The sequence below is a fragment of the Chenopodium quinoa genome, unplaced genomic scaffold, assembly GCF_001683475.1.
Source record: "Chenopodium quinoa cultivar QQ74 unplaced genomic scaffold, ASM168347v1, whole genome shotgun sequence".
NCBI classification, from domain to species: domain Eukaryota; kingdom Viridiplantae; phylum Streptophyta; class Magnoliopsida; order Caryophyllales; family Amaranthaceae; genus Chenopodium; species Chenopodium quinoa.
In genome coordinates, this window is record NW_018743518.1 from 304410 (window position 1) to 365357 (window position 60948).

The 60948-nt window shown below is 35.2% G+C and overlaps 8 protein-coding genes and 1 pseudogene across 11 annotated transcripts; 3 read left to right on the plus strand and 6 right to left on the minus strand.

Moving 5' to 3' along the window:
* Positions 1 to 5010: 5010 nt before the first annotated feature.
* On the plus strand, positions 5011 to 8982 carry LOC110739974 (probable N-acetyltransferase HLS1). Its single transcript, XM_021920455.1, has 3 exons — positions 5011 to 5253; positions 5693 to 5841; positions 7919 to 8982. The coding sequence occupies exons 1-3, from the start codon at positions 5035 to 5037 to the stop codon at positions 8772 to 8774; spliced, it is 1224 nt and encodes a 407-aa protein (XP_021776147.1). The 5' UTR covers positions 5011 to 5034; the 3' UTR covers positions 8775 to 8982.
* LOC110739971 (protein LOW PSII ACCUMULATION 3, chloroplastic-like) lies at positions 8978 to 14528 on the minus strand. Of its 4 annotated transcripts, none has more exons than XR_002514963.1 (13): positions 14024 to 14522; positions 13267 to 13297; positions 12817 to 12909; positions 12672 to 12734; positions 12304 to 12415; positions 11884 to 11969; positions 11088 to 11146; positions 10891 to 10993; positions 10662 to 10722; positions 10019 to 10101; positions 9847 to 9927; positions 9567 to 9704; positions 8978 to 9233 (listed from the first exon to the last, which is right to left on the minus strand). XR_002514963.1 is itself a non-coding variant. In XM_021920454.1 (12 exons), the coding sequence occupies exons 1-12, from the start codon at positions 14455 to 14457 to the stop codon at positions 9645 to 9647; spliced, it is 1266 nt and encodes a 421-aa protein (XP_021776146.1). In that variant the 5' UTR covers positions 14458 to 14522; the 3' UTR covers positions 9240 to 9644. The 4 variants fall into 4 exon arrangements, 1 of the variants encoding a protein (XP_021776146.1); XR_002514962.1 differs by having other exon boundaries at positions 9563 to 9704; positions 14024 to 14521; XM_021920454.1 differs by lacking the exon at positions 8978 to 9233 and having other exon boundaries at positions 9240 to 9704.
* A 655-nt stretch (positions 14529 to 15183) lies between these two features.
* LOC110739975 (ABC transporter C family member 13-like) lies at positions 15184 to 38225 on the plus strand. The gene is made up of 35 exons (XM_021920456.1): positions 15184 to 16058; positions 16485 to 16719; positions 16832 to 16984; positions 17071 to 17202; positions 18239 to 18336; positions 18854 to 18920; positions 19243 to 19494; positions 20075 to 20144; positions 25521 to 25581; positions 25764 to 25851; positions 26134 to 26252; positions 26927 to 27024; positions 27958 to 28024; positions 28524 to 28641; positions 28723 to 28839; positions 29224 to 29304; positions 29393 to 29644; positions 30054 to 30155; positions 30237 to 30304; positions 30503 to 30634; positions 30752 to 30899; positions 32352 to 32629; positions 32769 to 32928; positions 33365 to 33540; positions 33618 to 33729; positions 33837 to 33890; positions 34616 to 34738; positions 35439 to 35537; positions 35791 to 35883; positions 35976 to 36086; positions 36230 to 36391; positions 36500 to 36687; positions 36912 to 37101; positions 37298 to 37465; positions 37728 to 38225. The coding sequence occupies exons 2-35, from the start codon at positions 16612 to 16614 to the stop codon at positions 37806 to 37808; spliced, it is 4326 nt and encodes a 1441-aa protein (XP_021776148.1). The 5' UTR covers positions 15184 to 16058; positions 16485 to 16611; the 3' UTR covers positions 37809 to 38225.
* Positions 38226 to 38827: 602 nt separating this feature from the next.
* LOC110739976 (mitochondrial outer membrane protein porin 2-like) lies at positions 38828 to 42495 on the plus strand. The gene is made up of 6 exons (XM_021920458.1): positions 38828 to 39057; positions 39145 to 39212; positions 40041 to 40151; positions 40249 to 40335; positions 41446 to 41654; positions 42040 to 42495. Exons 1-6 carry the CDS (start codon positions 39006 to 39008, stop codon positions 42341 to 42343), a joined length of 831 nt encoding a protein of 276 aa, XP_021776150.1. The 5' UTR covers positions 38828 to 39005; the 3' UTR covers positions 42344 to 42495.
* On the minus strand, positions 42465 to 43840 carry LOC110739977. Its single transcript, XM_021920459.1, has 2 exons — positions 42955 to 43840; positions 42465 to 42689 (listed from the first exon to the last, which is right to left on the minus strand). Exons 1-2 carry the CDS (start codon positions 43447 to 43449, stop codon positions 42495 to 42497), a joined length of 690 nt encoding a protein of 229 aa, XP_021776151.1. The 5' UTR covers positions 43450 to 43840; the 3' UTR covers positions 42465 to 42494.
* A 1715-nt stretch (positions 43841 to 45555) lies between these two features.
* On the minus strand, positions 45556 to 47508 carry LOC110740121 (disease resistance protein RGA2-like). The gene has a single exon (XM_021920619.1). It carries the CDS (start codon positions 47506 to 47508, stop codon positions 45556 to 45558), a length of 1953 nt encoding a protein of 650 aa, XP_021776311.1.
* A 1592-nt stretch (positions 47509 to 49100) lies between these two features.
* Positions 49101 to 50486, minus strand: LOC110740122 (putative disease resistance protein RGA3). The gene has a single exon (XM_021920620.1). The coding sequence runs from the start codon at positions 50484 to 50486 to the stop codon at positions 49101 to 49103; it is 1386 nt and encodes a 461-aa protein (XP_021776312.1).
* Positions 50487 to 50544: 58 nt separating this feature from the next.
* Positions 50545 to 52743, minus strand: LOC110740123 (disease resistance protein RGA2-like). The gene has a single exon (XM_021920621.1). The coding sequence runs from the start codon at positions 52741 to 52743 to the stop codon at positions 50545 to 50547; it is 2199 nt and encodes a 732-aa protein (XP_021776313.1).
* Positions 52744 to 53537: 794 nt separating this feature from the next.
* On the minus strand, positions 53538 to 60648 carry LOC110740124 (annotated as a pseudogene).
* Between the last annotated feature and the right edge of the window lie 300 nt (positions 60649 to 60948).

The following is a 60948-nucleotide window of genomic DNA, read 5'->3' on the forward strand; positions in this document are numbered from 1 at the left end:
TCTATTCTTATATGGCCAATTAAATGAAGAGACAAGAGAGTGTGGATTTGCAACTTAATTGGTATAGCCCACATGATTATGAAATTATTGCTATAATCCCAACATAATCATCAATACTAAATATACCCTGATTAAAACAAACCTCTACCTAATTAGCTAGGCGGCCTAATAAAAAAGGTCGATATGTAATTATTCCTCTGTATTGTCACAATACATGTACTATTGTTTTGACTTTTATCCTATTTATTTATTAGCTTTCATTACAATTTATATACAAGTATATAAAGTAATGCTATTGTGTAATAAGATGATGAATTTGTTTCGATATATATTACTACAGAGCTATAATTTTTTGTAAAGAATTTTAATGGTCAAATTTAGAAGTTTGGAAACATAAAATTCAAAATATTACATGTAACAAGAAACAAAAAGTACTACTCACAAATTAGCCGTATATAATCGCGTAGAATAATGAAAGATATTAGAAGTAATTGTGATGGTTCATTCTTCTCATAATTGGTGCTAATTAATTTAAAGGCTTAAAGTATGGATTACGTTGGCGGGGGTGATTATGGTGGGATAATTACATCACATGACACTCTTAGGTGTTAATCGAATAAATTAAACACTTGGTGGCATCATTCGATCCACCTGCACCAATTATTTGACAAAAGAGTGCATTTTTACTTTGTATTCATTTCAATTAATAACCACTCCTTTATTTTTAATATTACTCGTAATATTTATATTGCAGACAACAAGCCGCCATTCATGTTTTGTTTTAACATTGTGTGATTTTTATTAAGATCATATACTCCATAATTTAGATAAAAACCCATTTTTAAAAAAGAAAGTATGTACTTGTATGTTGTATATACATATATTTATGATGTGATATAGCCACAAAGTACGTGGACATCCATTTGCATGCGCGTAGCCGCGCACTCTTTACGATTTAGCTGGATGTTTCGACCATATTTCTATACTATTTGATGGGTTTTTTTTATTCCTACAAAGTCTTTTTATATAATGAAGTTAATTTAATTTACCAAGTCAGATCCAACTATTATTTTGGATATCTTCTCTTTTTTAGATAATTTTGCAAGTTTAGTTCACTTACAACTTTAGAGATATTTCATCTATAATTCAATTAGTGATTGGATGAGAGACTCCTCATTCCTCAAGTTAAGATGGTTATTTCTTATATTTTCTTAAGTATCAACATGGTGTCATATTTTTTGTATGTAAAGCTAGCGCCAAATGAATATTATAATCTTGGCATGGTATTAAAATAAATAATTAAATAATTTATTTTTATTTTTATTAGAAAAAAAAAAAAGAATTGTCAGTTTGACAGCTTGTGAACATGAAATTAAATAGTTTTACGGGTGAAATAAGATTTTAATTAGTCATCAGAGGGAATAAAATATATTAGAAGTGATGACATGAAATGCAGTGGCGGAACCAAGGGGGGGCTGGCGTGGGCCATGGCCTCTCCCTTGGTTTTGATTATATATTAAATATTGCAAATATTTATGTTGAATGCATCATAGCTGAGTTGGTGGTAGAGCAAAGTGATCTATTTGGAGGTCACAAGTTCGAGACTAGATATGGCAATTTTATATGGATATCCAGTAATCCGATCCACCCGATATAAATAAATGGGCAAAAACCCGATTTAAATGGATGAAGCGGGTGACGAATCGGATCGAAGTCGAGTAGAGCTCCAAGCCAGCCATCCATCACCGGATCCATGCACAAGTTTAGAAAGTCGTAGTTGGTGAAGGAGGGTGAAGGACCAAAGACAATGATGAACAGTTAATTAATTTAATGTTATATGTCATTTTTAACAGAAGTTAATTTTATTATCGTATTACCCGTTAAGCACTCGATCTACCCGATTCACCCACGGATGACGACTGGATCGGATACAGATGACAGGTTAGGCGGATGACGGGTGGATCGGATGGAGTAAGCGGAAGGATGCGGGTGAAGCTCCATCCGACCCGAATCTGATCCATTGCCATCCCTATTCGAGACTTGCTCCTCACATTTTTTTTAAGATTTTTTTTTTACGAGTATTTCGTAGAGATTTTTTTTACGAGTATTTCATATACTCCCTCCGTTTCGTAAAATTGCAACACTTTCTTATTCGTTTCATAATAATTACAACACTTCCTTATTTGGTAAGGACCCATTACTATTTTATTATTTCTCTCTCCTACCAACCCCACTTATACTATTTTTTTTTTATTATTTTTCTCTCCTACTAACAATTAAACATATCTCCAAACTCCAATAACTATATTTTATACTTCCTCCGTTCTTTTTTTATCGCATCACTTACTACTTTAAGAAGTTTACTTATTATTGCATCATTTCCTTTTTAGGATAAAAAATATCTAAGTTCACACTGCAAATACCCAACATACCCTTACTTTTTCACACTTACTTTTTATTTTATCTTATATTACATGGACAATTTTGTATTTTTACGCTTCTCTCTCTTACTTTTTTCCACTACCAAATTTTGCCTCCAAAACCCTATGATGCAATAAAAAAAACGGAGGAAGTATTATAATATTCATCTTTTGGTCCCTACTTTATAATTTTTCTAAAACTTTTGCAACACCTAATGTTGCGATTATTACGAAACGAAGGGAGTAATAAGTTATAGCAAACCTAGGCATTAAATTCCCTTTTCCATACATTTTCATTAATTTTTTTAATAAAACTTGGCCTCACTATTTTTCACATTTGAATACTATATCTGTCCATGAGATATTAAGACATTTATTAAGTTTGGTCCCCTTAATAAAAAAATCTTGGCTCCGCCCCTAATGAAATGTGTAAAAAAATTACAAGATTAATCGATTCCACAGACCTAACTATTCGCCTATGTGATCTTAGACGTTATATATTTGGTACCACATTGAAGATATGTCATTTGGTTAATTGGCTATGCCGCTAGGATGGTCCGACATTCGCTAATTTGTACTTCGTATAATACTTTATCCCTTCAATTTATTATGGTTAGTATCAAATCTACAATTGTTTATTAATTTCTCAAGAAATACTACAGAAGATGCTTAATTATGCCTTTAAAAGCTTTAATAATTGGCGGTGACTTTTTTTTTTCCCTAATATTAATATTATTTTTTCCCAGGGAATCGATGTAAGGCAAGAAAAAAATGATTTCTCGGTCAAATTACCTAGGTAGTGTAAGGTGCAACACTTCAGATTCTCAAACTTTTCATAAATTTTGCGGTTTCTACTATAGTCTTTTAAATTGGGTTTGATTTGGTTCAATTGCTTTGACATATTATATAAGCGATGACTGATGAGTCACTTATTTGGAATTTAGAATGATTCATATTCAAATTTATTATCAATATGCATATCAATATTTTGGCTATTATAAGTCACATTAATTTACAGGTGAATATATATCTTGGTCAACTTTTTTTTTTTGGATAAAATCGAATTCAAATCATGTTACTATAGGTACAACTAGCATTAGGGCCAAGTAATTGCTGTAAACCAAGTAATCAAATGCAAGAGCACTTCAATGCAATTAGGAGTATGTGGCCATGCTTAACTCGATCTTGTATGCGAAGCAAACACTAGTGAACTTAAATTATTCAATGGTTACTAATTTTATACTACGTAATTCGTATTATATATGAGCTGTACAAGATTTTTCTGTTCATGAGTATTATTTAAGATATAAACAAAGTTGATGTTTTATTGTTTATTTTGAAACCCAAACCAAATAAGCATCTTTTTCCTCCAATTATTGCTCATTCATCTGAATTTCAAGATAACTGAGCTTGTACTAGATTTACCTTGTACCAAAAAAAAAAAAAAAAAAAAAAAAAAAAAAAGTAGCCAAGGTGTGTAATAATTTATTTTTTAGGCAGTTGGTGTGAGAACATGCGTGGAGCTAGTGACTAGAGAAATAGCCACCACAAGAGCTTAAGTCTTAATAACTAAGCTAATTAAAACAAAAAGTACTTTCTAATTCAGTAATCGTAATTCACAGATCGCTCAAAATCAAGGCCCAAATCTTACCAACTGCAACAAATATTTTTTAAAAAAATTAAAAAACTTTTATCCAATTAATAACAACTCGTATAAATTAAAGATGATTAATAATAGTCCCAAATTATAAAATTAGAGGAGTAATAGCTAATAAGCCGTCGCGGGGGAGTTACTTGGCTGCGCAAAAGCCACATGAGAAAAGCAAAAGTTATGTGCACATATCATAATTCATAAGTATATGGAAAGATCTTATTATTTATTTAAAGTTATGAACAACACCACAATTATTGATATCATATCAATCATTTTCAAATTTAAGGAGAAATAAATATTCATCTCCCATCATGTTTTTTTAGTCTTCTTAAGTTTATTTTTTATTTTTAACGTACGCACGTATGTAAAAATTAAGTTTACGACTATTATTTTTGACATTGCAAACTAAACATCTCAAAATTCACTTAATTCTAGAATAGTGAAGGTGTAAATTTCTGTTTTAGCATAACACTCTCCTTCACTTCCTTTATCCTTTATTACCGAACATATGAGAATTTCACAATAACATATATGTAAATTTATTTAGACCTAATGAGTCCTGATTATAACTCTAAAATTTAAAGTGAATCGAACATACCCTAACCAAAAACATATACTCCTACCGTCCTACTCTACAAGTTAAACTAGTTAGCAAGTTGATCAATAGGTAAAATTCTGTGAATCAAATAATTAGAACCACAACATAGCGGCCTCCAACCAAAACCCAAAAAAAAAAAAAAAAAAAAAAAAAAAGAAAAAAGGACCCATTAAAATAACATTAGCACACTTGCCATTATAATAATGCCTTCGCCATGTCATACATAGGAACCCCCCTTGTCTGAGTCCCTCCAAATAAATTTATATATAAAAGGAGTTGAGTTTGCACAAATGTCACAACCACAGAAGTTGATGAACCTCCGATCCATTCCCCCCCCCCCCCAAAAAAAAAAAAAGGGATCAATGCCACTAAAAATAGTAGCTGAGGAGTCACCAACAAAGAATATGAATATGGAAGTGAAAATAAGAGAGTTCGATGAAGAAAGAGAGAATGAAAAAGTGGAGGATTTGGAGAGACAATGTGAGTTTGGAGGCCAACACCAAGGCCAGCCTTCCCTCATCACTCACCTCTTGGGTGATCCTTTCGGAAGAATACGCCATTTTCCTACTCGCATCATGATGGTACGTACCTACATATATATATATATATTCTTACTATACTTCTTCAATAATATATATAATGCTTTATCACTTCTTATTGCTTCGTATGTATGTATGTATGTATGTATGTATGTATGTATGTGTTAGTAGTAGTTATAAAGATAGCAATGGGTCTGGTCGCAATGGGATATGGCATGACACATACACTAGTACACAACCATGTAACGTGTGCAGTGCCAGGCCATGGTCACAATATATACAACCTAGTCTGACAAAATAAATTTGGCTTAGAACACGCAAGTATATATATATAGTTAGACCCACATACCATTGTAAACGAGGCATGACCTACAACTAACCATCTTTATTTACGTTAAGGTTGATCCTCACATATATATGTTATTAGGTGATTATTATATTTCATGTTTTTCGTTTGTTTATCTGATGATATGAATATTAGGTTGCAGATTATGGAGGAGATATTGTTGGAGTTATAAGAGGAGGTATAAAACCCGTTACTGGAGGAAAGAAGGTTGTTGATGATGATAATCTGCCTATTTATGTCAAGTTAGCTTATATTTTGGGCTTACGAGTCTCTCCCATGCACAGGTATATCTTATATCTTTTTACTATTACATCTTATACGTACATTACGAGTCACCTCCATTCCTGTTACAGTAACGTACTTTTTTACTAATAACTTTTGGTAGGAAAAGTAATCCAGTAACGTATGTAGTAGATGTCCTTCATAACCATCTATGATGTGGGGTGATATATATGGGGTGATCTATAAAAGACAATCCGACAGAAAAAGTAATTGACCATCTTAAATTCCTTCTAAGTCACAAAACATCTAGTGTAATCTTCGATCATGCAACTATGTTGTTTTTATATCCAAAAAGTCATTAAGTGCTTACCTTTAATTAAGGGTTTACCGCAAATACTCTGTATATATAAAAGGTTTATACCATTTGCAGTTCGGCATAACACACGTAGTAAATGGTTTTGGGGAGTTTACATGAAAAAATTATTGATGAATATATTTCCTTAATTTTGACTCGCTTGAAAAAACTATAGTTTAAAAGGTTTTTTAATAAAATAAAATATGTTACATTAATTAAAGTATAAAATGGACTGTCGTCAAAAAAAAAAAAAAAAAAAAAATATAAAATGGAATGAAGATAATAATGCTCTTGGCTGATGGTTCACTATCATGCAAGGATCTCTCGTTGTTTATTTTACCATTTCAATTTCAACAATGAATGATTAGGTTAAAGTTAATATACAAAAGTAAATTCTTATTCTCAACACTTGGACATATATAATTGGATAAATTCTAGAAGCCAAAGTATCAGAGTTCGTTATCTATATATTTAATACTGTACATCTTTTTAAAAAACAGGTTTTTTTTTTTTTTTAGGGAATTTGTATGTTTATCATGTCTTAAAGTAGGTCCTAAGTTTTAGTCTGTATATAATTTAGAGTAAGTTAAAATGATTAGATTCCATGATCATAAAAAGTCAAGAATTGATCCTATAGTATTGGAGACAAATCTTGTTTTTTTGGCTTCGTTTTGGTAGGAATAGGAATCAGAACTCCCATGAGTCCCATCCCATCAATCGACACAAATGATCGAAGATATATTCATCTATCTTTTCTTTTATTGAAGAGTAACATATAATAATAATAATAATCAACATATATAAATTACTATTAGGCATCCACTCAAGGTCAACCAATTTTAGAGATATCGTGCTTCTTATTAGCCCTAACTTTATCATCTCGGGTACAATCCATTATTCCATTTTTCAATCTATCTAATTGAGGTTTCTTTGTGACTTGGTACTCTCTCATGTTCTCTCACCTTATAAAATTGTGCCTTTTAATTTCGAAATAATATTCAACCTAAAATCAATAACAAAAAAAAAAATAATACTGTAATAAAAATAATAAAAAGGGTGATAATAATCTAAATTTTTTTTTTTCATTGAAGAAAAGGGTGGAACCACTGCACAGATAATCTTAGGAACTGTTTGGGTATCTGATTATGTGCAGTGGCTTTGTAATCAAGTTTATAAATATTCTTATAAAAGTGGGGTTGAATATAAAAATATACTTGTAAATGGAAGCACTTTCCAAAGTAGTACAGTATCTTGATATAATTTAATCATGTGTGATTACTACTTGACCAAATTATGCTTTATATTAGCATAATAACTTCAATCGTCATAGATTCTGCAACTGCCGATCCGTAACCATTCCACGAATTGAAGAATGTCTTACAATTTTTATTCCTCATATCTTAATTTGATTTGCTGGCTGTACAATTTGACCAAGAATTTGTACCGTAACAATCAATCTTATGTTTGATTGGATCACTAATTTTAAATCATGCAAGCATAAGAATTCTACTTAAGACTGGCATATTCACTAGACCTTTATATTGCTTCATATATCAGCTAAGCCTATGCCTAACTGCTCCAACCTCTCCTTCTTAAAGGTGCCTAATAGATTCTTTCGGTTCAAGTCTAATTTGAATGATGAGCTTTTCGCTTCGGTTTATACTTTGATATCTTATACTAAGTGCACACTTATTATAAGTCATTATAGTTCAGTTAAGACCACGACTAATTATCTAGTTACTTTTGATGTAACATTGATCTTGACTTTCTTTAATTTTGAACAGACAAAAGGGTATTGCTACAAAGTTGATTCAGAAGTTGGAGGAATGGTGCAAAGGAAAAGGAGCTGAATATGTTTATATGATGACTGATTGTGCTAATGAAGCCTCAATCAACTTGTTCACCTACAAGTTTAACTACTCTAAATTTTGCAACCCAACCGTATTGGTGCAACCAGTACATGCACATAGGAAACCAGTAACCTCCAGCACTGCTATTGTCCAAGTACCGCCACTAGTAGCTGCATCTATGTATCGAAGAATCTTCTCCAACTCAGAGTTCTTCCCTCAGGACATAGAGTCAATATTATCAAGCAAACTTCACTTAGGAACCTTCATTGGGATGCCAAAGAGGTACCTACAAAAATGGGATCCTCAAAAGAAGCTTCCACCTTGCTTTGCTATTATGAGTGTGTGGAACACTAAGGAAGTTTACCAATTACAACTAAAAGGTGTGTCTAAGGTAACAAAGGCTTGTTGTCTAGGGAGTAGGGTTTTGGATGCTCATATGCCTTGGCTTAGGGTGCCTTCTATACCAAACATGTTTAGGCCTTTTGGCTTCTATTTCTTGTATGGCCTACACATGGAAGGGAAGGGGTCTTTAAAATTGATGAAAAGTCTATGCAACTTTGCACACAACATGGCTAGGGATGACGTGGCGTGTGCTGCCGTTGTTGCTGAGGTGGCACAGTGGGACCCAGTTAGCGAGGCTATCCCACATTGGAAGAGGTTTTCATGGAGTGAGGACTTGTGGTGTATGAAGAAGCTCCCAAATAAAGAAGGGGGCAACAATCCTCAGCCTTTAGATTGGGTTACTTCTCGATCCGCATCAACACTCTTCGTTGATCCGCGAGATTTTTGATTGCTTCCGAACCCTACCTCATCCCACCCCACCCACCTCAAAAAAAAGTTCTTGTACGAGTAGTTAGCTAGATATGATATGCCCACTGGCCTGCATGAGAGCAAGGCGTGAATGTAAATAGTGCATATGCTATGTATTTGGTGTTCCAAAGTGTGGAAGTAAATAATGCAATTTTCGCACAAGCTGAAATTGGAAAGATCTGCTCACCTTGTCACGTTCTCATTATTTTATTTTCATACCTCGTAGAACAAAGTTATAAATCCCATCAAAGTTAAAGGCAAAACATTGTATAAAACAATCTCACCCAAAAAATAGCAAAAGGATTTTGGGACATGCTCACATGCCAAATAAATGTATGTTTTTCAAGGCATTGGTCAGTGTAATCTTACAAGAAAAAGTCTCATGTAAATGTCCTTTGAGGTGAAGATGTGACATTGCCAAATTGCTGTGGATCTTCCCCTACAAAACAAAATACATACGCAGTATAAATAAACCACCAAAAATCAAAAGCGATACATTTTATAGCGAGCTATGGGGTGACAAAGTTGGTATTGTACTAAATGTTTCCTAAAGACTTGAAATTACACATAAAATGGATAATATGAATCAAGCTACAATAGACGTCAGAATATAACAGTTTCAAGCAATTTTAAAATTTAATTACACTTTGCAGAAATTAGAAACCTCACGTAAAGTACAGGGAAGGATAGAATAACTCTAAATTAATACACCAGTATAATTCTCCAATTGAGAATTGGGAAATCAAAGCAAAACTGAAAATTCCTCACCAACTATGAATATGATGTATTGAAACCCTGTGCAGTTCATTTGATGCCGTCCATATCAGCTGAAACATACTATTGATAGTTGTCAACTTCTCCACTCAGTAGAAGCCTCCAAGTCTGTATCTTCTTCCCACCAGGTGGAAGTCTGAAAGATTTATCATAAAGTAAAATCATGATAATTTCTTCTTTTACAGCAACATTAATTAAAAAAGACAAATTTATCAAAGAAATTTAAAGTCAGGTTTTTGTGAAAAAGTTTGAAGGACATATGCAAAAGGAAAACAAACCTTATATCCTCTACGAAGAAATTCCAAAGAGCTTCCTTGTTCCTCTTGCAGCCCCAGAACCCTCAAAAGTTCTTCCTTGGTCTGAATCAATTATAATGTGAATTCCATTTATGTGGCAACAGAGTATCAACAATAATTGAAAATAAAAGTCTAATCAACAAGAATTGCTTACTTCACCAAGTGTGAATCGGGTAGCACTTTCTGCGACACAAGCAAAAGAACCATCAGCTTGCTTCAGCATCACCTGCCAAGGCCCTGTAAAGAATATATAAATCCTTCCCACTAAGCTGTATAGTCCAAATAATTAACAAAAAACAGCAGGGGGGTAAATAATGAAAAAAAAAAAAAAAACATCCACCACATTCACAAAAGTATAAAGCAGGTTAGCTAGGTAATTGAGGGTTACATGCAAAGATGCAATTACTATCCTGCTGATCGTAGTGCATTAATATAGACTAAGCACTAGAATATGGATTAAAATGATGTATCTAGGAAAAAGGGATGATTAGTGTAAAACCAGCCAGAGATGACTGAATTAATGCCAATTACAGCCCTGTCAATCTTTCAAGAGGAACGGCACTCTCCCAAGCCTACAAGCTAATCAGCTATCACACTATTTAACATGAATTCCCTCTCTCTAATCTTCTTTATTTATAGAATTTCTTCCCTAGCTTATTCCCCAAGTAACCCATAACTAACATAGAAAGATATTGCCTAAAGTGCCCCTCCTGCATGCATCAGTTCATCGCACTGATCAAAAACTGATTCTCTCAAACAAGTAAACGACAATGTAACCACCAATTTAGTTTACTTACCAGGATATTGGCGAAACAGAGCTCCATTATAATTCACGATAAATGGCGCCACAGGCACTGTCTTTCATGCATCAAGGAAATTATAAAAAAGAAATGGTTAGCCTAAAAAGAAAAGGAAAGGATTTATATGGTTAGCCAAATATAAAAGAAAAGGAAAAATATGGTTAGCCAAAGAAATAGAAAAGGAGGTAAATGGAGTCAACTTTTAGAAAATCAGCAAGAGAATTACCTTAGAATATTCTCTTGTTCGGATATAGAAGACTGGAATGAACTGAGAAAGAAATCGGTAATGGAGATCCTTGGGTGGGAAGCCTAGAAGACCCAGATCAGCACTGTAAAAGCATATACTCTTTGAATTAATGAGGATATATAATCTTTGGACAGTCCATCCATAAGTAACTAATTTAGGCAAGACCAAACTTATACCGTAATGTATCAAGCTCGAGATTAAATAGGAGAGTGGGAGTTGACGAAGCAAATTTGTCCTGCATATTACGGACAGAGATAGATTAGTAGCCCAGAAGTTAAAGAAAACAAAAGAAACGTCAAATAAAAGGAGGAAAGAAAAATATCATTTTTATTTTGTGACTAATCCTTATTCAGCAGTGAAAGAAATTCAAAAAACTATCAATCCTTGTCTCTACTAACATTTCACTATGATGACGGAAAAGATGCCACAAAAGTAGTAGCTCAGCTTACATCTATACACTCATATATGTTTGTAGCCATCCACTCTATAAATTCTCACCAATCTTCATCAAAGATAAAAGTTTTGTATGGACAGACATATAAATTTTCTCAATGGTATAATATTACACAAAAGGATCAGAAACCTTTTTGACAGACAAACTTGTAACCTTGGCAAGAGATTAAATTGTAAAGACAGCCTACCCCTTGCTCAATCTTACTCAACTTCCTATAATACCACCCAATTAATGTCATAGTAAATCCTAGCAAAGCTTAGAAGAACAAAATTGATGGTCCATCAATTTTACAATGCAAGTGACATACCACATTGGCAGTGCCAAATATATTGATACAAATATGATACAAAATTCTCAATTTTTACTAAATATTCAGAAGCAGAACCACATGAACCCATTATATATGCAGCATAAATAAACAAACATGTTATAGCGACCATTATAGATATAAAGACGCATACACGCACCACAATATTAGGATGCACGGAAGACAAAATTACAAAGCAAAGACATCGTACCACATACTTCTCTATCAGAGAGAGATCTCGTGTGCTACAATTGAGAAATATGTAAAGTGAAGGTGGATCATCAGATTCCCAACGGCCTGCATGTAGACAAAGAGCAAAATTCTCAACTGTTCAATTATAAGGGAACCAGAGAGCAGATGACAAGGAATATAAGAGGGATGCAATCAACTTGCTGCCAGCTTCAAGTTCTGCACTTGAGCATAAGAATAAGATGAAGAAAACAACAAAATACAAAGAAAGGAAGAGCTTCTTTTCAATGTGACAAATAGCTATGGAGTATTAATTGGTCACCAGCAAGAAGAATAGGTATTAAAATGGCAGTTAACTTGCTAATTATAAACTTATCATCTCCACAATACAGATGAGCTAATAGAATTCAAATCATATCACACTTGAGCACTCACATCTAACCTTCATTGTCATCTTCAAAATCAAAATCCAATGTATCCCTTATTGAGTTAAAGAAATTCGAAACAGCACCACCAGGCACATCATCAAGGGAGCCTATAGTAATGCCATCAATCTGAAATAATGGAAAACAATAATTCAGCTCATAAAATTCAGCACCCAGTCTTTCATCATTTAGCTTATATCCCAGTAATACATTAAAGAGCCAGTAATGAACTAAATTGTCAAACAAGAGAACCTCTAAGAACTATAGGAAGTTAATTGTCTGAGGGTAGAAATTAGTTAACCCATGACTGTCACTGCACTTATTATTACAAGAAACAAACAATGAGTGGATTACAAGATATCAAGTTGAGGATAGATATTGTTACCGAGTCAATAGCAGTCCTGAAAAACTGAGTGGCCCTGCGCTTTTCAGGCTTGTCAGGAAACACCTGATATCCCCAGCAACGAAGAAATCAGTTCTCTGTCTCCAAACATTTAGGCCAAAAGATATATAGAAATATGTCCTCTTACTATGCATGATCTGAGTTGCATTTTCTCTTGAAGTTTCCTCGCAACAGTCAATGCTAGCTGAATATTTGCATCGATGAAATCGTCTGATGATCCCTTCACAATTTGAGAAAATCATGCGTCTGTTTTTAATATGAGTCAATAAGTTCATCTAGTAGTAAGCATATGAGTTGTAGGTGCCACCAATGTTACTCAAAAGCTTACACGAGTGTTGGAATTCATAAGATTTAGAAATATCGAACATAGATACAGATAGCTTTTCTATATAATTTTACAATCAATTTTTAAGTATCATACTTGTATGCAGTTAAAATATCAATTTATGACAGGCATAGGTTTGACAAGAAAATTGCAGTATGAATAACAGAGGTTGCCACTCATTTACCGAAACTAGACTGAAAATTGAAGCTATATATGATTAGGCCAAGAGAACTAAATTGACACAATAAATACCTTGTAAGAAGATATATCACTCGGTAGAGGCCTGTTGTAAACAAAAGGAAAAACTCATGTCAGAAAGATGGATAATCATCAAAAGGGGAAAAAAAAAAAGACAACTATTCCGTCCACAAACGAAATCACCCAGACTTCATAGAAGGAACACTAATGAATAATTGAACCCACCTAATGGGCTTTATGCAATCTGCCTCTCACATTGGAGAAATTGCAAGATTAGATACATGAACTTCCGGCAACATGTCTCGGTGTGTCAATAGCCATTGTTACATAACGTACATATGACTATAATATATGAGGCAAAAGTGAAGTAAAATGTACTAAATTAGGCTCTCATTTCAATACTCCATACCTTATAGTGTTGTGTAGTTTTCAATCATTTGAATTTCAGCATACGAATACTCCATAGCTCATAAGCTCAATCAAAGCAGTAGCTAGAACCAGCAATCCCCGGTTTCAAATAGTTTCATACTACTGGTATTTATTAGTAACACAAATTCAATTCTAAAACATGAAAAGTTCAAACACGAACCCAGCAACATTTCTCCAAACGCCTATTATTATCGGTAATCACCAATTAAATTTGAAAAATTAAGGCATGTTCATAATACTTGCAGCAATTGATCACATATAACATCAACATTTACCAATTATATCACTAAACATAGCAACATTACAGTGTGTATAAACAATTTAAGGGCAAAATTAAATGACGAGTAGCAAGATAAAGAAACTAGAAAGAAGAGAAAGTTACGGAAAGTCGATTTCGAGTCGAAGCTTGCCATCCTGAAGAGCAAGAGAGAGAGCATTAGCAGCATCAGTGACAAGGACTTCATAAGATTTGGGTTTGTAAACAGAAACCCCAGATTTAGGATTGGGGGTGGAGGTTGATGCTGTATTATTGGTGGCGCACTGAATTCTGAGGGGTGAAGTGTAAATAGGGGATGATTGGGAGAAAGGGAAATTGATGGTTGTTTTAGCAAGGAAAGGGGAGAGAGAGTGAGAAGTGGGGTGGATTGAAGAGAGAGAATGAAGAGGGTGGATTGAAGAGAGAGAATGAAGAGGGTGGAATGAGAGCGCCATTATTATTAATGGAGTTTTGAATGAGGAAGAGGAAGAGGAAGGAGGAGAAAGATTGGAAGTGGAACAAGATAAGGTGGGAAATGTCAACAAAGAGGGATAATTCATTCATCCCGTGGCGCAAATTTTATTTATTTATTTTGAATTAGGACCATGAAAATATGGGTAATATGGGAAAATAATGAGGATACGTAAGAAATTAAACTTGAAGTGAGAAAATCATTTTAAAACACATAAAGTGAGAAAATTATTTTAAAACAGAGAGAATAGTTCATTAATTAAGAGAATAACTCTTTTTGGTTCTTAACAAACGGTTTTTTTTTTTATAATCTAAAACTCTGCTCATAAATAACTCACTTTAAATTTTAGATTGTGATGTAAATATTTTTTTTTTTGTTTGGTTAACACATAACAGGTTGTGACATAATCTATTAGTTTTATAAGATTTTTATTACTTAGTTAACAAGGGAAATTCTCAATGTTTAATAACTTGTGAGGGAAAGTAATACCTTTTTTTTTTTTTAACCAAACAATTTTATACTTTCATTAATTATGTTATCCTATATCAAACAACTTGCATTACATTGGCTAATTAGTGAGATTTGACCTTTCGAAAAAGTAGCACTAGCAAAAAAAAATAATTCACAAAGAAATTAAATTGTTGTTTTTGTTAATCGTAGAAGGTTTATATAACCCACTCGTAATTTATTGATATATTGGAAAATAGGTGTGTCAATTCTGCAATATTAGGGAAGTATAAACCAAACAAGTTCATGGTTATGCACTTTTTCAAAACTTTGAACTCCTATCAATTCACATGTTGTTAATCAAACAAGCACTTAGACATAATGAATGAATAAATGCACATAAGAAAATTATATCTCGAGGAATCAAGTAAATATCAAGTTTATAATTGTGATGAACAAAATTTGCTCATTGAGCTAAAGTAAAATTTAAAGATTATCATAATATGCGTTAATACTAAGTAGGACTTGTTTGTCCTAAAATACTTGAAAAACCTTGTAAAAATACAAAAAAAAAAAAGAAGTTATTTGCAAGTATCATTTGGTTATAGGTCAAGGGCACCAAAATAGACTATAGACCAATTTGGGTGAGGGGTTAAAGAAAAGAAACAAATTTCCTTTTTATTTTGTCCCTTTAATTTTGCTCCATTCTATTTTTGGATATATGGGTCCACATTTTTACTCTCACAACCATCCCATTAACTCAACCACTTTTCTCTCTCATCACTTTTTTCCAATCAAAAAACTTAATAAAGTAACATTACATTATGAGGCAAAATAGAAGGGACGGAAGGAGTATATCTTAACAAATGTCTTATCTTAGAAATGCTACGAGCCTACGAATCCACCTAATAAGGATACCCTTTAAAAAAAGTATTGGGCGATGATAATGGTGAGCCCAATGGGCCAAAGCAATGTGAGGCCTAATTCGTAGTTGAAGTTGAAGAAGAATGTGTCCGTTAGAGCGCGCGAATGCGTGTTAGTGGGGATCACATGAACAGTTAGTGGGAAGCCTTTAATTAAAGCTTTTCAAAACGATGGTGTATGTACAGTATGTATGTTGTCAAACTCAAGTCCCAATGCTCTCGCTCTCTACTTTCTTCTTCCTCGCACTAATTCCCACTTTCACTCGCTCTTCTTTTCAATTTAATGCGCTCTCTTTCTTCCACGAATTTCATTTGCGCTGTATGTTCAATTCTTCGTTTCTTTTTTCTTTTTATAATTTTCGTTTTGCATGATCATATTATACAGCTTATTTATTAACTGCCCTAATTTCATTATACTTCAATTGCGTTGTGTTCTCTGTATTTCAATTAGTTTTTCTACTTCATTACGCCATCAATGTCAAGCTTCATTTGTTGCCGCCATTGTTGATTATTCATTTATTTGCTGTTACTTTTTTTATTAGATGGGGAAATACTCCTCCACTTTCTAATGCATTTCTTCATTTTTTTTTATAAAGAATAGCCAACTATGATTAAACTTATCAACTCTGAATTACTCACACAAGTTTGTGAATATTTCTTGCTCCAACAACAATTCCAGATGTTAACTAATTGTTTATCTATTCGTATTTTGTGATTCTGAAGGAAGTCTTCTCTTTGATTCCAGGTTTGGGAAGATAACATGTTCTCACAATGCTTTACTCATCTATATCCTTTGTCTAACACTACACGTGTTTTTTTTTTGGTTCCATTGCTTGTGCAAGTCCATTTTTGCTAGGTGGTTGTACTTTCGAATGTCCTTAACATTAATTACAGTGTTTGGCTGTGGAAGCAATGTGGTAACTATCATTTTGATTACTGGAATTTGGATCCTGCAACGGGATGGCAGAGGAGGAATCAAGGTTTGCCTTTTGCCCCATTCTAACTTTTTATGGTTTATTTTATATTTTGTGAAGAAGACTTTTAATATTCATTTTATTTTTTATGTTGTTTGAATGAATTGAATTTAAATAGATGCACCTGCCAAGGAGATTTATTGTAGTTTTGCCTGCCCTTGAAGCATGTGTGTCGTTCTTTGACATGGTATTCATTCTGTGGGACGGATATAATGGTCACAGATTTTTGTACCATGACTTGATCTACAGATGCTCTCAATTGTGTGTTTGGGTATGTTCTTTAATATAGCATGCTGTTAATTAATTAACATTGTATGTTCTCGAATGATATTTTGTTGTCAAACCATGACATTGCAGATTATCATTCTTCTGCTATCTAGGTGTGATTTCTGGTACACCCTATGTTGCAGTCGTCTCCTGTGTTTTTGGTGGATTATAAAGCCACTTTTTCTAGTGCCTCATTTGCAGATAGTCATATCATCATATGAGGTAAGGTATCTGTTTCCCTTAGTTCAATGGGAGGTTTATTCCATCTTTGGCACCTGTTCAACACTTCAACAATTGTTTCACTATTTGGCAATGTATTTAACATATACTCCCTCCGTCCCTATTTGTTTGCTCCATTGGACTATTCACAGTCTTCAACACGAACGCGTCTTAAGACGTAAATATCTCCATTTTCATATGCGTAAAAATTATAAAAACTTGATATTAATAAAGTATACAATGAGACGAATCCAACAAGATTCCCCTTGACTATATTATCATTATAAATTAATGAGAATTTATGGTCAAAGGTTTTAAAGTTTAACCCCAATATTTGATATGGGGCAAACAAATAGGGACAAAGGGAGTAGTTTAGCTTAGCTGCTTAGCATACAGACTTTGTATTAAATGAGGTAGGTGTGAATTGTCGTGGTCTGTGGTGTTGATGATGCATGACATTATTGAGTATGCTGACAAATATTTGTGTCATATTATTGTTAGTGATTGTGTTGGGAGATTGGCTTTTCTCCATAATAGCGAGTGTTATCTGATTGACTGATGCTACTGTGAGCATGAAAGATGTTAAATTGATACTGTGAGCTGTCTCTTTTAAGGGTTTCATCATGATTCATCAGCTACATTATCAAATTTTTTGTGCATGAAGACAACTTAGACTTTCTTGCATATTCTTAAAGAGCGGGTGTTTGAAAACCCTTTATGCCATTTTGAGAATGTGAAATTTCAAATGCATTGTTTCTGATACATGACTAGGCTGGTCTGTCTTGTAAGCTTCAAATGATAGATTTTTTTTGTGTTAACTTAAGTTAAGACTCTGGATACTCTAAGCTTTCATGGCTGATCCCATAATTGCATAGTGGACCTAGTTTGTTTCAGTAGTGGACCTAGTTTCAGGAGGGTTTTCTGATTGAATAATAGGTTGGACAACCCTGCATATCTAGTATTGCATATTGCTTAGTTTCCCTAATATTATTAAACCGGATTAAAATTTCAGTCTATGATAATTTGACTTGTTATGCAGGTGTGGTGGACTTTTAAAGAGTGCTTGACTTTTCTACTGGACATGGCATTTGGAATATGTCTAAACATTGTTAGAATAAGGCAAAATTCCTGTTCCAGGTACCTCTAACATTAGTTTGATGTCTTTAAACTCCAAAGGCCTCTCCTGCTCTTCTTAATTTATTTCCTTTTTTTAATTTTTTTTTTATTTGTTATCCAGAAAATTTACTTTTATGAAAATTGTTATTGAAAAATTTACCTTTTTTGTATGTTATAAATTGTTTGATTGTTGTGTGAATATGGTATGTGTTGTTTGTTGAACAAAAAATAAACTCTAGAATATGAATAACAATCTCTTTACTATGATGATTATTATTACTTTTGCAGTCTCTCCCATTTAGTCCTTGGGGTGTGCATGAGTGCATCAATGTGCTCCTCTTATGCTTATCCCCTTATTTTCTCTTTCTAGCCCATTGCTCAAATTGCAAAACGAAGCACTCCAATATTCTAGTTATTCATTTAATATCTGTTGGGGTTTGGCCAATATGGTTTAGGGCACTAGCTACCAGTTCATAAGCAAAAATGTTTTTCTCCTGTTTAGAAATTCTCTCTTTTTTTTGGTGTTCCCCTTTAGCAGGAGTGAATATCAGCTGGAGGATCCTCTACTGTCACGTGACCTTGAGGAAGGTTACCCTAGGAATTCTGTAAGTACCCTCTATTCTTATGTATGATGGTTGTATACTGATATATGATGTGTTAAATTAATTGAGCTTTTCTCTAGAGTTTTTCATAAGTGTAACGAGCTATATTCCCCTAGAAGGTTTATTATTTGAGGAAATTATAGTTGAAAGTAGAATAACCGATTTTGGATGGGAGTAATGATTTCTTGCTTGCTGTATTCAGACTTCAGAGTAACAGGGTTTTTCTATGCTGATTTTCACATTGGACCTCAACTTTACTAATCTTCCAAAGAATGAGATTTTTAATTACTTGTAAATAATTACCTGTTTCTTTTCTCTGTGAAAGGGATCAGTGAAAACCATTTGGATGCTCATGACATTCAGCAGAATCAAGCCAATAATGGATAAAGGTGTCATGAAGCAGCTTGACTTTGAAGAATTGCTTGATTTGCCGTCGGATATGGATCCTTCTTCCTGCCATAATATCTTGCTGACAAGTTGGCGAGCTCAGCAGATTATTAATTGCTCTAATCCATCATTCTTCAAGGCAATTTGTTCTGCATATGGATGGCCATATCTTCGCCTTGGCGTGCTAAAGGTATTGTCAGCATCAGTAAAGATTTTTTTGTGAAGCTGCTATTATTAGTTTCTAATATGTGTTGAATTTTGTCTGATCACTCTTAATCCAATTATTGATTTTAGAGAAATAATCTATTCTCTTCAAATTTTTGCTGACGAGGTATTTTAAAGAGATTTATTTCAAAAGTTTAATCACATCATTTTATTTTTTTTAAATTTTAGAATAGAATTTGAGCTAAAGTAGACTTTATGATAAAGTAGATTTTAACGAGATTTGGACGTGCAAAAGTCGAGTAATCACAAAAGTAGGTCTCTTTCCAAATGTAATGCTAGGGAAGATATTTGTTAACCCATCAGCATTTTAGTTAATTAAAATGCAGTAGTTATTTAAATGTTGGCTTTATTTTTTATTTTTTTTTTCTTTTTCCAGGTAATTTTGTTATTAATAAATCTGTTTACAACCTTATTCTGCTTATGTACTTTGGATGGGTAAAAAGAAAAAAATCTTGCATTGGTTTGTTACAAAAGATTGCTACATTCTTATTTAGTTGAAGACTGTGTTAACCGTTTCCTATTTTACCGTAATGTGTGTGAATCAGGTGTTCAATGACTGCATTGGGTTTGCTGGACCTTTGCTTCTGAATAAGTTGATTCAGTTTCTTCAACAAGGTATTGTAATCCCTCAAAAGCTGTTTACATAGCTAGCTGATATTTTCTGTAGTGGAATCTAATTGATATTTTCTGTAGAATAGTGTAATTCTCCTTGATGGAGGCTTCTTATTCACTCAATATATAGGTATTTACAAACCTAATTATGAGAGTCCTAAATTACTCAAAATATATCTTTACAGAATATTAACAAGATAATATTAACCTATTATCTATCACACCCCCGCAGTCGAAGTGGGAGGAGGTCGAACGCTTAGACTGTCTCTGAAGTCTAAAAATAGTTGCCTAGGTAAACCTTTTGTGAAAATATATGCGTACTGATATGAAGAAGAGACATGTAAGTCCTTGATCTCACCAAGGGCGAACTTATCGCGTACAAAATGAATGTCCATCTAAATGTGTTTGGTACGTTGGTGTTGTACCGGATTGCAAGATAAGTAAACGGCAGAAATATTATCACAATAAACCAAGGATGCCCGTTGAATAGGGCAATGTAGCTGGAGAAGAAGATTTCGGAGCCAACAGATTTCGGCAACGACATTAGCGACACCTCTATATTTTGCTTCGGCACTGGATCGGGACAAAGTAGCCTGTCATTTCGCTGACCACGAGACAAGATTATCACCCAAATAAACACAATACCCTGAAGTAGAGCACCGTGTGTCTGGACAGCCGCCCCAATCGACATTTGTGTAAGAAATAAGTCTCGTAGGAGCAGAATGGTATAGATGTAGGCCATGATCCAAAGTGCCTTTGATATATCTGATAATACGCTTAAGAGCATTAAAATGAGGTTCCCTAGGAGCATGCATTAAGCAATGGCACGTCTGGTGAAAGTGAGGTAATGGAGTGCACCTGCAAGGCTCCTGTGGAGAGAGGGATCCTTTATTGGCTTACCATCGTGAGGCCCAAGTTTCGACTGAGTGTCGATGGGTGTAACAACCGGTTTGCAACTGTCCATCTTTGCCCTGTGAATAATTTCCTCTGCATACTTACTCTAACAGAGAAACATAGAGTGCTTTGTTCGGCTACAGAAATTTCTAAAAAATAACTCAGCTTTCCCAAGTCAGACATGGAGAATTCAGACTTAAGAAAAAAAATAATATCACACTTGAATATTTTTGAGGAAGCTGTAAGAACAATGTCATCTACATAAAGCAAGAGATATGCAACATTAGCACCATGTCGCAAAATAAAGAGGGAATTATCACTTTGCTGCACACTAAACCAATCTGCAAAAGATAATTAGCAAACCATTGATACCAAGCCCGAGGGGCCTGTTTAAGGCCATAGAGAGATTTGCGGAGCCGATAAACATAAGTGGAGCATTAGGGTTCACAAATCCCGGAGGTTGATGCATAAACACCGTTTCTTTGAGATCACTATGAAGAAACGCATTTTTGACATCCAACTGATGAATGGGCCAGTCTTTACCCATATCAATACTTAACACAGTCCGAATGGTAGCCGGCTTCACCATGGAACTAAAAGTCTCATCACAATCAAACCAGTTGAGACTTGCCATTGACAACAAGTCTCGCTTTATGTCTCTCCAAATCATCATATTCTCTATACTTGTGTTTAAATAACCACATACAATGACTAATATTTACCCCATCCGGCCTTGGGACAAGTATGTTGTTTAGTAAGAGCATTAAACTCCTCATTCATGGCGGTATTCCAATTATGGTCAAGCATGGCTAATTTCGGATTTTTAGGTAAAGGAGAAATAGCTTGAACCGTAATATTGGCTTGATATTTCGGGTTCGGCTTGAAAATACCACTCTTGGCACGGGTGGCCATAGAGTGAGTGGGTTGGAGATTTGGCCTTGAATGAGTAGTATGGACTGGGCTTGGATATGGTAGAGATCCAAATTGGATTGTTGGGGAAGAGTGGGATGGAGTAGTTAGGCTAGTAGGTGAAGAAGGTGAGGGAGGCGGTCTATGTAGGGAGGTCCGCAGGAGGCCTGCGGTTGGAGTGGGAGCGAGCTGGTGTGTAGCTTGCGTGTTTTGCGTGGCTGTTTGAGTAGATGGGCCAACAGTTTGAGTGGGTTGTAGGAACATGGGGTTAGTGTCGATAGCATTAGAGGAGTCCGAGAAATCATAATCTATTTCTCTAAATTGTTGGAGATTTGAGAATGGGTAAATGTCTTCAACAAAAGTCACATGGAGAGAAATAATAGTTTTATTGGATGACAAATCATAACACAAATAACCCCGATGATTAGAAGGAAAAACCAAGAAAACACACGGTTTAGACCTAGGAGCAAGCTTGTGAGGTGCAACGACACTCATATTTGGGTAGCAAAGACTACCATAAGTACGAAGATGATCATAGGTGGGTACTCTACAATATAAAATTTCGATTGGAGTCTTGTTTTGGATGGTTGTAGTAGGCAAGATGTCGAGAATGTAGGTAACCATATGTATTGAATAAATCCGAAAAGAAGGGGGAAGAGAAGCATGGAAAAGTATAGTACGAGACATATTATTAATAGTGCGAATTATCCTTTCGGCTTTACCATTTTGGGAAGAAGTGTTTAGCAAGAAAAACGAAAGACCATGCCATTAGTCGCACAAAAATTATGAAATGGAGATTTATTAAATTCACGACCATTGTCACATTGAAAGGTTTTAATGTCCCTTTCAAATTGTGTTCTAACATATGCTTGAAAATTAAGAAAAATATCATAGACTTGGATTTATATTTGATAGGAAACACCCAAGTAAAATTAGAGAAATCATCAAGCAATACTAAATAGTATTTGTGACCCAATTTGCTAGAAATAGGAGACTTCCATAAATCTACATGAACAATATCAAATGGTGAAAAAGTGACAGAAGTAGAGGGCTTAAAAGGAAGCCGTACATCTTTTCCCAAAGGACAAGAATAGCAAAAATGAGAATTGTTTCTCTTATTCCAACGAATTAAATTGTTTTTCCTAAGAAAATCAAAAACAGGTTCGCCGGGGTGGCCAAGTCTATGATGCCAAGTTGAAGGAGAAGTTGCAGCTAGAGATAGATGACTATTACCACATGGAGCGGAAGAATGTGAGAATGGATATAAGTCCCCCACACTATTGCACCTCGCTAGAGTTGTCACCGAATGAAGGTCCTTCACAGAAAAACCGAGAGGGTCAAACTCAACAGACACAGAATTGCCACAAGTAAATTTTCTAATAGAAATTAAGTTTTTAATTATGTTAGGAACATAAAGGACATTCTTGAGATGGAAAGTTGGGTCAGGTGTAGGGGTAGTAGAATTGCCATAACCATTAATCAGAATACGTTTGCTAGCACCAACTAAAATATATTGAGGAATGCTCAAATTAAATAGTTTAGATATTTTACCCAAATCACGAGTCATGTGGGAGGTGGTTCCCGTGTCCATGTACCATCCGTTGTCGGGAGGTTGGAGACTCATGGAGCTATAGGCTTGGCCCAATTCCGTTGGAATCATGAGCTGGTTATAATTGAGCCGAGCATAGTAGGCTTGTTGCTGTGCTGTGCTGGACGCGGGCTAGGAGGGAAGCTGTTGGGCCGAACCGGTTGGAAACAGGCAGGGTGGTGAAGCCCACTGCCCGTTTGGAAGCTGCTACTCAGTGGGCTGTCCACCCCACACTGAGGGGCCTGCTGCTGTTGGGCCTGCCACTGTGGCCTAGAAGCTTGTTGATGTTGCTGTAGATTATTGTTGTTGTTACCGCGTCCGTTACCACGGCCTTTTGGCTTGTTGGTGTTGCTCCGACCCCGCCCTCGTCCCCGGCCAGCACCACCACCACGCTGGTCGGCGCCGGCTGGTGGGTTGTGACGTGGACTGGGCTTGAGAAGATTGGGCCACAAGAGCTTGTTGACCCGATTCCTCTTGCTTCTTTTGCGAGTTTCTTCCAAAAGGAACATGGATTGTGCCTTGTTGAAGCTTGGAGTGGGTTCGGTTTAGGAGACGATTGCAGCCACGGTGTCATATTCACCCTTGGTGGGTCCTGCAATAAGTTGCATAACCATCTTACGATCGGAAACCAGGCAATCAACGTTAGCAAGTTGATCTGCAAGGACCTTAATTTGATTACAATAATCAGACATGTTAGCAAATTGTTCAAGTTTTGTGTTGGCAAATTGTTCCTCCAAATACACTGCTCTAGTATGCTTATTGTCATGAAACAACTCCTCGAGTCGGGTCCATAATTCTTGAGCCGTGGCACCCGGTTTCATGATTGTGTGAACAAGGTCTTTGGAGATGGTTCCATAGATCCATTGCTTCACAATAGCATCCAATCTCTTCCAAGTTGCATCATCAATCTCCGTCGGACAAGAAACGGTAGTATCAATATGATTTAGAACATTGAAAGCAAAAGCTTGAAGTTGAAAAACTTCAACTCACGTAGCATATTGCGCCTCTTCGTGATCAAGTGTAATACTCATGAGATTTTTGATGTTTGATACGGCAAAGGCCTGGTGGAAGGTGTTGGAGGGAGGAGGGGGTGGGGGGGGGGGGGGGAGGAGGAGTGTTGTCGCCTGCCATGGAAAAGTGAAGGAGTGGTCGGAAGTTGTTGGTGATGTGCGGCACTGGAGGTCACGATTAGGGCTAGGATCGGCTAGGGTTTGTGAGAAAAAGAGAAAAGAGAGAGAAAAGAAAACCCTAATTAGAATCTGATACCATGTAAAATAGTGTAATTCTCCTTTGGAGGCTTCTCATTCATTCAATATATATAGATATTTACAAACCTAATTATGAGAGTCCTAAATTACACAAAATATATGTTTACAGAATATTAACAAGATAATATTAACCTATTATCTATCATTTCCAAACATAAAGGAATTGCTTTAAGATCCCTCTTTCCCCTATTGAAGTTGAAGCAGAGGATGATAGTCATAGTTTTTCCTCTAATCCTCTTTTCTTTCTATTTTATTCCCTTGAAAGGATTTGTGATGAATGGTTCAATTTTTAAAAAGAATGCTACTATACCTTCATTGTGAAATATACTTCAAAAGTTCAAATGTTATTAAAATGGTGAGTATACTTGGCTATACCTTCATTATGGCTTGTTGGTCTCTGGATTAAACCTGCGCTGTTCAAAAGAACAATAGTGAAGCTTGTGAAATATGCTTTAAAATTCAAATGTTATTAATTAGTCTGTTAGATAAAGCTCCAATCACCTTAGGTCCCCAAATATAAGCTACTAGGATTCCATAACTTAATAGTTGTCCAATTTACAGGCAATTATCTGATTTCAAGAACCTAAGTTGACAACTCCAAGTTGGCGTTCCCCCCTCTCCCCCTTCTTTTGTTGGTGATGGTTGGGGGTTGGGGGGATGCAATCTTGCTAACCTGCTGTATGATGTGTATCTTACCTGTGCTTCTCTTTGTGTATCTAGGTTCTGGAGGGGTGGATGGATTTCTTCTTGCTGTATCATTGGGTTTAACATCTTTTTTGAAGTAATTCTTACGCCAGTTTGCAATATTTTCTAATAGGATTCATTTCTTTTTTGATTTTAATCTACACATTATGCCGTTATACTTCTGGGAGTGTGTTTCTGCTAAGGGAATATTTTTTTCCCTTGGGATAGTTGAATTTATTTGTCTCAATATTGTTTGTCATGCCTTGTTTAATTTTGCAGGTCAGTTCTTGATACACAGTACACGTATCACCTTGCTATTTTGAAGTTAAAGCTTCGAGCTGGTATAATGACCGTAATTTATCAGAAGGTGACTTTCCAAGACTTGGTTTTTTTGATCGAGCTGGTATAATGACCGTAATTTATCAGAAGCTATTGAAGTCATCATGTGATTTAGATGACAGAATAATAGATGCCTTGAGTGATTACATAGTACATATACAATGTATCAGAAGATGTGTACTTTGGAATGGATATATAACTTACTACTACTGGAAACATAATTTAGAAAGGGGATGGAGCAGTTTAATTTTCTCAGTCATCATGATATGACTCATAATTCCACATTAATATATTTGATTTGTATTTGCAGTGCCTCTCTGTCAGTCTAGCAGAGAAAACAAACTTTTCTGAAGGGGAAATTCAGACATTTATGTCTGTGGATGCTGATCGAACTGTTAACTTGTGTAACAGTTTTCATGATATTTGGAGGTAGTATTGATCATGAATGGCTTCATTCCCTGGATAAGAGTCATAAGATTGATTTTCTATAGGGTATTTAGCTTTGTCAACCTCAAAATCCGTCTCTTTGGTCATGTGGAAAGCTATTTCTAGCTATGTTCAGCTTTTGATATCTTCTAACTTAAAGTTATTATTTTGGGAAATGATTGTTTTTCTACTATCATGCACACCCATTAAGGTGAACTTGTCCCTTTTTTTTATATCGTACGGTCCCTTATGATGATTCATGTTAGCCGACCCCAAATCATTTTGGGACTATGGCTTTGTTGTTGTTGTACAAGTGAAGAAGCTTAGAGTCTTTTGATGCTGCATGCTAGCCTGGTAAGTACGTTAAGGGATCTATCTGGTATTAGAATTAGGTATGGAGATTCTTGTTTCTAAGTATAGCTGAGGAGAAAAAGGGATCATCTAGTAAGCTGCAAACTACTTGTAAAGGGATGGAATGAAGTGGAATTTATTAAGTTTTCGTTTTTCTTATTTGAGTAGAGAAATAGATGGCGGTGAGTATGATTGTAGCTGATTTGCATCTTGTAAAAGATAAAGAATAAGAATTATTGAGTTTCCATTTAAATTTGTTTTGTTCTTTTGTGTTTTCCACAAGATGATCTCACTTGGTCCTTCATACCTTTGTATTGTAATTGCAGCTTGCCTTTACAAATTGGGATTGCACTCTATCTCCTGTATACTCAAGTTAGCTTTGCTTTTGTTGCCGGCATCACTATTACAGTCTTGCTTATACCAGGTCAGTATCTCTTTAAGACATGTTTCTCTAGAAGGTTAACTGGCGTAGGATTTGGAATGATTTTATCTTATATAGGTGTAGTTTTATGCTTAATTGACGAATGATAATTCAGTGTCAAAGTCATGCATACTCTTCAGTGGAAGCTTCTACTGCCCCATAGAATTTGTCGTGGCTTACTGGTTACATTTTGTAACTGCACGAGACTGCCACGAGAAGAAATTTTGAAAGCATTATTTTAGACTGATTGTTCTCCCTGTAAAAACCTATATTAACTTGCTGATACAAGCACAGGACCTGGTATAGGGTTTACAATTATGACAGTTGGTAATGAACCGACCTAGGGGAAGGTCTAATATTATTCTTTTAGTAGTCAACAGAGTTAGTATAAGGAAAGGGCATGTTGAATATTGTTAGAGTGAAAACATTTTGGAGAGGTCCAACCTTTTAAATGTTGTCTAGGGAGAGAACAAGCCTCTTGAAAGCTTGTACTATCCAGCTATCCTTCTTATTTTCAGAGTTTAATGCAAATTTCATCTTCAATTTCTGCTTTCTTTTTCCAGTTCGTAAGCTTATTAGTCAAAATAATCATTTTCATCTCCTTAGAATCATCCGTATTATGGTGATTTAATTCACAGTATGGTAGTTGAAAGGAGGGAGGAAAAATCTGAGTTGTAATCAGCAGGGGTAGAATGGTTAAGTAGCACAGGCTGCGGTACACTTGTTCTTGCAATGGAAAATCTTACCCCTGAGGAAGTCATATGGGAAATGCTACTGTTTTTGAGATGAAATTCCAAATTTTGATCCTTGGTGTCAAGGATCTTTTCAAGAAAGGGGTAGTCTGCTGCAGGGTTTACAGTTTGTTTTGTTTCAGTACTTCATTTCATTTCCTTTTTGTTCTCAACCATACTAAGATATTTTGAGTCTGAATTGCAGTTAATAAATGGATTGCCAAACTAATAGCTAGTGCCACTGACAAAATGATGAAGCAGAAAGATGAGAGGTAAGTAGATTTGTTTTGTTTTGTTTTGCAATATGTTGACCCTTCCATTTCTAAGCCATAGGCCACATGTTATCGAGAACCAATTATAAGAAAATGAGTTTGAGTATCGTAGCTATCCTTCACTATTCAAATTTGTACATCTCCGCAACATTTGGGGTATGTGAAAGTTCAAAGTCAAATTACTAAATTTAGAAAGCAACATATTATTTTGGGCTGGTTTAATATAGAAATGTGGCTTTTTTGTGGGGACAGAGGGAATGTAAAAGAAACTAGAAGCTCAATCATCTTCCAGTCATTTATACTTTGATTGGATGGCCCTCTTGTGCCAGTGTCAGAGCCAAGTCTATCAAGTTTATTTATTTTTTATTTTTTGAGAATGAAGTCATGTCTAATGAATCACAGCAGAAAGAGAAAGAGAATTAAACTTGATCACGGTATAAGATGCTTTACACCATACATGTATGGTTGGTTTGAAGTTGTATTTTCCTTGTCCACGCAGGATTAGGAGGACAGGCGAACTTTTAACTTATATTCGTACATTGAAAATGTACTGCTGGGAAATTCTCTTCAAAAACTGGGTGATGGAGACTAGACGTTCCGAAGTTGCAAATTTATCTGTATGTAGAATTATAATGCTGCTGCTCCTTTTAGGAACTTTTTATGTTTGATAACCATTCTTATGTTGTTCACTATATTAGATGCGAAAGTATCTTGATGCTTGGTGTGTATTCTTCTGGGCTACAACACCTACTCTTTTCTCGTTATGTACGTTTGGACTCTACACATTAATGGGGCATCAGCTTGACGCTGCTACGGTATGATTTGTAGTTAAAAGAGGCTGCATTTCTCTCTCTCTCTCTTCCCCCCCCCCGCTTATTTTCCAACAGTAAGCCAGCTGGATTTTATAGTTTATTTTTAGAACATCACTCAGTTGTCCCGTAGTTAATTGGAGAAGTCAAATAAAATTTATTGATTCTCATATACACACCCAACCTCTTGGAAATGTAAGGGGTTGGAAGCTACTCTGAAATATTTTGTATAAAATACCACAGGCTTTTGGCTAATAATATGTGATATTGTCAACTGAAATTGGGCACTAAAATGAGAAGTTCAGCAACTTGTGTAGCTTTTTCAAATTTTAATAAAATAATTCATAACTTTGGTATGACATGTGCGTGTCTTGGTTATCCCTCTTCCAGGTATTCACTTGCGTGGCTCTTTTTAATACTTTGATTTCCCCTCTGAATTCATTTCCGTGGGTGATCAATGGATTGGTTGACGTAAGTTTTCTGTGCCATTGTCCCTAAAATGCCAACTCCCTAAGATTTCGCTAGTTGGTGACTGATGTGTTTTCCTAAATTTTTCTAGGCCTTTATATCTACAAGGAGGTTGAGCAGGTTCCTTGCTTGCCCTGAACATAGTCTAAGCCGGGAAAAGAGTTCTCTTCTGTATCCAACTTGTATGAGTGTCCATATTGATGATTCCTTAGAAGATAGGGCTATTACATTTCATGATGCATCCTTTTCATGGTCAAATGAACATATTATAAAGGACAGTTTCAGGCTGGATAATGTGAATCTTAGTCTTCCGAAAGATTCTTTTGTAGTGATCGTCGGAGAGGTAACTATAGACATGAGATATTGTGATTCTGTTCACTTGTTCAGTAATTCTTGTCTTTTGCATCACTTGTCAGAATTGTCCGAAACATTGCAGATTTGCTTCTGTTTGCCTTGAAAAGCTGAATTCAAAGGCCATTTATACAAGTAGTTAGGTCATCTGAACACATTTTTTTCCAAATGAACTAGAATGAAGTGTAAAGTTAAGCTCATGTTTGGTTTGTACTGCACAATGCTAAGTTTCTCAAAGCCTAGGCCCAAAGATGTACTGAGTTGGTTGCTTGAGCTACTCTACTCATTCTAAGGCCTACCTATTTGGACAATTATTTTTTCTAGCTCCATACTGCTGATATTTTTTTTTGATGAGAACACCTCTTCATTAAGATCCATTTCACTCTGATTATATGTAACAGGTTGGCTCTGGCAAATCTTCCCTGTTGAATTCAATGCTAGGAGAAATGAATATCATTGAGGGATGGGCACATTTAAATGGTTCTACAGCATACGTGCCACAGGTTTAACATAAGAAAAAGGATTTATTTCCTCTTTGAATATGTCGTTATTCTTTTTTGGTAAACCAATCTTGGAATTCACAGGTGCCTTGGATTCTTTCTGGTACTATACGTGAGAACATACTCTTAGGGAAGGAACATGTTTCAGAAAGGTATAAACTTAACTGATATGATTATCTAATATTTTGCAGTTTACCACTCCCTCTCTGTCCAATTACTCTGAAAAATTGGTGCAAGTTCATGTTTTCTCCTGCTCTCTTACTCCACAAGTATCATAAATTTAAGCTTATTATTTATGCCAAGCAGGTTCTTAGTGGCGAAAATAATCAGATTTTGTCTTTTGCTGTAAGGTATGCAGAAGTGCTCAGAGCTTGTGCTCTGGATGTTGATATTTCATTGATGCCTGGAGGTGATATGGCTTATGTGGGAGACAAAGGGGCCAATTTATCTGGTGGACAAAGGGTCCGCATAGCTTTGGCAAGGTGAATATTTTGCTCACTTTATTTTTGTACTGGAACTTTATATCACTATATCATGCCCAAGTTGGGCATCCCTATGCATGCCCAGTTATTTCCTCATAAAGTTCCCACAATTGGCAGGGCTATCTATCATATGTCAGATATATTGTTGCTTGATGATGTCCTAAGTGCTGTTGATGCGCAAGTTGCCCGATCTATATTAGATAATGTCATCCATGGTCCTCTTATGAACCAGCAAACCTGTGTTCTTTGTACACATAATATTCAGGTAATTATATTCAGCTCTCTTTCCAAGATTTTATTACTGATTGCTTTATGTTTCTTCTTTAATTATAAACAACTGTTCTTGACTACTCATGAATCATGATTTTTTGGTAAGGTTGCTTGGTGTGGTAAAGTTGGGTGCATCATAATTGTGCTTATCGAATTTATTATTCTGTAGAAGAAGGGTATCAGAATAGATTACTCATTACTTAACAGTTGAACTTTCAACTATGACTGACCATTAGCAGAATCACCGAATCACTTTTCTCTGAACTATCTTCAATTCCGTATTCAGTAAATCAGCTGGTGTTCAATTCTTTTTTACTACTGAAATCTTAATAAGACTACAAAAAGAGATTAATATTTGGTCATATTGCATTTACAATTGTGTTTTCAGAGGCAACATTTATTTTTTATTTCTTTGGCTCGTTGGGAAACATTAGTTTAATAATTGTAATTCAAGACTTTTGTAACAAAGAATTTTTTATTATAGATGAAAATGTATTCTGTATAACCTTATTTAGTTATTTTCCTTAGTTTGTTATATTAGAATAAGTCCAAACACTTCTTGACTTATAGTGATTGGAATATAGGTGTAAAATGTTCTTATATGTGAATCTGGTAGCATCACTATGCTAAACAGATTTATTAGTGTATTCTAACTGCTGATATGGTAACACTGTAATATAATGGTCTATAACTGATGCTATGGAATGATTTGTAAACAAATATACACAACTATTTTTACTTGAACAGCAAGTTGAAAATCTGCCACAACAATTTAATGTAAAGGAATGACCTTGGTTTAATTCCTGACAGAAAAGGCCTCTTGAGTCATGACTATTACATGGCTGTCTTTGTAGTTTGTACATCTTTTTTCCACCCTTCTCTCCCTTGCCTGCACCCCTTACCCCCAGGTTGCCCCTCAATTTATAGGGACAACCTATAGGCGGTGTCCATCTCCAACACTGGTATATCTTTCCTATGCAGTGTTATTCCCTTTGTTTTTTCCTTTCTAAAGTTATGTTTGCCAACTAGCAGTGAATTGTTAAGATTTAACATGCAAGTATTAATCCTTTATGAGGTAAAGATGTTAATTATCACCCCTTTTTCATGCAATGTAATATTAATATTTTCCCCCTGTTGCTAACAAGTAACAACCCAAACTTGTGACTTGTATTGTCCTTTAATTGACATTTTATTTGGAACTTTTCAGTTTTCAGTAATCATGTTTTTCTTGCTGTTTTCTTCATCAATTCAGTCTCCCATGTACCTGCCAGGATAAGTAGGATTTGCTGACGTAAATATTTACTATGAGTAATAAGTTTTATTATATTTTTTAATCTTAAACTCAAGGTTTTAATATTTATGTAAATGGAGAAGCAATGGAAATCAGACCATATTCTAACGTGACAATTTTTTATTAAATTTTAATTTTTAAATTTTTTCTCCTCAGGCCATACTATCTGCAGATATAGTGGTATATATGAGTAAAGGCTGTGTAAAGCTGGTAGGAAGCCCAGCAGATTTAGCATCATGTTCTGAGTTTTCTGCACATACAGCATTGAGTCCATTGCTGCCTGTACAAAATCAAGAAAAGAATGTAGAGTCTATTTGTGAAGTTAACGGAAACTCTAGCGAAGAGAAAGAATGTATCCAGATTTCTTCTGAAGCAGAGGAGACCGTTGAACTTGAGGAGAGGAAAGAGGGCAATGTGGAGCTGGCTGTATACAGGTCAACAGATACCCCAGTCCCCAGTTTCTTTTTCATTTTTTTTTTAATTAAATTAAACTATCTACTGACATGTATGATGTTCTGGACTGTTTGTCCTAATATTTTTTCTTTTTTTTTACTGGGCTTAAAATTTCTGCAGAAAATATGCTGCCTTTTCTGGCTGGTTTCTTGCTTCCCTGATACTGATATCTGCTGCTATGATGCAAGTTTCACGTAACGGAAATGATCTTTGGCTATCATATTGGGTTGATACAACTAAAGGAAATGACAGAACACATTATTCATTAACCTTCTATCTGGTACTTGCTTCATTTTTAAAAAAAATAGAATTCATCTTGTGTAATGTTTCAATTGTACCTCTGTTCTCACCCTTTAATCCGTCATTTTTTTTTTTTTTTTTGAAAATCTGAACATTATGTAAGAAAATGGCATGTATAAATCAATGATAGAATTCAGCTGCTTTTAATTCTTGGGCTCAACTTTATTCTGTATTTACCTGCGCGCTAACTTTGAAATTGTCAATCTTAGAAAAACAGCATTGGAAAATCGCAAACAGTGTATAATGGCCCTAGGTTTACTATAATATGCATAGCTAAAGCTGGTGCTTGGAGCACCCTTGGCTACCAGGAGGAATGAAATACTTGCTAACTTTAATGACTACTCAACATGGTTATGACTTATATGCTTTGCATAATATTTTGATGACATTACCTAATTTTTTGTTCAAAATTTCAGGTTATACTGAGTGTTTTCTGCATATTGAACTCTGTCTTGACATTGGTGAGGGCTTTTTCATTTGCATTTGGTGGTTTGCGAGCAGCTATGCAGGTTCATGATTCACTACTTAATAATCTTGTCAACTCACCCGTGCTTTTCTTTGACCGGACTCCTCGTGGAAGGATTATCAATAGGTGTGATTTGAATATTTGATCCTTGTTGCGAGTCTCTAGATATCAGTAACTGTATATTCACATGCTTTCTTTTGTAGGTTGTCTTCAGATCTTTATACAATAGACGATTCTCTTCCATTCATATTCAACATTCTCCTTGCCAACTTTGTTGGCCTCTTGGGGGTTGCAATAGTCTTGTCATATGTGCAGGTGACTTAACTAATGGTTTGGCTTATTGTTTGGAGATAATTTTTCTTTTAAATAGTACATATTTTATTGAAATTTTACTCCCTAACCTGATTTATGCACTTCTGCAGATTATTTTACTGCTTTTGCTATTGCCCTTTTGGTATATCTACAAGAAGCTGCAGGTATTCTCATGCTCCTTACTTCTATATTCCTAAGAATACTAGCTTTTTTGAAAATTTTGTTGTTAAAATTCAAGGTATGGCTTTATTTCCATCCTATAGTTGATTTCCAATTGTTTCCATGACCCATTATGGAATATTTAGTTAGAGAAAGCAGAAGCTTTAGGTTGAATTTCATTGATCTTAAATTTTTTTTGAGGGTAATGGAGGTAATTTCTCCTTAATCCTGTTCCTGTACCTTTGATTTAGCATACTTTATCATGCTGAATTTGGCCATCTTCCATGTTCAATGCTTTGATTTTGTCACTGTAGAATATAAGATGCCGTGCCAACATGAAAACCTTTGTGAGCTTTCTCTAACAAAAAGGTGATTCCAGCCTAGTACTATTTTTTGCTTCCATCTTCCAATTCCCAGATAAGATTAGCTTCCTGCTCCCACTGACTTGCATTATGCTGCAGAGCGGGGGAAGCTGCTATAATGCTCCAGACATCTTCAAAGCAGCATACAAGTTTTAACTTCTTAGGGTAGAACTTGTTGGGACAAAGGGTTCAAGTTACTTTTCTTGATTTTATTTAGAACTTGTATGATGCATGCTTATCATATACTTTTGAATATAATGGTGTTTGGGAAACCATTAATTTGTTGATAGTACTTATTTTGTTCTTCCACTGAGCAAGCACTTAGATTACATTATTTTCTGAATTATGTTATGATCTATACTCTTCAGTTTTATTACAGATCAACATCACGTGAACTGCGCAGGCTAGATAGTGTTTCACGCTCCCCAATATATGCATCATTCACTGAGACGCTAGATGGATCTTCAACCATAAGGTCATTTAAGTCAGAGGTACTACATTAGTCGCGACTATTTGCAGAAATCAATTGGGTGAAGAGCAAAATAGTGCTTGTTGCAAACATGTTTAGCAGTCCATTTTCTCATTTTTCAAAACTATTATGATGGGGTCATTCTACCATTGCATTCTAGTGTATTAATTGAGTGAACAATATACTTTAATTTTTAAGTGGTCTTTTTGAGTGAAAGTGAGTACTACTTTGTGTTTATATGATTTTTGCTCATTATTGCCTAATATATGTTATTTCATAAAGAGTTATCTCTTTGAATTTCGAGTTTTTTTAGTTGACTACTTTGCAGCTATTTTTGGAAGGTAGAATTATGTAATCTTTACCTTAAAAAAATGATATGTTTACGGCTTTTGTAAATTTCTTGCTGGATCTTAAGATGAGGAGCAAGGTGCCTTGCACCACTTTAAGTTAGGTACTGCACCGAAAGGGTAAAACATAATTAACAATTGGTGGATTAATTCACTATGTCTATGTGCTGTTCTTTTGTTCTCTTTGTTTATGTGGAAGAGTCAACTAATAAACTAGTAATTAACTAGTTAGTCTTCAGATTTTTGAAAAATCAATTTATTGAATCATATTATAAGTGGCCTATGGGACAAGGGGAGTAATGTCTTATGAGGAAGTTTTTATATTTATTTTTTTCTTAGTATTTCAGAGACATAACCTTAATGCTATGGTTGCAGGAATTTTTCTTCTCAAAATTCACCAGTTATGTAGAGATGTATCAGAGAACCTCGTACACTGAAATAACAGCCAGTTTGTGGCTTTCCCTGCGACTTCAGGTCTTTCTCAGTGCTCGTTAAATCTTCTTGCTTCAGACTTATTGTTAATTGTAGAATGCTCTCTCTCTCTCTCTCTCTCTTTCTCTCGGGTGATTTAAGAATGACTTATGCTCTATATATGCTGGGTATTATTTACCTTTAGTTTTTACTTTTTAGCTGATAATTACAACTGATAAAAAGACAATTATATTCATTATATTTTTCTAAGTCCACATCTTCTCAGCTCTCATGCATTAGCCATTTCATATTTCAGTTGTTGGCAGCATTTCTCATCTCATTTATAGCCCTTATGGCTATTATTGGATCTTTTGACAAGTTCCCTGTTAGTATGGGCACATCTGGGCTGGTAAGCTTTCACCTATGTTTAACCTATGTACTGTACTGTACTGTACTGTTTATAAGCTAATCTAAACTATATAAACTTCTTTTCGTTTACAGGTTGGCTTGGCTCTGTCTTATGCTGCTCCAATTGTTTCTCTGCTGGGAAGTTTCTTATCTAGCTTCACTGAGACAGAAAAGGAAATGGTTGCTGTTGAAAGGGTTGTCCAGGTAAGATGTTATACCATCGAGACTCTTTAGCTGTTGATGTGGGTACTTCAACCCATCATCAAATCCTCGATCAACCCATTCTTTTCTGAATAAAGTTTATCGGTGCCATGAATTTATGTATATAATTACTCTTGAATTGCTAGTATATGGACATTCCTCAAGAAGAACTTTGTGGATCTATAGCCACACCTAGAGATTGGCCTTATCAAGGACAGATTGAGTTTCAGAATGTGATTCTCAGATATTTGCCTTCTCTTCCTCCAGCATTGTGTGACATATCATTTACCATTGCAGGTGGAACACAGGCAAGCCTTCTCTTCCTCTTTCATATTTGTTTTGTGCTTATTGTGCACAAAGTTAGCTTTTCCTATCATCTATGTGTTAAAATTGACAAGTTTGTGACTGTTGAGCAGGTTGGAATTGTTGGAAGGACTGGTGCTGGAAAATCTAGCATTGTTAACGCCCTTTTCCGTCTGAGCCCAATATGCGGAGGATGTATATTAGTTGATGATGTAAACATAGATCTTGTTTCTGTTAGAGATCTTCGCTCAAGATTTGCTGTTGTCCCCCAAAGTCCTTTCTTATTTCAAGGATCTGTGAGGTAAAGTTTAATTGGAGTTTTCAAATAAGAGCTTTGCTATATTTCTGACTGATCTAGGTTATGTATTATGTCAACCCCAAGTTAATACAAAGTATGCATAAATGTGCTTTGTACTTGCCATGTCTGCAAAATCCATATTTCTGATGCAATTGCCTTAATTGCTTCAAGTGGCTTGAAATGTTCATTGTTTTTAGTTTATTTATTTATTTATATTTTATTTTTAGGGAAAATTTAGATCCTTTCCGATTGAATGATGACATGAAACTCTGGGAAGTTTTAGAGAAATGTCGCATCAAGGAAGAGATAGAAGCAGTAGGTGGGCTGGATATGCAAATAAAAGAGTCTGAAGCATCATTTTCTGTTGGCCAACGGCAACTTCTTTGCCTTGCACGAGCACTTTTGAAGTCTTCCAAGGTTGGCTGCATCAAGTATTATCAAAAGTAGTTTGAATATTTGAAACACATGCTGTTATTATGTTTTATGATTATAATCATATTAGTGTTAGTTTTCTGCATCATGTCAACCAGGAACTTAGTAACCAAGTTAATGTTTGGAAGATGAAACATACCAGTCAATTAACATGATTGGATAATGGTTTATGATATTTCAGGTGATGTTCTTAGATGAATGCACAGCTAATATTGATATACGAACAGCTTCATTACTACAAAATGTCATATCTAATGCATGCCAAGGAATGACCGTAATCACCATTGCTCATCGGATTTCAACTGTGCTGAGCATGGATAATATATTTGTTCTTGAGAAAGGAACTCTGGTATGTTCACCTTCACCCTAGACATCTAATAAATCATACACAGTTCATCATTTTCCTAATTTTACCATACACTAAATGGCAGTTAGGTATGCACAATTTATAAATTTATGGCAGCCCTTATAGTCCTTTAGTTCAGTAATGTAGCTCATAGGCATCTGACATTCTCAATGTTATTTTATCCTTTTTGACTGCTGTGTGAAATTGCAGAAGTTTCTTCTTTGACATTTTTCTTGATTCTAATTATTTTAAAATTTGATCCAAGGTCGAACAAGGAAATCCACAGATTCTGCTTCAAGATGACCACTCAAAATTTGCAGCCTTCACTAGAGCTTCATTAATGTAAGACCATCCGGTGATGGAACCACTCAAAATTTGTTGCCTGTAGATATGTGACTGTCAAGCTAACCAGAAGCTGCTCATACTCTTTGCCGAATTACTTGAGTGATCTGCACTTGATATGTATATACAGTCCTGTCCTGGGGTTAAGAGATATTAAAGACGTTAATATCTTATCAAGTTCTGGGAGGGAATTTGTGATAGATAGGAGATGATTCCGAGTTTTTTTTCACTACTAATGACCATTCTTTCTTGTTTATTGTACCTTGATTATTTCTTTTCAAAGATGTATAATGAATAATGTTATGGAACCGTTTCATAAAAATCACTGGCACAAATAATGAAAACAGGTGATCAGAATGATTTTCATAATGAATTCAACCGACCAGTGATGCTATAAAGTTATATTGATCGTTTACCGAAAAGCCGGGTTTATCAAATTCATTCGACTTTTATTAGCAAGTGTTATGCCCATGATTATCAAAATAATTTGACTTCAAATCATTCCAGCCTTATTTGCTCATAATAACAAAAGATACAGCTACCTACAAATTTATTAAAAATAAATAAAAACATCGATTAATGTAAAAAATAACAACCCGTGACATCACCTTGAACTATTGAGTTCCATTAAACAAATAAAGGTCTTGTTTGGTAAAGTGCTTTTAGCTTATTTTGTCCAATTAGAGGTTTGACCAATTAAAAAAGCTACTTTGGGTGTTTGGTAAATAGCTTATTAAAAGGGTTTTTTGGGCTAAAAAACTCTTTTAGAAAAAGCTTATTATAAGAGCTTTTTAAAATTAGCTTATTGAACAATTAGCTTTTTGGCTTTTAAATAAACTAAAACAACTGACAATTAACAACTATTTACCAAACACTTTTACACAATCAACTAATTATAACCAACTAGTCAAACCAGCTAATATAATCTGCTAGTTAAATCAGCTAATATAATCAGTTACCAGCTAATTACCAAACAGGGCCAAAATCTTCCACTAGTATTATAAAGATTGACCAACTAAAGAAAAACAAAAGGCGCGAAGCTTGTGAGGGGAAAAAAAGAATCGTTGTAACTTGTAAGTTGTGTAGAATTCTCTCCAGCTAGCCAGTTCTGAACAGGTGGCCCACCACTCATCTTACGCCGCCGCATCCACCACCTCTATTTCCCGGTTATTCAAATATCAGACACATAAATCCCAGAATTATGAGCAAAGGAGGACCATCTCTCTTCCGAGACATCGGTAAAAGAGCAAGAGGTACCCCCTTCTTTTCTTTTTGTCAATTCAATTTCTGTTTCATTTTTAATTTGAATTTCTGGGGTTATCCAATTGTAATTTCTGCAGATGTTCTGTACAAGGATTACTGCTGTGATATGAATTTCAGTGTCACTACTCAGACTCAGGATGGACTTGTATTATCCCTTCTTTTTCTCTTTAATTTTTATGTCTTATTTGCCAATTGCAATGTTAGTGGGTTATTCTTGGATTTGTTTGTCCAAGTCTTGAAGCTTAAATTGCAATTTTAATCATAGACAGACTTTTTTTGAAACATTGACTTGATTTTTTGGAAAAAAAATTCAGTCTTTGGACCCTTTCATGATCAAGTATTGTAAAGAATCAATTTTGGTATGCTGGGAGCTTCAATTTGGAGCTGTCTACTTTCCATAAACACTTGCAAAAGAATTTAACCAATAACCGTGCCGAATTTTGTGGCATTCCCTTTAACAGAATACTTGATTTTAACCCTAAACCCTTGTCTGCCATGAACTGTGAACTTGCTTCATCAGTTTCCATTTAGTTCAACTTTCATGTGCCACATTCTTGAATGCACAGTAAAGAATTTTGATTTGGTGGAAATAATTGCTCTGAAAAATTTGATAGTAAGTGGCTGATTCAAACACAAATTGTTTGGTTTGGTGATAAATGCCTTAGATTTTGCATCATTCTATGTGATCATTGGATATTTATATTACTGGCTTTACATAATTAATTTAAGACGCGCAATCTCTCTGTGGTCTGGATGTATACCAGCTTCAGATAGTTGAGAAGTTTAGAATATTTTGCCTTCTATCTTACCCTTTGTACTGGTTTCTTATATCTGAAGAATTTGACAGCTTTGTGTGCCTCTTAATTAAGATCTTGGTGTAGTTTGTATCTTTGATTTGTGTATTTCTTTCCACGTATATGAGATACTGTTTGACAATTCTGAATTCTGAAAATGATGTCTTCTTTGTCTGAAGGCCCTTACTTCAAGTACTCTACAAAAGGAAGGTCACTCAGTTGGTGATCTGGCTGCACAATTCAAATACCAGAATGCGATCATTGATGTCAAAGTTGATACACAGTCAACTGTAGGTTTTTTTTTTTGGCAATGTTCTTTTTTTCATCTCGAAATAGTTGGGTTTTAAAGAAAACTTTTTAACCTGTTGTTTTATTGTTTTCTTACAGATAGCTACAACCCTTACTTTGAATGATATTATGCCATCTCTTAAGTCTATAGCTTCAATTAAGCTACCTGACTACAACTCTGCAAAGGTACATCTTCTATAATCTGCTTAATCACGTCATTTCATTATATAAAATTTTTGCAACGCATACAAGGAACTCAGGATTCATGTTTAAATCATGTCATTGCCTGTCATTAGAAGGATACTGTCAATTAACCATTCAGTCTTGGTGAATGCCTTCTAAAAATGTGATGAGTGTATCCACATCAAGCAAATAATACCAATCTGTCCTTGTAGCGAGTAAGGAAGGCCTTGTAAATCATCTCATTCTAGGGCTTATGCCTAATTGCCTAGGGGATGATGAATTTTGATGCTGGAGGAACTTGATTACGAATGACAAACTTCACGGTTGGAGGCATGAGAGATCTATCTGAAGTTATTTGTCAGCTTTGATCCATCAGTGGCCTGAATGGAAGCCAAATCCTTGCACTCTTGAGTTTCTTTTCTTTGCTATTTGAGCATTGATTATCAAAAAAGAAAGTTCAGTGGTGTTCATATGTTTTTATTCTCTGAAGGGACTTGAAGAATCGAAGGAACTATGTTGCAGAATGATGAGAATGAGACTCTTGTTAGTCTTGTATGGTAACTCAATTTTTAATGGATTTAGATGAGTTAAAGATAGATCCACTTTCTGACTTGCTTGTAAAAGCTGACTTATCAGCTTGTTTGACGCTTTGATCTCGAGGACTTACTGATATGCAGGCTCTTAAAGGTGTGCTACTTATACAATCTAATTAGCTATGTTAAAAATGGTAAAGTAAGGGAAAATAAGGTTTATGTTTCAAGTGAGATTTTTAATTTTTTGTAATCTATTGCAAACGCATGTTTGCTCTCATCCAGTCATCTGTTTGAAATGGTCATTCTTACCGAGGAACTATCATATTCTTTCATCACTTGTTGAACTAAGAAATTGTTCATCAGCTTCATCTTTTTCTTAAAATTCAAGCAAAAGTATAAGCTATATATATTTTGGCATTTTAAGCCTTTTGTGATAATATGCTTCCTACTTTGTATCATTGCAAAGTTGGATCCTATTTGGTAAAAGAAAGCTGCAACATTAGTCTACTTTAACTTCACATTTCTCTAAGTTTTTGCTCATTACAGCTGAATTACTTGTGGTATATTGTTCTCGTGGCAGCTTGAGCTTCAGTACTTCCATAAACTTGCAGCACTTAGTTCAGTTGTTTCCTTCAACAAGTCCCCTGTTTTCGGTTTTTCAGCCACCTGTGGCACTTCAAGCACTGTGATTGGTGCAGAGGCAGGTTATGATTCTTCTATTTCTGATTTTACGAAGTACGATGTTGGCATAAGCATGACAAAACCAGGTTCCTGTACATCTGTTATCTTGTAAGTCTCTTTCCTTGCATCTGTTATAGCGCAGGTGTTATTGCTGCTTAATGTTTAGTTTGCAGGTGATGTTGCTGTTAAATGTTTCTGAACATAACATAAATGACAGCTTTTCAAAATAAGACTATTGAACAAAATAAGAGAAGATGAACAGTACAAGATATATTTTTCTCAACAGGCTTAAGCGAAATTATATATTATTGTGTTAATTCTGTAAATATTTGTGCTTTGCATAAACAATGCTTGATTAATATCACATGTTTCTCTTTCTTTCCTTCCCTTTTTTTTTTTTTTTTGGGGGGGGGGGGGGGGGGGCGTGTTCATCATGCAGTATCCAAGTTAAGATAGATTTGTACTCTTTTCCTGATCTTGCCATGTATTCCAGGGCTGAAAAGGGTGACCTACTTAGGGCGTCATATGTATGGTACCTTGATCAAGGGAAAACCACTACAGTAGTTGAGTTTAAAAACAGGTTTTCTGAAGAAGGAAATACTTTAACTGTTGGAGGATCATATGCTGTTGATGAATTAACTCTAATCAAGCTGAAGCTTAATAACCAGGGGAGCTTCGGAGCACTTCTGCAACACGAGTTCAACCCTAAGTCAGTACTGACAATGGCAGCTGAGATTGATTACAATTCTATCGACACAAATCCAAAACTTGGCATATCACTTGCACTGAAACCGTGAGTAGCATCCAATCATCTGTTGGTCTGTTTGATGGAAATGTATGTATTTTTTGTACGCCATAGTATGCTACACAGAATCTCCATTAATTGTATTCTTTTTATATTGCTTCAAACTCTGTTGTTTCAAATCATATGTTTAATTGTGTTATTTTTCATGCTTCTTGTCTTTCTGCCCTTGAATCTCTTGGTTTGAATATGGTGCACCATTTCGTAAGAAGATCTTTAATATCAGCATTCATTTTTGTTCCTTTGCCTCCCCAGACTAGCATGTGTGCAAGATCTCCAATTGACGAGCCATCCACTTCATGCACAACCTTGAATCCCATTCTACTATAAAACCTTACCAGCTGCACAAGGAGACAAATAATGTTTATTAATTTGCTGAAATTATTGTCAAAAACACAACAATGGTCACTTTTTTTTTAGCACTAATAGTAAGGATTATGGAATGAAATAAACGGAAATGCCTAACATTCCTCCTATATGCTCGCGTAACACTACTATCTCCTCCGTTGAATACACGTACAATACTCTATCCTTGAGATGAACTCAAAGAAAGAGGACATTTATGAAAGAACAAAAGTTGAGCATAAAGAAAGGAGAAAGAAAAACCTTTGAATGGTAAAGATCAGTGTCATTGATAGCCAGCAACTGAGCAGTGGCGCAACCAGAATCGAAACCATGCCTAACAGCAAGAGCACCAAGGAACAATCCAACACCAAAAATAGATTTCTGCATACTCAAAGTCTCTCTATTCAATCTAATGGAATCCAAGTGCAGAATTTTGCCATCAAACCAGACCCTTATCAGTCCTTCAGCTCTTCCTAACTCTTTATTTGTCTCCAAGCTTTTTGCTGTAATTCTGAAAAAGGGTCCCACTTTTTGCAGCTTTAAATCCAGATTTCTGCCTTTTGAAGTTTCAATTATTTCTTGCATTGTTGGGAATCTTGGGATTTTAGTGCCACTTACTGATGATGTTGTTGATGCTCTAATCATGCTCATACTCATACTCATACTCATACTCATACTTAAACTCATACTCTGACTACTTTGATTTTTGGGTTGATGGATAAATCCAGCACCTATCTGGCAATATTGATGAATCATTTGCTATTATTTTTTTTTTTTTTTTGTTTTATGGGAGTTTGGATAGATAAGTTTTGGAGGATGTATTGCCACGTGGAGGAATATGGTCCTTTAACTTCTGGTAGGTCTTCAAGTGACTGATTGACAAAATTTCTGAGTACATTATATATACTCAGTATTTTAAGTACATAACAAAAGCAATTTTGAGCTGATGCATGAGTAGCTGCTGCCTGAATCAGAATTTTGGATACTAACAAAATCGAAGTATCTTCAGTTGATGCAACAAATTTAACTAGAGCAGCTTTCTTACATGTAAGAAAAAAAGAGCTTTACCGATCTTGGAAACAATCCAACTTGATGCTCAGTCAAGGAAGCATTGCTTTAACTCTTCATCATCTGAAGATTTAAAAGAATTTTCAGGATATTTTTAGTTACAAGCACAATTTACAGCAAATTGAAGTGACATTTTTTTTATCACTTTGTATGTCACAGGAAATACTAAATTTCCACATGAAAGTTGATAATTGAGGCCACAGTAAAAAACCTATAACTGATAAAAAGTGTAGAGTAAGTGGCGATAGTCAAACGGAGGAAAAATATGGAGAATAGTATTGGAATCCAGAAAACAAACATGATTATCATGTAATGCAGCAACTGAAGCTCACTGTCATAATAACCTCAGTGACAGCAGCTTGCTAATTTTAGCGCACTACAAAATTCTCAGTATTATTACACTACTCTATAATAGTGAGATATAATAAATCGTTGTTCTGATAGTAGTTTCACAACCTGATGTAGTAATGTAGATATATCAGTTGGCTGAATCAGCCATCTGAAGCCTATCCTAACACAAAAGGCAGAATATTAAAGTCTGTTGATACCTCTTTGCTACATCATGGCAAGGGCTCATGTATATTTAGCTTAACTACTATACAAATTTCTCCCTATAAAATAAATAGCATCAGAGAGACAGAAAACCAACTTTTAGGAAGGGTGGTTAACTGCCTCCGAATCATTTGCCCAGGTGAGATATTATAATGCAGTTATACACAAAAGACAGAACAAAGAAGATCAACAGTGCTGCTGCATCACTGCAAATTGTCCTTTCATCAGCAGGCACACATACATCACCTTGAGTAGCAGCAGATTTGAAAGGAAACATTTCAACACTGTCAAAGGCAAAGGACTGAAGAAAGGCTTAATCAACTTTCACCAACATTTTGTGAATGATAGCTCTTAGCCTCCGGACTATCCCACAATGTAAACATTAGGGATATGGCATACTTTAGGCCAGTCTTCTCCATCTGGTTTTTGGCATCTTTTCACAAGGTCTTCACTAGAGTAAATTATTTTTAAGTGTAGTTAAGGAGGTGAGGTGGCACATTGCTTCAGGCAATGATTTCAGTCCACTGCAGTAAGCGACGTGCAGAAACTTCAGAGCTGTTAGAGATTTGAGGCATTCTGGAAGGGCTTTCAAATTGTGACACCCTTCAATTTGGAGGGATCGGAGGTTTGTTATGTAGCCGATGCATTCCCCAAGGACCTCCAAGTTGTAACTCCATTCAATTTGGAGGGATTCAAGGGATGACAAGTGAAGAAATCTCCATGGCAGAGTTTCCAACTTTAAAAGCCTAACTAAACTCAAGGAAGAGAGGTTTACAAGAGTAATATGTCGCGCCCCCCAACAATCCAGATATTGCAAATCCAGGTTCTAACAATACTCAATTGTTAGGGATTTCAGGTAGAAGAGATGTTCTATCCCACTTCCTGACAAAGTCATCAACTCTTTGCACGAATCCAAAGTCAAGTGTCGAATTGAAGATTCACATCTTTCAAAACCCTTGGAGACTGTCCCCATACTTTCCACTTGAACAAAATGATCAATCTGAATATGAACAGCGCCTCCCACAAAATCCTCAAATAGAGTATTAAAAACCCTTGGATTATCTATGTTGAGATACTCTAAACATAAACTAGGATCATGGGAGGACGATGACAAAGATGAGGCATTACTTGTGCTTATGACTGGACTTGGATTATGTAAGCCTTCCTTCATACAAAAATTCAGTGCATCATTGACGGAATATAGTTCAAGCTCTTTCAAATGAGGACATGGAGGAAAGTATGTCATGCTCTTGCAAAATGCCCAACAATCAATTCACGAAGATGAGGAAATGATGGGAGAATCACATCAGTGCCATTGTCATTGACCAAACAACCACCACCTGCTTCCATCTCAACCCAACTTAAACCCCTCCACCATCCCTTCAACTGTGGCATCTTGAAAAGAGTCAACTTCTCAAGAGACGGGAAGAATGTTGTCATCAACACAGATGCATAAGCTGCGTCACTCTCGATGTGCTCGACCTTGAGCAGATACAGAAGTTGAAGATATTTCAGATGACAAAGTCCACTTAGTGATGGGAGATGTTGCAACTCATTCAAATCTGTCAGCATGATACTTACAAGCCATGGAAGAGAAGCTTCCATTAATGATGCCCAAGTTGGCAATTTGATACCTTGATATCCCTCCATTAAAATCTTGCTGAGATCATGGTTAGGGTGCAAACACTCCAACAATGTCTCATGAACAGAACAATCATCAGATTCTTCACACTTTATTTCTAAAGCCTTCAGATGGGCATTTTTAATATAGTCTCCTCCTACAACATTTGGCTTACATTTTGTAGAAAATTCTCCCACTTCAATACAAAGACCGCCTTTGAGGTTTACTAGAGCTTTCAAGTCTATGAGTTCACCTTTTTTAACTCGACTCGAAACATCCCCGCCGCCAACTAAAAACTTTGTCAGCGTGTGAAGACATTTCAAATCATCCATCCCTGCTGGCATGTGAGTCAAGCTGTGACATCTATCTAAATCCAGCATCCTAAGATTAACTAGTTTGCTCATGTCCTCTGGCAATTGTTTTAACTTCTCACATCTACATAATTTCAATATCTGTAAATTATGAAGCTTGGTAATCGAAGTAGGAAGCATCTCCATGTTTCTGTTGCAAGAAAGATCAAGGTACCTTAAATGTAAGAGCTTACCTAGTGTATTTGGTAAAGTTTCAATGGCTAAATCATGCAGATCCAATACCCTTAAACGTCTACAATTTGAAAGAATAGCACCCACATCCCCAGACGTCTTATAAAAACTGTACAATTGGAAAAACGTACGCAATCTGACATTCGAACAATAACTAAGACTAAACCAGTTTTCGGAAAATGCACTACTTGCTGTAGATAGATGACGAATTCCCCCTCTGAAATGATTTGTATTATATGTCAACATTAAGAACTCCTTTCCTGCAACCTCTTGAGCTAGGTCATGTATGAGATCGTGCATTTTAAATGAATGAACTTCACCGTACTCATCCCGTTCAATGTCATGGAAAAAGCATCTACGCAAGAGAACAGAAAAATATTCTTCCCCTACATCTCCTATGCTTTGATCTTCATGACTTGAAACAAGATAACCTTGTGCCAACCACAAATTAACCACTACATCCTTTTTCATGACATAATCCTTAGGGAAAGGTGAGCAAAAGCTAAAACAACTCTTTGATTCGGGACTGAGTTGATTATAGCTAAAAATCAAAGCTGATGACATAATGCCATTCTCTTCGTCTAGTCTCATTTTTGCAAAATCATTACTTTTTAACCATAGCCAATTATTTTTGTCCTGGCCATATAACAAACTGCCTATCACACGTATACAGAGAGGAATATTAGCACATTTTTTGGTAATCACTTTGCCTATGTCAACAAGATTAGGGTCTTCTAGCTCTTCCCCTTGTTTGAATGCCATTCTCCTGAATAATTCCCAGGAACTGTCTTCTGATAGACCTTGTAACTCATAAATCGGACAGTTTCCTATAGCTTTTGCAACCTTCTTAGAGCGGCTAGTTATCAAGACTCTACTTCCCTTTTCTCCTAAAGCCAATAACTCTTTCAATTCAAACCATAATTCACTATTTTCATTTCTTACATCATCTAGAACAAGCAAGAACCTTTTCCTGTCTATATGACTTTTAACTATTTTCTGTGCCTTTCCAAAACTATATTTCACTCCAAACATCTTACCAAAAAATTTCTTTCAGGCTAGACTTGTCAGACACACAAACCCACTTCATCCAGTCTCCAAATGCCTCTTTAATCCTATCATCATTAAAGACAAGTTGGACAAGAGCAGTTTTCCCCAACCCTCCCATCCCCACAACAGTCGCAAAAGAAACATTTTCCTTACGAGTATCAAACTTTGGCAATAACATACCTACAATGGCCTCCTTATCTGCCTCTCTCCCAATAATACTCTTTTCATACACATAATGGCGCGTTTCCTCTCTTCTGTTGATAGGTTTATAAATGTCACTAAACCCAGATAGACTACAACCTTTGGTAATGCCATCTAACATCTCCCTAAGCTTCTTAATCTCTCGAGATACATTAAAAGCAGAAATCGGATGGTTCTTAGAGGAGAAGAAATGCCTTGCCTTTTTGGAGATCTTGCACCAGGCATTCTTTTGAGTTGTTGTGCAATAGTGATGAATTCGTCGAACAAATCATCAGCATCATAGACAGCATCCTTGAGCTTGTCAATCCAGTCTAGGCCTTCGAGCTCCTGATGCTTAGACTCTGCATCAAGGAGGACGGCCTTGATGGAGATGACAGTGTACTGAAGCTCATCAGGTTGAGATTCATTCCCAAAACTGGAGCATAGTTCTCTTAGTTCCTTGTTTTTAATGCTGCACAGAGTATTGGCAATACTGAGAATCATTCTAGTAGCCAGTTGTAAACAAAAAGGAACAATGACTAGTTTTTATGAAAATGGTTTTTTCTTCCCTTTCTGGTTGGGAATAAACTGCGTGGCCCTTTGTTAAGCGCTTTGGTTATAATTGAGAGTGGATCTAAACATATACGAAATACAATAATAATAACCAAACTGCAGACCACGAAATTCGAAAACTTTAATTAAGGAGAATAATAATTAGTGATTTAAGTCAAGTAATCGTTAGCACGTTTGATGGATCTGGTGATACAGTGATACTAGTCAATCGTCTGAAAACTTAAAGCTATAATTAACAAGTTTGATAGATCACCATTTGAGTCATCAACAGGTGACACGTGCTACAGATCAAACATATCATTTTCGCATTGTATTCGCTAAAATAATTAGTACATACTGCATATGCAGATACAAAATAGAAATGACAGTTCAGTAAACAAACTTGTTATTCCTTCATTTACACTTATCTTACTCTCAGTGATTGCCTTATCACAAGACTTTAACGCGAAGCATAATAGATATACCTGTGGGATGATCATTATTTCACGATTCAATTCCATAGCAATACTAATAAATCATTGTTAGTACCAAATCTTATAAACATACATGATACATTGACACATACAACCCATGCAACAAAGATTCTGCTATACGCCTATACTAATTCTGCTCAGTATGCTCACCCTGTGAATAGAGTCTCGTGCTTTGGTTAGATATTAAAAAGTAAATACATTACACATCACACAGAAATCAAAGCGAATATGATCTTTAGAAAATGATATTTCTAGCAACTCAGATTCCAGACTTACAATCGAAAATCAGAATTTGGACATTTACATGACATATAGATCAAAAGGTGGAGGGCAGAAGAAAGGCTTAATAAATCATACTTCACCAAACATGTCGTAAATGAAAGCCCTTCTTGTCCATCCAATAACATAAACATGAGGGATATGGCGTATTTTGGGCCAATCCTCCCCATCTGGCTGTAGACATCTTTTCTCGAGGTCATCTCTAGCGTATAGTATTTTAAGTGTTATTAAGGAGGTGAGATGACACATTGCTTCTGGCAACGATTTCAGTTCATGGCAATGGCTGATATGCAGCAATTCCAGGGACTTTAGAGAGTCCATGCATTCCGGAAGGGCCTTCAAATTGTAACAATTTTTAATTTGGAGGGAACGAAGCGAACATAGAGAGCCAATGCAATCCCCTAGGGCCTCCAAGTTCCCACAACTTTCAATTTGGAGGGATTGAAGGGAGGTCAAGTACTGAAATCTCCATGGCAGATTTAGCAGCTTCGGAAGTTCAGCTAATCTCAAGGAAGAGAGGGAGTCAAGAGAAATACATGGCACTCCCCAATAATCCAGATTATCACACCATGGCATCCCTTCCAAATCCAAGTTATCACATCTCTCAATTGAGAGGGACTGCAGATTGTAGAGATGCTCTATTCCGCTTCCTGACAGAGTGGTCAATTCTGAACATGACTCTAATTTCAGGTGTCGAATTGAAGATTCACAACCTCGAAACCCCTTCCTAACAGTCCACATACTTTCAACTTGAGCAAAATCTTCTATTTGAATATGAACAGCACCTAGCACAAACTCTTCAAACAGAGAATTAAAAATAGTTGGATTATCTATGTTGAGCTTCTCTAAACATAAAATAGGAGCTCTTAGACTGCATGGCACTGATGAACTGGAGGACGATGGTGAAGTTGAGACAGTAGTGCTCTTGATTGGACTTGGATGGAAGCCTCCCTTCATACAAAATGTCAATGCTTCATTGACGACCCAAAGTTCAAGTTTTTTCAGAAGTGGACATGGAGGAAAGTAAGTCATACTGTTGCAATATCCAATACTCAAATCACGGAGACGAGGAAATGACGGTAGAATTACAGCTTGTTCCTGGCTACCTCTGTCATTGATCAAACAACCACCACCTGCTTCCATCTCTTTCCATAATAAATTTCTCCTCCATCCCTTCAACTGTGGCATCTCTACTAGCACTAACTCCTCAAGAGATGGAAAGAAAGTCATCATTGGCTTCGTGGCCTTAGACACTGAAGCTGAAGGTGCATCGCTTTCGATATGCTCTACCATGGGCATATTCCAAAGCTGAAGAGATTTCAAATGGCAGAGTTGACTCATTGACGGGAGATGCTGCAACTCATGTAAACTTGACAGCTTGATACTGACAAGGCATGGAAGAAAAGTTTCCATTGTTGATGCCCAAGTTGGCAATTTGATTCCTTGATATCCCTCCATTTCAAACCTGCTAAGATCATGGTTAGGATACAATCCCTCCAGTAATGTCTCATGAACTTCACTTTGGACATGTTATTTGTAATGCCTTAAGATGTGCATTCTTCAATATATAAGCTCCTTCTGTAACAATTGGCACGTTTTTGCCAGAAAATTCTCGCACTTCAATGCAGAGATCACCTTTTAGGTTAACTAGATCTTTCAAGTCTATGATCTCACCCTTTTTAACAAGGTTAGAATCATCACCGCGCACAACAAACTTTGTCAGCGTGTGAAGGCATTTCAAGTTATCCATCCCTGCTGGCATATGAGTCAATCTGTAACATCCGTCTAAATCCAGCATCCTAAGATTTACTAGTTTGCTCACGTCCTCTGGTAACTGTTTTAACTTCCTACAGTTACATAATTTCAATATCTGTAAATTACGAAGCTTGGTAATTGAAGTAGGAAGCATCTCCATGTTTTTGTTGCCAGAAACATCAAGATACCTTAAATGTAAGAGCTTACCTAGTTTTGGTAAGGTTTCAATGGCTAAATCATGCAAATCCAATACCCTTAATCGTCTACAATTTAAGATTATTGCAGCCACATTCCCAGATGTTTTCAGAGGACTGTACAATTGGAATAAGGTACGCACTGTAACATTCGAGCAATAACTTGGACTAACCCAGTTATTGAGATATGCATTACTTGTAGTAAATAGATGACGAATAGTCTTTCCAAAATGGATAGTACTAGATGTCAACATCAAAGACTCCGCTCCTGCAACCTCTAAAGCAAGGTCATGTAAGAGATCATGCATTTTAAATGATAGAACTTCACCGCATTCATCTTGTTCATTGTCATAAAAAAAACATCTATGCAAAAGAATTGAAACATATTCTTCACCTATATCTTCCAAGCTTTGACCTTCATGACTTGGAAAAAGATAACCTTGTGCTAACCACAGATTAATTAGCACATCTTTTTCTATGGCATAATCCTTGGGGAAAAGTGAGCAAAAGCCAAAACAACTCTTTAACTCATTAGTAAGTTGATGATAGCTAAACATCAATGTTGACATTACCCTATTCTCATCGCATCGTCTGGAATGTCTCATTTTTGCCAAATCAATACCTTTTACAAATAGCCAATTCTTCTTATCTTGGCCATACAACAAACTACCTATCACCCGTATGGAAAGAGGAACATTAGCACATTTCTTTGTAATTTCTTTGCCTATAACAGCAAGATCATTGTCTTCTTGCTCTTTCCCTTGTTTGAATGCCATTCTCCTGAACAAATCCCAAGATTTCTCTTCTGATAGACCTTGTAGCTCATAAATAGGATGGTCACCAACAACATTTGCAACCTCCATAGAGCGGCTAGTTATCAATACCCTACTCCCCTTATCACCTAAACTCAAGAGCTCCCTCAACTCTGCCCATTTTTGCCGGTCATGACTACATACATCATCTAGAACAAGCAAGTACCTTCTCCCTTCTATCTGATTTCGTACTTTTTTCTGCATCACTTCTAAATTATCATTCTTTACCAACAGCTTACCAAGGATTTCTTTAATGCCAAATCCGTCTGACACACAAACCCACTTCATCCAGTCTCCAAATGCCCCTTTAATCCTATTATCATTAAAGACAAGTTTGGCAAGAGCAGTTTTCCCCAACCCTCCAATTCCCACAATAGTCACAAAAGAAACATTTTCCTGATTAATATCAGCAGAAAAATTGGAGTCCGACAACAACATACCTACAATAGCCTCCTTGTCTGGCTCTCTCCCAATAATACTCATTTCAAACACACAAGGGTATTTTTCCTCTTTTCTGTTGATAGGTTCATACAGATAACTACACCAAGATTGATTACAATCTAATATCTCCCTAAGCTTCTTAATCTCTTGAGATATCTTAAATGCAGAGACTAGTTGGTTCTCAGGGGAGAAGAGACGGCGTACCTTTTTGCAGATTTTACCACCGGGCAATCTTTTGAGTTGCTGAGCAATGGTGGTGAACTCATCGAACAAATCGTCAGCATCATAGACAGCATCCTTGAGCTTATCAACCCAATTTAGGCCTTCTTCATGGGTGAGCTCCTGATGCCTAGATTCCGCATCAAGGAAGATGGCCTTGATGGAGGTGACGGTGCACTGAAGCTTGTCAAGTTGGGATTCATACCCAAAACTGGAGCATAGCTCTCTTAGTTCCTTGTTTTGTAGTGCTGCAAACAGAGTATTAGCAACACTGAGAACCATTCCAGTGGCCATCTGTAGCTGACTAGTTTGGTATAAGGGTTAAACGGCAAAAGGAATGACCACTGGTTTTGACAAAAACATATTATCAAAAAAATGACTACAGATTATAGCCAAATGCAACTCTCTTTGGGGGGAAAAAAACACATAATAAAAGTATTTTTGATCCAGTATTGTGAGTTAAAATTTTGTAAACTGTAAGAAATGAAATCTTAAAATAAAAAATTAATATGAAAATTCAGACCAAGTAATTGTTAGCACGTTGATTGATCTGGTCAATTGTCTGAAAATGTAAATTTTGAATCAAGTTTGGTACCTTGATGGATGAGATTTTGAGTTATGGCACATGCTTCAGATCAAACATGTCAATTTTGCTGATAATTTGGCACATAAATTGGAATTGCATATGCTTTTATATATATATATATATATATATATATATATATATATATATATATATATATATGACAGAGATCAGTAAACAAACTGCTATTAATACTACAGTAATCTTTAATAGTCTCTATACACTTTCTCCATTTTTTTTTTAATCTATTATACATGAGAGTTTCACATTTATCAATGCACAATGCACAACTTTGGCCATTAATACCTTTAGCTTTTCTTTTTCATTTTTTGAAAATTACAATAATTTGATTTTTTGAAAGGATTATAGTCAAAACAAACCTAACAAAACCACACAAATTTTGTTTTCAAAATCAAAATTGAAGTAAGTTTCAATTCAAACGCATTCACCATTTACTGGAATACTAAAGTCTACAACAGTGATAGATCTCTAATTGATTTTCGGGCATATGAAAATGTTGAGCCAGAAATTTATACAAGATTTATATTATGGGCACTGTTTATTTAAATGCAAATTGAACAGATTCACTGTTATAATTTACACGAGAAAATGACATATATTAACATCTAACAAAAAGTTATTATTCTTTCCATTCCTTGTATCTATAACCTATGTATCATGCTCTACATACTAGATTACAGTAACAGACAGATCACAGAACACTAAGTATTTTGATTCTTCTTTGTGAAAAATGAATCAATAGCATGATATTTGCCTTGTTCTGGCAATGACCTGCGCCTTTTCTTACTACTGTGGCTCACAATCTGATCTTTTTGAAAACACCTGACAAAAATTAGAATAACTTGATAAATATTTATACATAATTTAGATGCTTATGATTTTTATGAATTTCTACAATTGAGTTCAGTCAGCAGTATGGGACAAAAGCTAAAAACAACCAGAGATGATGGATATGCCAATATGCAAAGTGTTTACATATATATGAAGAGTTCATGTACTATTTGTTTTATTGCACCATTGCCTTTGGCGCAAAGTGACTACATACACCTAGTACAAATTTATTGTGTCTACAGCCTTTTCAGGAGGGAAGGTCGGTCCAATTACAGAATATTTATCTATAAATAATAATAACAAACTGAAAAGGCAGGAAGTGGTGTGTTTACCTCTGTTTAGAGCAGTAATTAATTGAGCTGCTAGCAGAGCACTCTTCCTGCAACCGCTCAGCAAGATGAAAATCAAAATGTTCTTGTCTTTCAACAGCAAATTCGAGAGGCATTTCTATTCCACATATAGAACACTTCCTCCATTTATGTTTAGAAACAAACACTTAATGACTTTCACTTTTAATATCTTTAATTTATAAAAATAAATAAATAAATAAATATAAAAATTTTGAAAGTATAAATTGAAACAAATCTAATATGATCTCACATGACTATTAACAAATATCAAAGTGAATTGTGCAAATATCAAAGTGCTGCATCTAATATTGAATGGGGGAGGAAGCAAATTAAACGGCTTTACTACCTATAAGTCTTAGTGATGCAGGAAGTTCCGCTTTCAGCAGTTTCTTTGCATGCAACAGTATATCCTCACTTGAACATATACATTTTGGCAATGTCACAGCTCTAGTTTGAACCTGAAATATCCAGAGCTAAGTCAAGAGCTTGAAGTTAAATAACGAGAACCAAAGATTAGCTAATATTAATTAAACTTAAACAAAAGGCATGACTGCATGTGTCACATGGTCAATCGGTCACACCAAAATATTCCAAATACAACAATATTAATTATGATAACAGAAAGCTAATGTAGAACTTAAAAAACTTTCATATATGTGCCGCTTTCTAAACCTTTCAAGTCTCTCTGAAATATATATCCTGTGCGCACAAGCATCTATATTACACTACTGCCAGTCTGGAGTTTGGAATGGATCAAGGATAAAGTATGCAGACATCATAGATCACCTCAAAAGATGCAGTTTTCAGTTTAAGGGTCAGAGTTCGACCACGAAGTCCTTCTTTTTGCAAATCAGTTGAAAGTATATGAGAAAGTTCAGCTGCAACAAGGAATCAGGGAAAGTGAAGTTGTCAAAGTAAAATATTAATCTCTAAACCCGACCCTCAACTGTTTATGAAACATTTATGCAAATAGTAAGAAGTAAAAAGGTGATCATGTATAATAATATGTGACTATTTTTATATACCGGAGGAAGAAAAAAACGTAAGTTCAAATGCTTTAACACAACTTGCAAAGTTGCAATATAGGAAAACTTCTCAATTGGAATGTACATATGTTGGTCTGTTTTGCATTTTTGCATATTTCTTGTTGCCTCTGTTATTAAATTGGTACAAGGTTCATTCCATGGCAAGTCACAAGCAAAACGTGATGAACTAACCAGGCTGGTCAATTTCCAGGCGCATGGATGAAGCCAATAAAGCAGCCACCAAATTTACCAGCCTCAGGATACCCACCCCTTAACTAGTCTGCATACATTTATACTCCATCCCTACTTTTTTTGCCCCATTGCCAATATTTGGGTCAAATAACTTTCACCATTCCCGTTAATTTATAAGAGATATTATAGTCATATGGGATCATGTTGGATTCGTCTCATGTTATAATTTATTAATATCAAGTTTTATAATTTTTACGCGTATAGAATAAATATATATATACATTTTATGACGCGTATGGAGATCGTGAAAAGTTATATGGGGCAAAAAAAAAAAATAGAGACTTCTGAACATCAATATCCACTACAGCCTAGGACTCAACATCTGAACATCAATAATTTCCAGGGGATTGCTAGAGCTATAACAGATTAAGGTGAAGAAATTAAACAGTAGTGGAAAAATGTTAATTTAAGTTCATATTACCTAGCTTCTGATATAAGAAAGCTTCATCCTCGGTGGCGGAAAATGTTCTTTCATTACTCATGCTCTTCCTCAGTCTAGCTTGTGGTGTATCTGTGCCCCCTAGTCCCAATCCAACAGAAAGAAAAAAATCTGCAGCAGATTTACAATATGAACATTGTCAGATTTATATGTAGCCTGTGCAGCAAAATGTATAAGGAATCATACTCTGCTTGCTATTAAATTATTATCTTGCCAGAAATGATGTGAATTTTAGTAAAATTATTGGTTTTAAGTTTATTTATTTATTTTTTGTTATTTAATATGTACTTCATATAAGAAATAGGTGTTTTGATTTGATTAGAAATAAGAAATGATCAAGCTAAAATCAGGGTACCTGACCAACTCATAAATCTTTTAAAAATCTTCCTATCTCACTTCATTGTGGTCCTCATATATCTAATTTTTCAATTAACACCACTCCTCAATAGGAAATTACAAAATCAACCCCCCCCCCCCCCCCTCCTTCTGATGACCTCACATCAATAAACATCTTTTGGTGTTTGCTTAAATTGCTATGTGAAGTACCTGGAGAAATGTAAGTGGCCAAGACTCTGGAGTCTGGATTACTAAGCATTATAGGTTTTATGACAACTATTGACACTTCTGTTTAAAAACTGATGATGCCCCACTCCAATTCTGCTACATAGCTTAAATGTAAATTGAAATATCTTCCCATACTAGGGGAAAAAAACACTGAAGAGAAGATATCCCTGAAAGGACACAAGCTGCTAGGCTACCATACAACTAAATCATTAAGCAAAAGTTAAGGGATCTGCACAATTATATAATGATTCAAGCAGAAGAAAAACCACAAGGTAATCAACCTGCAGATGAAGGAGAAAACAATGCACATAGAAAACCGCCTTTCTCGAGTAAATCCTTGCATGTATCAATTTCAAAAGCAGTCCTTAGGATATGCTCAGTAACCTTGCCAATGCCTCCAATCTGTCCGTAAGGCATATAAAGCAATCAAGCGATGAAAGAATGTTCATGTACACTAAAAATTCAATAGGTTTCACAATTTACAGTTATTGCCTTTTCATAACATTCTAAATCAAAGAAAAGATACCCAAAAAAAAGCAAAAATAAAATAAAATGGGGGGCTTATAACAAAGATACCTTTCTTATTGGGAGGGAAGATATGAAAGTCATGACAGCAATTCGATCATTCGGCAAAATAAATTGTCCATTTGGCTTATTTATATCTGAGCAAACCTAAAATCATATAATAAACACAAATACCAAGAATTTAAGTCAATATCACAATAAAAAACAGGCATACATCATAAAACAGGGTATCCAAATCCGCTATTTTCAAAGTTTGTAGGAATGCTATGCATGACTGCATCCTTAAAACATCAATAACAATGAATAGTGATTGAGGGAGTATCAGGTGAAATAAAAGGGCATAGTTTAGACGTTTGAAAGCTCTCATATACATATATGATGATTCTCTAAAGAGCATAGCATTAGTTGCATTTTTCATCTGAAGACAGATTTATCCTACTGCTAACGATGATCTATGTTATGCAACAATATTGATGAAAACCCTTACCCATACAAGTTTTTAACTCTGTCCAAAATGTGATGAAGCGGTTTACTACTTCAAAGCCCCTCAACACTTCAAATATACACAAAAAGTACAATCTTTTACTCTACAAATAGTACAAAGTGCCAAATAGTGTGGCCTTGAAACTTCTCATGCAAATGCTGAATTCATTACATATTTAAACTAACCATCGATAAGATCTTATCAGTCATTCAGTCTCAAAGGATAATCCTTCTCTACGAAACCATTAATGGAATGCAGAAACATAGGGATTTTGTCAGATGCATGGACTTAAGAAATGCATTACAGAACAACCATTACAGAAATCATGATATGGAGATTATATTCAACAAAATACATGCAGTGAGAACTGAGAAGGATATAAATAAAAATATAAAGCACCTTGGCCAGTAATCGATTAGGACCCACACCAGCACTACAAATCAAACCAGTTTCTTCAAAAACACTTCTTCTGATCTCTTCAGCAACCTTGTTGAAAAAGTATATGAAAAGATGAAATGAAGACATGAAGTAATTCATACACTTAAGTGATGCGCACAGGTAAAAAGGATAAACAAAAGCAGAAGAATATTAGGAATATATGACAAATATTAATCATCAAGCATACTCACTTCGTCACTTCTCACGTCTCTTTCTCTGCAGACCTCAGTTATATCAAGGTATGCTTCATCTAAACTGGCAGAAATGAAGTTAAGGTCGTATCTCTGAAATACTGAAGTTTGATCATGCAGGATTGGATTAGCAAGCCATAGACAAAATAATAAAAAAAATAAATTTACTTGGTATCAATTGCAAAAAACATCCTTATTAGCTCCCACCTTTTCTAGTCAAAGTACTATAGTAAGGGCCTGTTCTGATTGACTGAACTCAGCTGAACTGAACTGAACTGAACCGAACTGAACTGAACCGAGCTGAACTGAACTTATTAATTAGTGATTTTTAACTACGGATTAGTGATCTTTGATAATTTATTGATATTTATTACTATACATATGTGTATATACAAATGTACATATTAAAATATTTACGAAAAATATACTATATAATTATAATTATAAAATGTATGGAAAATATATTATAAAATGTATGGAAAATATATTAAAAACTTGAAACCTCTAATTTTCTCAATGAGATTAACATTAGAAATATGTTTCAAAAAAATAGAACCATTTGAAAAATGAATTGTATCAATATTATTATTGTTATTATTATTATTATTAATTATTGATAATTATTATTATTATTTATTGATTATTATTATTAGTATTATTATATTATTATTATTATTATTATTATTATTATTATTATTATTATTATTATTATTTATTGATGATTATTATTATTTATTGATTATTATTGTTAGTATTATTATTATTATTATTTCAATTATTATTGTTATTATTATTATTATTGTTAATATTATTATTATTATTATTATTATTATTATTATTATTATTATTATTATTTTTATATACTATTTATTATTATTATTTTTGTTGTTGTTGTCGTTGTAATAAGATCTTAAAAGAATGAAATTTGGCTTTATATCATTAGCAATATCATTATAAATTAAGAGCTGAGCTGAGCTGAACTGAACTGAATTTCAACGGAACAGAACAGGCCCTAAGTATACTTTTCAAAATCTACAGGAACAAAGATTAGCTCTGGGCACAATTTACGTGCAATAAAACCTGGCATTGCAGCACGAACCCCATATCTCCGTGCCTAAAAGAAGACAAAACATCTTCAGATGAGAAAGTGAAAAGCTAGATAATCAAAATCCTCACATGCAGATTTTCAAGTAAAAATTCTCAATCAACCACATCGACAGACAAATTTTTCATACCTCATAATTAGCAGTAGATATCATAGACATGCCGCCAACAGCCATTGGCTTGCCCTTTAGCGAAGGATTGCTCAATGTCTCAACCGCAGCATAAAAGGCATCCATATCTACATGAAGCCAAATTCTTGATAAGTCACGTGTGGCTTCTAATTCTGTAATTCTTCTTTCAGCAATCTGTACATTTGCATAAACACTGAGATAATTAATCAACAAAAAACAATAGCATGACTTATGACCAAAATACCAGGAACCAACCTTCTGATAGTGAGCTATATCAGTAATTGAGAGCTTTCCAAGCCTTTCACGCATGTTGTCAGTCCTTTGCCTCATAAGCGCCTCCTTGCGTTCCTCATTTTCAAAATACTTCGACCCTTTGCTCATTTCATATACAATTCTCTGTACTTTTTCCTTTTCAACTCCATCCATACCTAAATGTATAATGTAACTTCATCAAAAAATGGCAAGATTGGCAACTTTAAAAGGCGCAGCTGCCATCTTTTTGGTCCTATAATACACATATATCCATATAATAAGGAAAACTTCCAACATAAATATGTCAATACAAGCCTACATAATATCGATCCCAAAAAATCGATTAAAGGAACCTATAAAATCAGATAGCTTCGAAATTGCCCAGCCTAGAGTTACAAGTTCTCAGTAAATCACCTTCAAAACCAGAAACAAAGGACACTTGGGCGTGCAAGTAGAAAATCAAGAACATCAAATTAAGCCATAATTTCATAAATTAGTTAAACTTGTGGTAAAATTGACCAGACCCAATTAGAAAAAGAAAAAAAAACCTAACTATCCAACTCCCTTTTCTCCTAAATTACGAGAAATGGTATAGTATAAAGTACATGTACTAGTAAAAATCACACCTTGAAAACGAAAGATAGGACTAGAGAAATTCAAATTGAAATTTAAGTATTCAGTAAAATTAAAATTAAACATTGTAATCAGATTGATCTAGAAATTACTTCGTATATAGTACTAGAAATTAAACAAAAAGATAAAAGAAAGACTTATAAAAGAGAAAATGAAATTAGCAGTAGCATAACTAAATTATAAAGTATCATAAAAATGCAGAAAATACAGAATTAAAAAAAAAAAGGAAAGGAAAATGACCAGCTTTGGCGTTGGTATAAACAGTCTGATAGGATTGCCATGGTTTTGAAAGTGGAACATCGCTGGAAGAAGATTCACTCTTCACCATCTTTGACATTCTTCACTGTAACTTCTTTGATACGAAAGAAAGGACTCAACTCACTGAAGAAGAAGAATGATGCAATTAGAATTGAGCGCGAGAAAGCCCATTTTTGGTGCGGAGCGAAATATTACTCTCCAATGGCCCAACATATTCCATCAACATTACCAACTTTTTTGGGGTTAAGATGGACATGGATTGGAGTGACATGAAAACCGGTTAGGCATGGTACAATATGGTTTAATCTCATCGCAAGCTTAACACAACATGAGAGGAGTGCAGGCAGGCCATGGATCGTGCATGGATCTCATTTTTAAAATATAACACCAACTCCAAACGAGTATAATAGGTTAAGTT

What these genes read in the sequence shown, in the direction of transcription:
- LOC110739974 (XM_021920455.1), top strand. Translation starts at nt 5,035, where the DNA reads ATGCCACTAAAAATAGTAGCTGAGGAGTCACCAACAAAGAATATGAAT. An exon ending in TTCCTACTCGCATCATGATG is followed by an intron (nt 5,254 to 5,692) that starts GTACGTACCTAC and finishes TATGAATATTAG; the next exon opens with GTTGCAGATTATGGAGGAGA. An exon ending in CGAGTCTCTCCCATGCACAG is followed by an intron (nt 5,842 to 7,918) that starts GTATATCTTATA and finishes AATTTTGAACAG; the next exon opens with ACAAAAGGGTATTGCTACAA.
- LOC110739971 (XM_021920454.1), bottom strand. Translation starts at nt 14,457, where the DNA reads ATGAATTATCCCTCTTTGTTGACATTTCCCACCTTATCTTGTTCCACT. An exon ending in TCTGTTTCGCCAATATCCTG is followed by an intron (nt 10,102 to 10,661) that starts GTAAGTAAACTA and finishes TATTCTTTACAG; the next exon opens with GGCCTTGGCAGGTGATGCTG. An exon ending in TTCTTCGTAGAGGATATAAG is followed by an intron (nt 9,705 to 9,846) that starts GTTTGTTTTCCT and finishes TAAATCTTTCAG; the next exon opens with ACTTCCACCTGGTGGGAAGA.
- LOC110739975 (XM_021920456.1), top strand. Translation starts at nt 16,612, where the DNA reads ATGTCCTTAACATTAATTACAGTGTTTGGCTGTGGAAGCAATGTGGTA. An exon ending in ATGAAGCAGAAAGATGAGAG is followed by an intron (nt 28,025 to 28,523) that starts GTAAGTAGATTT and finishes TTGTCCACGCAG; the next exon opens with GATTAGGAGGACAGGCGAAC. An exon ending in TTCTTGAGAAAGGAACTCTG is followed by an intron (nt 37,466 to 37,727) that starts GTATGTTCACCT and finishes ATTTGATCCAAG; the next exon opens with GTCGAACAAGGAAATCCACA.
- LOC110739976 (XM_021920458.1), top strand. Translation starts at nt 39,006, where the DNA reads ATGAGCAAAGGAGGACCATCTCTCTTCCGAGACATCGGTAAAAGAGCA. An exon ending in CATCGGTAAAAGAGCAAGAG is followed by an intron (nt 39,058 to 39,144) that starts GTACCCCCTTCT and finishes TAATTTCTGCAG; the next exon opens with ATGTTCTGTACAAGGATTAC. An exon ending in CTCAGACTCAGGATGGACTT is followed by an intron (nt 39,213 to 40,040) that starts GTATTATCCCTT and finishes CTTTGTCTGAAG; the next exon opens with GCCCTTACTTCAAGTACTCT.
- LOC110739977 (XM_021920459.1), bottom strand. Translation starts at nt 43,449, where the DNA reads ATGATTCATCAATATTGCCAGATAGGTGCTGGATTTATCCATCAACCC. An exon ending in CTGATCTTTACCATTCAAAG is followed by an intron (nt 42,690 to 42,954) that starts GTTTTTCTTTCT and finishes CTCCTTGTGCAG; the next exon opens with CTGGTAAGGTTTTATAGTAG.
- LOC110740121 (XM_021920619.1), bottom strand. Translation starts at nt 47,508, where the DNA reads ATGTTTGGAGTGAAATATAGTTTTGGAAAGGCACAGAAAATAGTTAAA.
- LOC110740122 (XM_021920620.1), bottom strand. Translation starts at nt 50,486, where the DNA reads ATGGAGGGATATCAAGGAATCAAATTGCCAACTTGGGCATCAACAATG.
- LOC110740123 (XM_021920621.1), bottom strand. Translation starts at nt 52,743, where the DNA reads ATGGCCACTGGAATGGTTCTCAGTGTTGCTAATACTCTGTTTGCAGCA.